The sequence below is a fragment of the Rhinolophus sinicus genome, linkage group LG17, assembly GCF_036562045.2.
Source record: "Rhinolophus sinicus isolate RSC01 linkage group LG17, ASM3656204v1, whole genome shotgun sequence".
In the NCBI taxonomy this organism is placed as follows: Eukaryota; Metazoa; Chordata; class Mammalia; order Chiroptera; family Rhinolophidae; genus Rhinolophus; species Rhinolophus sinicus.
The window spans coordinates 22938474-23001769 of NC_133766.1; the positions used below are offsets into that span (position 1 = coordinate 22938474).

Consider the following 63296-nt stretch of genomic DNA (forward strand, 5'->3'; position numbering starts at 1 on the left):
TGGAAGCCACCTGGTGGCTTGGCGAGGACATGGGCTTTGGTGTCAGACTGAGCTGGGTTTGAATCCAGGATCTTCTTCTAATGAGCTGTGAGAGTTTGGGTGAGTTTCCTAACCTCTCTGAGCCTCCGTGCCTTTGTAGTGTAAGCAGCTATTAGTGCTTGTTCCTTTTAAGATTGCTGTAAAAAGATTATGTGATAGACAGAAAATGTGCCTGGTATACAGCAGGTGCCCAACACATGTTGTTTCCTTCCAGTGTCAAAAGCTATTACTGGCCAGCTTAACATGTCCAGTAAGTGAGAAGCAGGATGTCAAGAAAAAGGTGGCACCCTCTTTCCCTTAAAGTATTCTAAGGTCGGCGGGGGGGCGGGGAGGGACAAACATTTTCTGTAAAGTGAAAAATAGTAAATATTTTATACTTTGAGGGCCATAAACACTCTGTTGCAATTACTCTACTCTGCCATTGTAACAGGAAAGCAGCCACAGACAACACATAAATGAATGAGCATGGCTGTGTTCCAATATGATTTTATTTATAGACACTGAAATGTGAAGTTCATATCATTCTCACACATCAAGAAATATTCTTCTTTGGATTTTCCCCCCTAACCATTTAAAAATGTAAAAATTCTTCTTAGATCACAGGCCGTACAATAATAGGTGACTGGCGGGATATGGTTGCAGAGTCATCCTTTGCCAGCCCCTCCCCTAGGGTGATTTGGGGGTGTCTGTACCAAGGAACTTCTCAGAACATAACTCCTGAACCTGAGACCATAGGGTAGGGATGTCATCCAAGGAAGCAAATAGCTCTTTCTGGGTCAGGACTGCCCAGGACGAAAGGACACACAGGATGCCTGGTGGTGGTGACCGCTGGGGTGCCAGCCATTACATCAGGGCATGAATACTTCTTGCCTAGTGATGTCCAGGGAAGGACTGATGGCTTCTGGGCACTAAGCAGGCAGCCACATTATTTTGGTGACAGGATAGGGGAGAATGCTCAAGGGAAGACTGCCCTGCTGCTCTCTTCTCAACTGGGAAAGCAGTGAAGGTTCCCTGGGTCTCCCGACTTCCCCAGTGCATACCTGCCCACTCTGGGAGTGCATGCTAATGGGGACAGGCAGGGCCTCTGATTCACGGAAGGCTTGGCCTATTTCTCCCCTTATGTGTTCTCTTACATTTATTCTTAAACACACACATAGCCCACTTGCAGCCAGCCCATCATGCCCCCATCCCTGCTGTCTCTAGCACAAAATGAACACAGGTCACCACGCCAGATGGCAACCTTGCTTCTGTGGCAGATTGCCTGTCTCCCATGGGAGGAGAGGGTTAAAGCAGGGCACTAGATGCTGCCTGCTTTGCAGTCCCCACCACTCCTCTTTAATGTGCCTCTACCTTCTCCAGAACCTCTGGGAGGAGGGTATGTGTACATGCACGTGTGTGTGTCTGAGTGCTCACACGTGAGTCTATGTATGTATGTGCTGATGTGTGTGTGTTCATATGCATGTGTTTGTGTGTATGTGTGTGTGTGTGTGTGTGTGCATGTGTGTGATGTGAAGCACCAGAGAAGGGAAGAGGTGACACAAGTGCTAGAGAGAAAGCCATTCCATACCTCTGTAGAGTCCCCACCACGGTGGGCAGGCACCTCTTTCAAGCTGGAGGGTGAGCTGGACCTGCCTCTCTGGCACCCATGGAGGATGGTGCGCTCTGGAGGTAAGCAGAGGCCCAGGGTGAAGAACAAGGCTGCTTCCTTCGGATCTGCCCCAAGGTCTGGCAAAAAGGAGAGGTAGAACAGGGCTGGGACCTCTGAGGATGACTGCTGTCACTTTCTGGTTTTCTAGAGGCCCAGGGCTGTGTCACCTCGGCCCAACTTGTGGGCCCGCATCATCCCCTTCCTTGCCCCATAAAAGGACCCAGAGCCTTAGATCCCAACTGATGTCAGGTTCAGGAAAGATTGGGTGCTAGCAGGGAGGCAAGGAAGGAGAGTCGGGCCATGAGAAATCCACCCCCTAAAGCGCTGAAATGATCGTATAGAAGTGCAGTAAATGTTATTTATCAGACGAGCAATATCCACCCGGAAATAAGGGGACTCTGTAGGGCTTGACCCCTTTTACGCCTGGGCCGAGATGAGATGACAGCCTCACAGCCTGGGCATTTGTCCACCAGATAAGATAGTTTCGCTAGGATGACGGACTCCAGCAGGAGGTAAGCAGGAGAGCCTTTTGTTGAGCCTTTTGCTTGAGGAAGGCCTTACCACTGGGCCTGCAAAGTTCTGTGGGACTGGGCTGTATGACCCTGCCCCTACCCCTGCACACCCTCACTCAGAGTCTGCCAGCAGGAGAGCCAGCCCCTGCCCCAATCACTGCCTTACCTCACCCCCAGAGCAGGCACACACCATCCATGACAGGCAGGCTGGCCCATCTGCCAATCAATCTTCGTTGCCTATTCTCCTTCTTGAGCAGCAGGCCAGTGTGTAAATCATTCAGAGCCCTCTCTCAGCTCTGCCAGGACATGGAGCACTTTTTAATTAAGAAGACTGGATGATGATGCTGGCTTTGGAAATGGAGATATTAACTTACTAATGGGCATTTAAATAACCATGTTAGAGTGGCCTGCTGCTGCCTTCCCCGGCCTGCAGCCTCTGCTCCTCAGCAGAGCTGCCCAGGCTCCCACAAAGTGTGCTATCCTCTCCCTTATAAGGGGTGGAGGACTAGCCACCTCCCTACAGTCCCTGGGCCCAGCCAGGCCCCAGCCTAGTGACCTGGGACCACCAGGCACACTTTAGTTTTTAGAAGAATGGCCAGAATTGGGATATCTTGATCCCTGGCGTCCTCTGCCTCCTGTCCTGGCAGCCAGTGGGAAGGCAACAGTCACCTCAGAAATGTCAGGACCTAACCAACAGAAAGTGTAACCAGGCTTCCAGGTGGGTGCTCAGGTTTACAAGGAGCCAGCCCAGCGGTAACAGCTGAAGCGGTCACAAGGCCCATTGTCCTGGGCTGACTGCGGGGAAACTAGGGTGGTAGCAGCGACAGGGCCAGAGGGAGGCCCCGAGTAAAGTCCCTTCTGGTGGCTGGACCTTGGGTAACTGGCAGTGCCTATGAGAGCCAGTGAGGCCAGAGTTCTGTGCGTTTGTACCACCCAGAAAAACGTGAGGATGTCGTTCTGAAACCTGCTTTGTCACTATGGCTACATGATTCTTTTTCTAGGGCTTCCTGCAAGCCCCTAGGAGTAAAGAATACTACAGTTGGGAGAGACCTCAAACTGCTGTCTTCTTCCTCTTCTTTCCTTCTAATTTCACAGACACCAGAATGCATTTGACTCGCCCAGAGGTGCAGAGCACAGTTACGGCAAAACGTGGGCTGAAACAGAGGTCTCTTGACTTCAGTCCTGTGTCTTTCCTGTTTCTAGTATCGCCCAGGGGAGGTAACACTTGGCCTCTCACCTCGCCTCATGCTGGTGTTTGAATTTTCTGATGCTCCTGGACAGGAAATTCTTCCTTCTTTATAACACAGATCCTCAAGCTTTAGTATAAGCCTCATTTCCTTTTACAACTTCCTCAATAAACAAAGGGCAGTAGCCAATGTCTTTCAGAGGTTTCCCTTCCTGCTGGCATGATCGCCTTATGCATTCAACAGTAGAGGAGTGTGGCTTCCCAACTCTCTTTCCTAAATTGTGCAACTCCTGCGTCTGAAAAGCAAGATGAGCCCTTCACCCGACCCCACCATCCCATACCTGAACTGCACTTTCCAATGTCCCATTTCTACCTAAAACAGGCAAGAAGTTGCTCACAAGTAGGTAGATGCATTCCTTAACTGACACGCATTAAGTCCCCTTGGCTCCAGGCATAAAGCTAGGCTCTGGAGGTGGAAGGAGCAGGTGAGTCCATGAAGGAACGTGGCTAACTCAGCTCTAATTGAGGCCGCGTGGTCAGGAAGGGAAGCCCTAATGTCTGACTGAGGCCGTTCTGCAGCGCCTCAGACTGCCATCCCCAAGGCGGCAGTGCCTCATGAACAGAAGCAGATTATGATGCTGGCACCTGCGTCACACCATTTCCAATCAAGCCTGCTTGAGCCCTAATCCTTCCTCTAGGTTGATGTTGAGACTGGGCGGGAGGAGGCCCTAAGAGGCTCTCCTATGCTGGGAGAAATTTCCCCTTCCCTTGGTCTGTGGGCAGCCTGGGTGCTAACTGGGTGACAGATCCTCACTGCCCACCCCGGGAACATAGCCGACCTTCCGGCGAGGAACAAGGCGGTGATTGTTTAAAGGAAGGGCAGCAGCTCTTCTCCAGACTGGAATGCCATTAGGTTGCAGAGACACATATTTCGGTTCTCTAGGAGGAAAGATAGCCTGTCCAACACAGCAGCTCGTAAATGGCTGGAATCAGGAGGGTGTGGGACCTGCTAAGGTGCCTGCCTTGTGAAATCGGGACCTGCCATTCAGGTACACTGGCCTGAATACACAGACAGTCAGAGGTATGGAAACTTGTCATCACTATGGAGGAGGGAAGACCGTGACAGAATACCTAGTGCCTGGCCTGGAACTATACCTAGCATCTCATCCTCCCATAACTCCAGAAAGTAGATTTCCTTCTTCCCTTTTTCACAGATGAGGAACTGAGATTCAGAGGGACAGTGACTTACTTTTTCAGTCACAGAGCTAGGGGGTGGCTGAGCCAGGATTCAGGCCCAGTCTGTCTGATTCCAGAGTCACCACACTTCCCCATTACCCCACAGTCTGCGGAGCCCTGCAGAAAGAGAGCTACAGAAAGAAGGGGACCTCGGCCTCAGGGAGCTCCAGATGGGCCCCTCCAGCCAATACCACGGAGGGTGTTCTGATGGTGCCCACTGCCTGACAGGAGGGTAGTGTAGGATTTCTGAGGAGGCACAAGGAGCTGCCACAGCAGCGAAACAACTCTTTCCCCACCCCCGCAAATGTGCCCTGCACTTGGGATCCCACAATCCCTTGAAGCCCTACACACAGTGACTCCATCCATGTTCTGCCGCGATGGGAATCTGCCTGGTTTACTGGGAAGAAACTGCCCTCCTAGCCCTACCGTCAGCTTCCCCATAACCTACCAGAATTCACTGAAGTCAGGCCCCTGCTGAAGATGTAATAAACTCAATCGGCACTGAGTCAAAGTGGGCATTTTGTTGCATGTAAACCCCAGATGTGACTTTTTTTTAAGAATCAGTTTATTTAGATTTGATCACCTTTTTAATTTTTTTTAACTTTTGTTTATTTTAAGTGTGTTTTTCCAGGACCCATCAGCTCCAAGTCAAGTAGTTGTTTCAACCTATTTGTGGAGGGCGCAGCTCACACTGGCCCATGCGGGACTGAACCGGCAACCCTGGTGTTATGAGCATAAAGCTCTAACCAACTGAGCTAACCAGCCGCCCCCAGATGTGACTTCTTAATAAAATACTTACTGAGTGACTGTTCCTGGGGCTGAGCACTCCTCAACAAGTGTGGTTGATGCATCAACATCACAATGATAAAGGCTCTATGGCACCAAAGGCTTTATCTTTAGAGACTTTTATGAACTTTCCTTCCCCACTTCCCAACCCTCCCCGTGCCACCTTGTAAGCAAGACAGTAAGTCAAACACTTTTTTCAGAAAGAGAAAGCCAGTCCCGATGCAATGCAAGGTCTTTAGAGCATGAAGGATTTAGGTTTGACATGAGAAAGAAATTCCTCACAGAAGTGGTCACACACTCAAATGGGGTGGTGGGTCACTGGACACCCGCCGCCCCCCCTCTGCTTGGCACTCCTTAAAGCCCCAGCTTGTTGTGAGAAAGAAGCCCAGGTCTGGAAACTGCAGGTGACTCAGGGAATCTTAAGTGGTGGTTGCTAGGTTACAAGCTTCCTCAACTTAAAGACTAAAGGATGTCACCTGGCTGGGAGAGAGTCATAAGAGAAGAAGTGGGGGAGATGGAGAGAAAGCAAGACTTCAAGAACAAGCAATTATGCCATGGACTAGAAGACATCCTGTTCTTAGTACTTTTCTAAGGGTCTGTGTAATGCAGGGTCTCTGGTCCCGCTTCCCACACAAGAACGCAGGACATGGTAAGGCCAAAAAGCAACACCAACGGAGACATAGATGGGGGAGTCATACCACTATATTCTTGATGGCGGTTGGTCAAGACACCAAAGCAAACATCCGCCAGTACCCCAACAAAGGGTCTTCCTGATCCCCAGTCTCGCTGGTGGCCGGGCAAGACACAGGAAGTAGTATCAACACGATCCACAATGTAATCCGCTTGCTAACCGTACTTGCTAGCTGCAATCCGCTGTCCGCTTCTCTACCAACCAACAACTCCTTGCTAACTGCAATCCGCTTGCTAACGGCACTTGTTAGCCACACTTCGCCACCCGCTTCTCTGCCAACCAACCAACCCCCTAGCGTAGCCACGACAGTTATATTAGTGGCTAATGGCTAACTGGTTACAGCTGATGGTTATCTAATAACCGAGCCAGCACCTTTCCACCTGAGGCCGAGAGCCTGGAAACTGCACTCCTGGCTCTGTCCCCACAGTCTGAGTCCCAAAATCTCATGGTCCTGGTGGAGGGTGGTGCTTGAGGAACATCAGCATTAGGTGGGAAAGGGGCCTATTCTGGGACTGGATTCCACTCCTTTCCCAGCGGTACTGCCCGGCACAGGCAGTGTGGCAATGGGAACACTTTGGGGTCTGGGCTCCTTCCTTCACTGTAATTGAACCAAAAGCCAGTAGCCAGGTGAGAATGGAAAAGCTTGATATCCTTAATAATGCACAAGTCTTTCATTTGGGATTTAATCGTGATAAACTGAAAGAGCATTATGTGTGGAAGTCACTAACTAGACCTACTCTGAACAGCTCACATGATCGTAAGTCAGTACTTCATTTCATTGTCTCAAGTTCCCCACCTGTAAAAAGTAGATACTGATACCTGTCCTGGCAACCTTTCCAGGGCTGTTTTAAGATTATGAGAAAATGGATGTGAAAGGGCTTAGTTTAACTCAATGAGTTATACGAACATAAAGTATGGGACTCTACACCTGCTAGTAAAGCTGCTCCAGCAGAGGTGGGTGGGGGCACAAGCAGCCTTACCTCACTGCTTTGGTAGGAGGCTCAGTGGGCAAAATAGGCTGAAGACAACCGCAACAAGCCTCTTTGAGGAAGGTCCATGGCTTTCAAGCTTCCTGATTTTGTGAACGCGGTTCAAGTTTAGGGTTTGTTCCTTACTCCTGTGGGCAGATTGTGATGCCCAGGGAAAGGAGCAACGTTTGGTGTTTCCTGTGAAACTTAATTCAGACCACACTCTTTTGGAATTTATGAGTTCTTATTGAATAGAGAAAACAAAAAGCAACCTTCCTCTGTGAAGATTCTAGAGGTGCTTACTCTGTAAGTACAGAGAATTCAAACTTAAAAACAGTGGAATTTCTAAGCCAAGGACTCAAGATATTATTAAGGTGGGCCTATTTTGAATCGTGACTCCTGTTTCTTCCAGGAAGTCATTTCTAAGTAAGGGGCAAAATGCTTATGCTTGTTCTCGGTTTTCATTTTTCTCGGTTTTGTTGACAGTAGTTGAAGTAGTAATAATATTGATAGATGTACCAGGAACTTGCTGTATCTCAGAAGCAGAACTTTGCAAATATTATCTCATTTAGTCTTCATAAAAATCTATGGGGTGGCCAGATGGCTCAGTTGGTTAGAGCTCAGTGCTCATAACACCAGGGTCGCCAGTTTGATTCCCACATGGGCCAGTGAGCTGTGCCCTCCACAACTAGATGGAAAACAACAGCATGAGCTTGGAGCTGAGCTGCGCGGGCTGTGGTTAGAGTGCAGTGTTCATAACCAACTGAGCCATCTGGCCGCCCCATAGATTTTTATGAAGACTAAATGAGATAATATTTGCAAAGTTCTGCTTCTGAGATACAGCAAGTTCCAAGTCATTGTCCTTCAATCGAGTTGTGGAGGGTGCAGCTCAGCTCCAAGTCCAATCGCTATTTTCAATCTTGGTTGCCGGGGGCACAGCCCACCATCCCATGCGGGAATTGAACTGGCAACTTGTTGATGAGAGCTCGCGCTGTAACCAACTGAGCCATCCAGCTGACCTTCTGGAAGCTCAGCAGCAGCTTGTTGTCTTCAATCTAGTTGTGGAGGGCGTAGCTCACTGGCCCATGTGGGAATCGAACCGGCAACCCTGTTGTTGAGAGTTTGCTGAGCTGCACCCTCCACAACTAGATTGAAGGACAATGACTTGGAGCTGATGAGCCCTGCAGAAACACACTGTCCCCCAATATTCCCCAATAAAATTTATTTTTTTAAAAAATCTACAAGGATGTATCTATACTGTGGAATGCTACCCAGCAATAAAAAGGAATAAACTATTGGTACAGGCAACAACTTGAATGAATCTCCACAGAATTATGCTGGGGGAGGAAAAGTCAATCCCAAAAGGTTACATACTGTACAATTCTATTTATATAATATTCTTGAAATGAAAAAATTATGGAAATGGAGAACAGTGTAGTGGTTGCCAGAAGTTGGAGAGAAAAGGATGGGAGAGAAAAGTAGGTGTGGATATAAAGGGCAACATGAAGAATACTTGTGGTGATGGAAATGTCCTGTATCTTCACTGATCAATTTCCATATCCTGTGCAAGATGTTACCATGGAGAGAAACTGAGTGAAGGGCATTATTTCTTACAACTCGTGCGAATATACAATTTATCTCAAAATAAAAAAGGTTAATTAAAGTAACAGAAGGAAACTAATGCTCAGATCCATTAAGTAATTTCAGAGCCAGAATTCAAACCCAGGTCTGTCAGACTCTCAAGACTGAGCGTTTCAAGACTTGGCTATATTCAAGTATGAGGAGGACCCCATCGGCCTTGCAGTCCACCAGACCTGGTAGCCACTGGTGTCATGGCCGCTTTGTTACTGGGGACTACTGTTCTGAAAAGGCTATTAGAAAGTAGCTTCAAAGAATTATTTGGTAAGCCCTGTGGGTTGGTGCTGAGGGACAAGATTGGATAATTAGGTTTCCCCTTCCCAAGGTGTGTGAAGAAGGGGGCGAAGGAGAGACAGCCTACGTGTGTGTGTATGTTGGTGTTTCGGGGTGTGCGTCTGTCTGCCTATCAGTGCGTTTGTCAGTTTCTCCGTGGATATGCCTATGGGGGGCAGGGGATATGTAAGTTATGCTTCTGTATGCAGGTCGGTGTATACGTTGTTCGGATGCACCTGAGGGAGGTGTGCATGGGTCACACCCACATCACTTATTTCTATTAGGTTAAACCATTTGATAATAGCTCCCCCAAAGCAAAGCTGACTGTGGAGCCAGCCTGTCGGGAACTGTGTCTGTGTACTGTAGATAAACTGGGTAATTGGACTCTCCGCCTCCTCATCCAAAACAAACATTCACAAACCGCCCACCCCCACACTGGAGGGAGTCTGGTCCCATCATCTGGGTACTTGGCTCTCGTGCCCCTGCTCTCCTTGACCCTGCAGACAAGGTGAGCGTCTCTGCCGGCCCCTTTCTCCCCCGCGGGTCTGGCTCAGCCTGGGCTTATGTAAAGAGGTCGTGGCTGCTCCTCCGCCGGGCGCACGCGGATTCCCGCACAGGTGTGGCGGCATAGGCGGGTAGGGATGCGTGGAGCTGGCTGGCTGGCCTCCTCCCCCGCAGCAGCCCGGATTCTCCTTCCTGCTGTTCATTTATTCTCCTCCTCTGCATATATCTGACAGCGGTGTGCGGACTGGGTAGGACAGAGCGCCTGTCCCCCGCTCCCTAAGCCGCCGGGCGGGGGCTCCCGGCTCACTGGTGATGCGCTGTCTGCGCCTCGCGCGGCGCTGCTCGGCCTGGCTGGGTAAGTGGCACGGAGGCGGCGGCGGGAGACTACAGGAAGGGGGAAGGGGCTGGGGAGTAGGAGGGATGGCCGCCGAAAGGCTTAGTGGGGAGGCAGCCAGGCACCCGGAATCCAAGCCTCTGCCCGCCGCGCACCCCGCGCCCCCAGCAGGTTTCCAACCAGCAGGCTGGGAGGGGTGAGGGACAAAGCGGTACAGGGCGTGATGCCTCCGCGTGGTAGCGCCCTGGACTGCCGTGTCTTCCCTTTAAAGTTGGCGAGGGGCCGGGAGCCCGCGCGACTGCCAGCGCCAGGAGGTGAGGGCTCGTGGCCCGAGCACCCTTGATCCGCCGCGTTCCTCCCGCAGGGCCTGGCGTGGACGCCGCGGGACCGCTGAGTCTTGAGGGACCGTGAAGCGCTGGCCCGCGTCGAGGCCCTTGCCGGGGTCGTGCGGGAGCGGGCGCACTAGAGGGACATGTAGGTGGCGCGAGGGGGCGTGGAGTAGCCGGAGCCTTCCCCACCACCCCACGGCTTGCACCTCCCCCAGCGGCCTGGCGCTCCGCGTGCGCTGGGGCGCGGCAGGCGGGGCTCCCGGGGCTGCCATGGAGGTGCCCAACGTCAAGGACTTCCAGTGGAAGCGCCTGGCGCCGCTGCCCAGCTGCCGGGTCTACTGCTCCCTGCTGGAGAGCGGGGGGCAGGTCTATGCCATCGGGGGATGTGATGACAACGGAGTCCCCATGGACTGCTTTGAGGTCTACTCTCCCGAGGCTGACCAGTGGACCGCCCTGCCCTCGCTGCCCACAGCCCGGGCCGGGGTGGCCGTCACCGCCCTGGGGAAGAGGATCATGGTGATTGGGGGTGTGGGCACCAATCAGCTGCCGCTGAAGGTCGTGGAGATGTACAACATCGATGAGGGGAAGTGGAAGAAGAGGAGTGTGCTGCGTGAGGCCGCTATGGGCATTTCGGTCACGGCCAAAGGCGAGTGGGGCCAGGGCTGAGGGCGCGCAGAGAGAAGGGCGGGGGAGGGGGCAGGCGCTGGGAAAGAGATGGGAGACAGCACTGAATTGGGGGCCCACTATCCCATTCCTGATCCCATTTGATCCTTGCAATAGACACTAAAACGAGAGACCTGCTGGCCTCAGATGGGAAAACTGAGACTGCAAATGAAGTCTGGTCACTCTCTACCATACCAGAGCTCCACTCCACCAGGCTCCTCCCAACAAATTGAGCAGACTGGGCCAAAGGGGAGCCAGCGCAATGGCTCTGCAGACCCCTTCATTCAGCAGAATGATGGAGCATCCCACCCACAACACCTGATCCCTTGAAACCTGACTTGCACATGCCACCACCCCCAGACACATATTCAGGGTCCTGGGAATGTTCTCTCCATCCTTGTCCAATCACCAGGCCCCACTGAGGGGGCTGTGGGACCTGATTCCAGGGCCCTGTCCCCACCCTCAGTCTTCCCCTCTGCCTCCTAATCTCTGAGGTACTGAGGAGTGGAGACCAGGATATTCCTGAGGGTGGTGCTCCTGCAGCATTTTACCCAGGTTCACTGAGTTCTCAGGCCATGCATATGCTGACCACGTGGTTTTATGATTCTCATTTCACTTTCTCCAAGTCCCTACTTTCCTTCTCTTCTGGCCTGGAACAACCCAGAGCATAGATTGGGGGTGGAGGGGGGAGGGGAGACTCTGAAAGTTCTCTTGTTAAAACGCAAAGGGGTTTATAGGAAATGGTCCAACAGGAATTAAGGAGACCCCAAATTCAGACAGGCTTAGTAGGATGCAGCTTTCCTTCCTTCTCTTGCAAAATCATCCAGCTGCCTGCTGGATGTACTGTAGAGCACTGGTATCTCCTGAGCACCTGTTCTGTCCCTGGCACAGGTCTAGTTCCCAGGGAGGAAGGAAAGAGGCGGAAGATCTAGTCTCTGCTTTCAGGAACTCAGGTCTGACCAATGAAGGTGACCAGAGAGAAACTAGCCTAGAATCCCTGAGGGCAGAATGGCCAGTGGGGCCTCCACAAACACCCAGTAAGGATAGAAGGCATGGAGGCCCATGGGAAAATAGAGGGGGAAAGAGTACTCCTTTATCCCCAGCCTCAATAAATGGTGCTAAAAGATTAAGAACTAACATTTATTGAGTCCTTGCCATAGGTGTTTTAGATCTATTAACCCCTTTGGTCCTCACAAACTGTCTGATGAGGTAAATGCGATTATTATCCTCATTTTAAAGAGAAGAAGTGAGAGGCCCAGAGAGGTTAAATAACTTGCCCAAGGTTACACCGTAAGTGTTCAAGTCTACGCTCTTAATTATGGCATTGAATGGGTTCATTAACTACTTTAATAAGCATTTACATGCCTGCATCAGGCCTTTTACCAGATGTTGGGGCCACAGATTAACAAATTCTCAAGGATTTAGCAATCTATTGGAAGAAACAAAGATTATTTAAGTAACATATGGTGACTAGAGTGATGCAGATACCTTGGGGAAGGCTAAACCAGTATTCTCAGCCCAACCGTGCGGTTCAGGGATATCCAGGTGAATCTGAAAGGATGAGTAGAGGGGACTGGAGGATTCCCAACTGGAAGTGTTTCAGTGCCTTGGGGATGGGAGGGGTGGAGCTTGTGTAAGGTAAATTCATTAGCAGGGCCCATCTCCTGGCCTCAGCCTAGGGTTGGGATTTCCCCCCCCCCACTTTTTTTCAGTAAGATTGGAAAGTGAGGAAATAGTACTCATACTTGAAATACTCTTAAACAACAAAGGCCTCTTAGAGCCAGAAGTGATGAGGACTGGCTACTGGGAGACAGGGGTGGGTCCCTTGGAAAAAGAGGTTCCTGGAGGCGGGAGCTCGGTCCCTGACAGTCTACAGGAGGTTCTGAGGTGAGGCCCAGGGAGAAACATGGATGCCTTGGAAAGCCATGTACATCCAAGAGCAGTAGGGCATGAGAGAATACCGCTGCTCTTCTCAGAGTGCTCAGCTCACTGCCCGGGCAGGGTTTCTTAAAAGGGCCAGTACGGTATTGTGAGTGGCCCTATCCCATTTAGTGCAGGGTGCCTCCTGGAGCCCACAAGCTTCCTAGTGAATGAAGGAGCATGGCTTTACCCCATGGGGGTAGCAGAAAAAGAACCAGCAACAGTCCAATGTCCCACAAGGGCAATGACAGCAGGGCTGACCTCATTTTCAAAGGTTTCTACTAGGTCTAGAAAGTTCCAACATGGGAGTGCCTGGGCCAGGCCACTACTGGAGAGTATCAGAGAAATACCACTCCTCTTTTGCATCACCTCTAGCTGCCCAGCAAGGAAGAAAATGGAGGGGACAAGACCCGCCAAGGGTTGTCTAGGTGTAGCAGCCACTGCAATTTACCCCTGCGCGAGGCTTCGTGTTTTGGGATAAGCCCAGGACTGGACACCAAGGATGACTAAGGCATGTAGGCCTGACATGGCTTCAAGGAGACTCAGGCTCAACTATAGCAGGGACTTTGAAATGGTGCCATCGACCCCAGCCCCACTGACATGTATATGGCTCACTCTGGCAGAGCAGTGTTGGGAACCTGGCCTGGCTTCAGTGCTGGAGTTCAAGGGGTTAACAGAACCTGGCCATGGGAGGTGATGAGTAGTGTTGGGCCTGTCTCATCATGTCTGTGGGCTGAGCCAGAGGTTGCATGTGGCATTTCTCTTTAGATTACCGAGTGTACGCAGCAGGCGGGATGGGCCTGGACCTCCGTCCGCACAACCACCTTCAACACTACGACATGCTCAAGGACATGTGGGTGTCGCTTGCACCCATGCCCACCCCGAGATATGCTGCCACCTCCTTCCTCCGCGGTTCCAAGATCTATGTTCTGGGTAAGGACCATCCCTCCTTCCTTCCCTTGGGGCAGTTCCCAGGGGAAGCAGTACCTGTGTGCTGAGCACCTCCTGGACATCGGGGGGTAAGCACATTATTGCCCCACCCCTTAGGGAGCTTTCTGTCTGATCAGGTAACAGAAGGGGAAACCCAGCCCCTGCTGTCAGGGACTTACTCTTCTGCCCCGCCCCCACCCTGCTCTGGTCTCCAGGGGGACGGCAGTCCAAGTATGCGGTCAACGCCTTCGAGGTCTTTGACATCGAGACTCGCACCTGGACCAAGTTCCCCAATATTCCCTGTAAGCGGGCCTTCTCCAGCTTCGTGACCCTGGACGACCACTTGTACAGCTTGGGAGGCCTGCGGCAGGGTCGGCTCTACCGGCAGCCCAAGTTCCTCCGGACGATGGACATGTTTGACATGGAGCAGGGTGAGCTGGGCGCCAGCCCCTGGCTGCCCATCTCCCTCTGGCTGAGTCCCGCACCTTACATCCATGCCATCCTCCCAGGGCCACTGACACAGCTCAGTGAGCCTTTCGGAAGTCTGAACACCCCTCTCCATTCAGGGCTGCTCTTGGGATCAAATTCTTTCATCTATTCAGGATTCCCTTTGATTGATTGGTTGTTTTTATCAAAGCATTTTCCAGCTATTTCTCTTCTTATAATATCCAGGTGGGCCAGGTGAGGGAGGCTTTTTCCGGCCTTGACTCATGGAGAAACAGAGGATCCTGACCCCTATGCTCACTGCCTTTAGTTCCTCCCCAGCCTAGAGCCTGTGAGAACAGAGGTAGAACAGGCAATTCATTCTAGGGTATCATATGGTTCCTTGGACTGCAGCCAGCATGGGAAAGGGTGAAGGCCACGGGCAGTGTCAAACAGCAGGAGGCACTGTGTGTGTCCTGAGTGCAAAGGGTGGGCGGGGGCTTAACATCTAATTCTCTCTGTATATCCTGCTGTCATCTATGGCCTATAGGGGGCTGGCTGAAGATGGACCGTTCCTTCTTCCTCAAGAAGCGGCGGGCAGATTTTGTGGCTGGTTCTCTGAGTGGACGGGTCATAGTGGCCGGAGGACTTGGTAAGGATGCAGCTTCCAGGGTGGTACTGTGGTTCTGGTGCTCGCTGAGTCCTTGGCACTCTGCACAATCAGCAGAAGGTGCTGGCTCCTTGTACACCGCCTGCTTTATTCCAAAGAAGTCAAAACATTCCCTCCCTCCCAGCCTGGACTTCACATATCCACATATGGGCCCCCGACGTAGTCTTTCTGTCCTCTTACACAGGGGACACTGAGGCCCAGAGAGCATAAAGGACATACTAATAACCATGTAGCACAGATCCCTGGGGCCCTCACCAGGAATGATGGGGACAAAAGTGTGGCAGGGACTGGCCTTGCTCTTCTCTCTCTGACCATCATTTATCCCTGGGTACCCAGCTCTCTCATGGAATAGGAAAGCAATCTAATCAAATACGTTAGTCTGCTGAATTCAGGATTTGCTGAATTACTCCTCCCAGAGATTAGTGGTATTTTGAAGGTGGGACCCCAACATCACCAAGGGAGAGATATATGAGCAGCAGGCTTCCAGGTACCCAGAGTTTGCTCAGTGCGGACAGACTCCACCCACACATGAAGAAGCACAACGTAAACTAGACCACGTGGACCACTTTTTAGTAAAAGGCAGGAGGGAGGCAGTAGTGGTGTCTAGAAACTTCTGGTAAAAGCAGAGGGTGGAGAAAGAAAGCTTACTCGGTGAAGAGATGAAAAGACAAGAGGTAGGAGGGGCAAATTGGCTGTTTGACCAAAGCTACTGGCCCAAGATAGGAAAAGAGCAGTTCTGCCGCTGAGGAATTGAGGTTGCTAAGCTTCTGCTTGCGGGAGGGAGGGAAGTGGGGTGACTGCGGGGTGCTGATGGGTGGCTGGACTCCTTCGTAAGGTTCGGTTCCCTTGGCGCTTTCAGGGAACCAACCAACTGTCCTGGAGACGGCAGAGGCGTTCCACCCAGGGAAGAACAAGTGGGAGGCCCTCCCAGCCATGCCCACGCCCCGCTGTGCCTGCTCCAGTATTGTCATCAAGAACTGCCTCTTGGCTGTGGGGGGCGTCAACCAGGGTCTGAGCGATGCAGTGGAAGCTCTGTGTGTCTCTGACTCCTAGCTGTCCCCTGGCCCAGCGCCTTTGCCCTGGCCCGGTCACTCAACTCTTGATAAGAGAAATGGGCTTGTCAAAGTAGTTTGGGCTACTTCCCAGATGCCAGCTCCTGTCAGCAGCCAGTGGGTCTAGGCCCTGGGGCTCTAAGTGACCTCCCTTCACATCCTAACCCTACCAATCCTAGGAAACTGTAAGAAGTCCGGATGACTCCACCAGCCCCTGCTCAGAGCTCAGCTGACCTCTAGGGAGCGTTCTCACTTACTGCTCAGGCAGAAAAAGGCACAGGAGTATCTGCTACCTCCCCCTCTGTGAGTCCTACCTCTCCCCATCTTCAGGGTAGGAGTTAGGGCGGTTCTGACCCGGAAGATGAGCTGCTGCCACTCTCTTCCCAGCTCACAACTAGTTTGAGGGTCTCTCAGGATGAAACATGGAGAAGGGTGGCAGGGGATCCCAAGCGCCTCTTCTCTCCCTTGGTCTACATCCCTTCCCCATTTGGCCCTGGCCCTCATCTACTCAGCAAGAATTGGCCTTAGAGCTAGAGGCCACTGAGTTGTAAAAGAAGCCCTGGACTGGCCCAGGTGAGCAGCCTTGGCCAGGAAGGACCCATGCCTCGCCAGGGTCCTTGATGGGAATGTGATGCTGGGGAATGAGCAGACTCCCAGCCCAGGCTCTGCTTCCCATTTCTCTCCTCTGTTTCTCCTTTTGCCGCCCCTCCCCACCAGAGGCCTGGCCTCTTTGTCACCAGTAGCCCCAGAGTGTTTCTGTGTGAAATCTTCTCATTTACACTGTGGCATCAAAATCCACAAAGGATGGGTTAATTGCACTCCGGTTAACAACAGCAGCACAATGATTAAAATCTATATTCCTATCTTCTCTAGTGCCCTGGTGCGGGGCGGGATGGACGTGTGACTTGGTGGGTAGAGGGGATGCCATGAAATAGTTTCTCTGACAGTTCTCAGGCAAAATAGGGCCCCAAATGACTACCTATATTATTCTTTTTTTGGGGGGGAAGGGGAACAGGACTTTTATTGGGGAATAGTGTGTACTTCCAGGACTTTTTTCCAAGTCAAGTTGTTGTCCTTTCAGTCTTAGTTGTGGAGGGTGTCGTTCAGCTTCAAGTTGTTGTCCTTTCAGTCTTAGTTGTGGAGGGCGCAGTTCAGCTCCAGGACCAGTTGCCGTTGCTAGTTGCAACGGATGGCACAGCCCACCATCCGTTGCGGGAGTCAAGCCGGCAATCTTGTGATTGAGAGGACGCACTCCAACCAACTGAGCCATCCGGGAGCCCAGCGGTAGCTCAGGTCAAGGTGCCGTGTTCAATCCCAGTTGCAGGGGGCGCTGCCCACCATCCCCCATGGGACTAGAGGAATTGAACTGGCAACCTTGCGGTTGAGAGGACACACTCCAACCAACTGAGCCATCCGGGAGCTCAGCGGCAGGTCAGCTCAAGGTGCTGTGTTCAATCTTAGTTGCAGAGGGCGGAGCCCACCATTCCTTGCGGGACTCAAGGAGTTGAACCGGCAACCTTGTGGTTGAGAGCTCACTGGCCCATGTGGGAACTGAACCGGCAGCCCTTGGAGTCAGGAGCACAGAGCTCCAACCGCCTGAGCCACCGGGCCGGCCCTTACCTACATTATTCTTGGTTGTTCCCTCTGAGGAGGTTCCACTTTCAAACCAATCCCCTCACTCCTAGTAAAACAGCGTAGTTTCCTTCTCATAAGCATTGAAACTCCATGTATATGTTAAGGAAAGATTGCGTTCAGTAACTGGCTTCATCAGGTTCCTCCTTCTCATGTCTAGCCTCAATTGATTCAGCTTAAGCTCACTTCTGACCCAAAGTAGAAAGGAAATTGTATACTGATTTAAAAACTTGAAGAAAGTGCTTCCTTTTAGCTTGTACAGGACCTCTTTCTGATTCCCATTGAGTTTGAAAAGCTGTGCTAGCACCGGGGATACAAACATAAAAAAAGACCTGCCCAGGAGAGGTTCTGGGGGAGTCACATAACACTATGCAATGATATGATTCTTTTTTTACAAGGCAGAAACAGAGGAGGAAGCCTGTCCGGACCTGAGGGGTCAGAGGGAACCTTCTGGAGGTGACTCCTCTACGGAACCTTCATGGACAACGGTTCTTTAAGGGATAGGGGTTTTTCTCCCTTTTTCTGGTATCTGGCCTTTTCCCTCCTTGGACCCCAGAAGGGCACTGCCACCTGCTGGCCCAGCCTTGCTTTCCCACCAAGCTAAAGGAATCCTGTGGCCACGGGTGCCCCCTGGTGAGCTGACTGCAGAGAGGCCTTTTCCATTGATTCTGGACACCCCTATTTCAGTTCAGTCCCCTGCAGTAACTGCTAGAAAATGGGGCTGGAAGAGCTGCAGATACTATGAGGATGGAACAGCACGTTAGTGGAAGCTGTTCCACAACCTAGCCCTGGTCCGGACTCCCCATTCCGCTTCCATTTCTGCACTACCCCACTGCCCTTCCCAAGAAAGGTGTTTACAAACAGAGCCCCCCCCCACCCTTTCCTAGAAGAAGCCAAGCCTTGCATGTGTGTTGGGGCGGGTGGGCGGGGGCGGTGTTCCATGTGCACAAAATGGTACCAGATCCGTGGATGGGACTGAGGCATTTTACAATGGTCAGAACCTTAGGAGTACGGCCAACCCTAAAATGTTCTTTGTTTTGTGAGAATGAGGGATTAACCACTGGAACCATGAGGGCTACTCAGGGCCAAAGCTGGTATCTGCTAAGTAGTCACCTCTTGGAGGTCCATTCTGGGAAGCCTTTGGGGGTGCCTCACTGAGGAGCCAGGGAAATAGGGAATGTCAGTGACAAACCTCATGGTGCCGTGGAGACAGCTCCATCTGGGGTCGATGGTCTGGCTCTGGGCCTCACTCCCCTCCCCACACAGACTTTCCTGTCACTGTCCTCTCTGGGAAGGTCCCGCACCTTTTTTGTCTTCATTTCCCAATTTGTAAAATCAGAGCCACAATGATGCCATCACACAAAGTGGTGGAGCACCTGCTTCATCCTCAGATTAGCAATATGAGATATGTTGTATCATCCCATTTCGCAGATGAGAAAACTAAGGCTCAAAGAGGTTATGTAAGTTGTCCAAGGTCACAAGCTCATAAGTGCCAGGTCTGATCTTAAAACTTATAACAGTCACACTGCATTGCCTGAAATGAAATAGCACCTAAGAAAGTCAAGGAAATCAGCTGCACTGTACTAAGTAAGGCATTCCAAATGTCAAACCTGGAAGGATGGAGACTTTGTGTCCCAAGGAATGAGTTTGAGGATTCGCAAGGAAAGATTGGGAAGGGCTCCCTAACATGAATGAGCATAGACAATTCCTAAACTTGCATCCCAGGAAAGTTCCCTTCTAGCATTTTCATTCCATTGGCTATTCCAAAGCATTGTTTAACCCTGAACACTTATCATGTGCCTGGCTCAGTACTTGATTCCCACCCTCCCGCAGCTGCAATCTTGGGAGAGAGACAGGGGACTAAATCTGCAGTTACTCTTTGATGAGATAGTGTCAGCCTTTGCGAGTACAACCCAGAGGCGCCTTACCCATGGTTTCTACAGGGAGCCCAGATGAACTGATGGTGTCAGAGCAGAGTTCCAGAAAATAAATCTCAAACTGCGCTTTGAAAAAAGATGGAGACCAGCCCGGCAGAGGAGGATAACCCCAGGCTTTGAGGCAAAAGAGATGGGTTGAATCATGATTGTCATGTGCTAATTGATCTTGGATAGGTTGTTAACCTCTGAGTCTCAGTTTCCTTATTTGTCAGCTGGGCAAAACAAGGCCTCACTATGAGTTTAAGAGCTGCCTATTCTATGCGAAATGATTCATGTGAGTAGCTACATTGTTACTTTTGCTGCTGTTGAAAGAGAGGTAGAGGGTTCTCAAGCCTAATGGGGAAAGGGTTTGGTTTACTGGGGTACAGCATGCACATGGTAGAGATTCTAAGGAGATGGGGCAGAAAGTGCAGGCAGGCAGATGAGCAGTGGCCTTACATGCCCTGCTAAGGAGTCTGGGCTTCATCCGTATGGGAAATTGGGAGCAAATTCAGGATTTTACGTGGAGGAGCATCATGACCAGATTTGTACCCTTGGAACATGGACTATTTGGCGTTCCTCTTCTGAGGAATAAAGTACTAAGTGAAATCACCAAGGCACCATCTAAGATTAGAAGTAACCCCAGGTGTGGTTGGAATCCTAAGAAAAACATGCAGGCCAAGTTTCCAGGCCTTCTCTGGAGGAGGGCCATCTGCTGAGCAATCAGTACAAGGGGGATTTGGGACCACAGAGTACACAAGTCCCTTCCTTCCATTGCCACCTTTCCTCCAGAATTTCTTTTGAATAATATCTTGCATTTTTCGTGGGCTTTCTAGCCCACCTCCTACACAGGAGGTGGGTGTGGTTGGCCTTTTCCAACCCCATCTTACAGAGGAAGAAACTGAGACCCAGGAACCATGACTAACCCAGCCCGTTCCCACAGGCGTAGGGACCCCTCAGGCCCAGTTCACTGTCTCCAGGAAGTGGCCCACCCGCCTTCCTTATCAGGTGGACAAAAAGGAGGACTTTGGGGCACCCAACCTCTCATTCAACAGACAGCGGGCCTTAGTCCTAATCTCAGTTTAGCAATTGACATTCTTAAAAACAAACCTTTATAAGGGAATAGTGACTTACAAACCCCTCTCCCAGGCTCCACACCCCATGAGCAGTGTCCCCACCTGCGCTTACAGCTGTCGTATTCCCCCGTCCTGTGTTGCCACCACCTCTGGGAAGCCAGCTGGACCCTGGCTGGGAAACGACTTCCTCGTCTTCGCTCTTCGCGCTCATGCACCTCTCACACCGGCCTCTGCTCTAGTCCCATGGCCACTGCCTTCGCTTAGACCCTCATCGTCTGGCAGAGGACAACTTCACAGCCTCCCGACTGCAGTTCTGCTCTCCTCCAGCCCTTCCTCCACATGGCTGCTAGATTCCTCCTGCCCTTTCAGAATCTTGCTCACCTACAAATCTGACTGCATTGTCCCAGAGTTCAGACGCACTTCCTCTGCTCCCCCAGCTGATTCCCAGCCTCTGTCTGGCCTCCATGGCCCTCCACAAGGGCCCCACCCTTCCAGCCTTCCCTCCTTCCCTCTGCCTAGTGTGCCCTGTGGGGGCCCATTTGGAAACAGTAGTTCCCACTGCTGTCTACCTCCCTGTCCAGCACAGCCTGGCCTCTCTGCCTGGAATGCCCACTCCCTTGTGTACCTGGTGAATGCAAACCACTGTCTCCCCACCTCATCCCCATACAGACAAAACATTCTAGGGACTTCTTAGGACCATGACGATATCATTGATCCTTGTAGGCCCAGAACACACAGTGCTAGGCGAGCAGGGTCTAAATGCGTAACAAATAACTGAATGGAATAAACGTGTAGCAAACAACTGAATTGAATGAAAGTCAGAAATCAAAAAGCTGAGAGACAGCACCAATTTGAGAGTCACCTTTACAATGTCCCCGTTTCCTCTGAGCCCATCTCTGGTCTGTAGCTGGTACAAGGATCAGATCCAGGAAATCAGCAGTATTTCAATCCCCCTGCTTGGGGATTGGCTCCCCTCTCCCTTTGCCTTGGGCTCTGACAGGAATGATAGGTCAGCATTAGGTTTTTCATAAACTGTGGGTGACAACCAGCCTATTAATCCAGGCTTGTGCTAACAGCCCCCAGCACCGGATTGTGCTGGTGTCATTCAGAGCCAGGAGAAAGGCTAGCTCCCATCTTCCCTTACAAAGGGCCAGGCGCTGGGGACCTGACGAAAGAATGTGCTTTGCATGGGTTTACATTCCAGAATCAGCTTGGGAGGCCGAGAGCTCAGGTTGCCAGTGGGAGCCAGGCCCGGGGTAGGGAGGTGGCACTGGGCACACCTTCCTCCCTTCTCTCTCCTGCACACACTGTCCGTGCCCTCCCATACCTGGTCATCCCTGGACCTCCCTGAGTGCAGAATAGCAGCTGTGGAGGCAGAGCCAGGAAGAAGATGACATTCAGCCTCTTCAAAGGAGCAGCATTTAAATGGAGTACAAAGTACCGAGCCCTGAGCCACAGTACCCACCACCATAAACCCCCGGCCTCTAGGGAGCTTCCCTGAAGTTCAGGGTCTCCTTTGGTCATTTAAGAACTGAAGGCTACGGAGACTAAATCACCTGCCCTCAGTCACGCGGCCGGCAAGGGGCAGAGCCAGGTATACAAACCCATCCTCTGAGTTCCATTCTGAGCTCATGTACCCCCTGCCTCATCTACATCAAGAGACTCTGTACCCCAGGATGTAACCTGAGGTGCCAACTTCACAGGGTCAGCGAGGGATCAGTACAATAGAAGATGTGAAGAGTTGACCCCTATAAAGATGGGGCATTGCTTTTCTTTACTTAGACCCCACCTCAGTCCATCAAGAATCTCAGATGACATAGAGCAACCACACCGTGGGGTTAGTCGGTGGAAAGTACTTGGCATCTCCAGGTCCCCAGTGCATGAATCCATGAAACGTTTACCCAGCCTTAAGCACAGGTGCCCCTCTACTTCCACACCCCACAGCAATGGGAGTTACACAACCTCAGACACAGAAACGGACATAGGAGTGAGGCTCACAGAAAGAGAAACATCTTTTTGTCTTGCCGTTAACAGTGAGGTAAGGATACCCTTTCCAGCACACTGACTAGAAGCCATAGACTAAATGTACACAAATGTCCGTCCACCCTACCTCCCGACTCTCAGAACCCCTTTTCTGGCATTAAAACCCGCACTGAGAGGAGTTAAGAGGCCCTTCCTCTTCTTCCCCAAGTCAGGCTGTTCCCTCCGCAGTGTGGAGCTCTGGCAATTTCCTGCCCACTTCCAGCTCTGAGCTCATCTTAACTGTCCTCTCTCCCAATCAGATCAGCTGCAGCTCAGGGAGTCTGATTAGCCCCTTGCTGTCATAGTTAACGCCATATACTTGGGTCTCTGCCAGAATCGGGGGAGAGGATTTAAGAGGCCCAGAGCCCTGCAAAAACCCCAAGCACACTATAGGAAACGGTCAATCTGACAGCCTCACAGCTAGCCTACAAGGTGGACATTGCAAGTTGAGTAAATTATGACATAGAGAAGCATAGTCTACTTGAGACAGGCAAATGAGGAAACCCTTCTACGCCAAAGCATGATGGCTAAGAGCACTGTTTCTAGAGCCAGATTGTCTGGGCTCCAATCTGGCTCCACCACTTGCCAGCTTTATGACTCTACACGGGCAATTACTTAGTTTCTCTCAGTTCCCTCATCTGTGCAATGGGGATAATCACATGTTAGTACCTACTGCAGAGAGTTGTGGTGAGTATTGAATTCATTCCTACAGTGGCTAGCACACAATGTGTTAGCTGTATAAGAGAGAATCATTCTCATCCAGGTTGCTGCCAAGAGATGAGAGATAGTCATAGTCAACATGGCAAAGCAGTGTCATGCCCGTCTGGGGGTGGGAGAGGGAATGAGGCTCCTGAATCTCCTATAGTGAGGGAATCAGTTAGCAGGTGAGCAAAAGAATGGGAGTGGCTGAGATTTCTAATTTCTCCCTACTTAGGTATTGCAGATAACTTACAGCAGAATGGAAATGGAACTCATACTTGATTTATCCAAACGCCTTTTTGTAGATGAGAAAACTGCCCCCAAGAAAGAAAGTCCTTAGCCATGACCACAGTATAGGTTGGTGGTAAAAGGAGCTGGAACCCAGGACTCCTGACTTCTGTCCATCTATATATATGCTCTCCCTGCTGCTCCAGATGGGAGACAGGGCAAGCTCCCTGGCTCTGGGAGACGAGCTACCGTCTCCTTAGGTCACATCCCTCCAAGTCCTGTCCTATGAATGACATTCAATTTCCCTTTGTAATTAAGAGCTTGGGGACTGTGTTTGGTGTTTGCAGCACAAAATTCCCCATAGCTCCTAAATTCCCCTAAGAATTTAGATTGTAAGCAGCTTACTAGTTTCATCTTGTATTTCTTGGGCCCATTTGGGCATCACAAGGCAATGCCACCTTTAGGGATGAGCTGTGACATCGGACTGGCAGGGTTTGCTTCACAGTTCTGTTACTCCCAGCTAGGGGTCGGTGGTCTGGGACATGACACTATATCCAAGATGCTCAGAACCAAAGCTGGCTCAATACGTGTTAGCTTTGTTATTATATCTATTATGGTAGCTGCTCAGTACATATTTGTTGAATGAATGAATGAATGAATGAATGAATGAATGAATGAATGAATGAATGAACCAACAGATCATTGAAGGAACAAATTGCCTAAGCAGCCAGCCCCCAACTTTGCGGTTACAGCTTTAGGCATCCCGTAAAACTTGTTAGGCTTAGTTTGGTCAGAAGAGGGTAGCATTGAGCCAGGAATCCCAATTTGCCAAAGACTTACAACCCTCCCTTTTGACTCCCACCTCCCAGTCTTGGAGGGCGACTTCTAATGTGCAGGTTCCTATCCAGGCAGATCCACCAACCTCCGAGAGGGGAAGGTCAGCATATTCAAGTCTGTATTGTCCACCACCTGGGGTGACTGAGGGCTGTAACTCAGCTTCAGAGTTCTGGGGTAAAGGAACATAACGGGTGAGGTCTCCTGCTGGAAGTAGGTGGTGAGTGGAGCCCTCCAGCCTGCAGTAGCCCTTTTCCCAGACAAAAGGGAAGCGGGGCTCAGGCATCTATACTAATGCAAATTCCAGAGGAAGAGTTACCCACTTCAGATACAGAGAATGCTCAGCTGCCCCTTCTCTACTCCCTCCTCTACCCCCACCACACTCTCCGGCATCTCCCCTTGCTCCCACCTCCCACTCCTACCCCCACCCCATCCCTGAAGGCCTTTCCTCACAGTTTATCAAATCACATCCTCCCTTGAAGTCTCAGTTGGCCTCCTGTGAGGCTCCCCCTCGAACCCCTGAGCCAGAATAAGACCCATCTTGTCAGCCCCTCATGGCACTTCGTCCTTCTCTTAAGAGCCTTTGCACTTCCTGCCTTGGCTTATATGGTAAATTGTGTATTTAGGTCATTTCCCTTACTAAACTGTAAACTTCCTGAGAGCAGGGAGCTAATCTTAGGCATCCCTCAAGACTCATCTTAGTATTTCTTTTTCAGAATAGCTGCTTTAACCCCCACTCCGCACCTCACCCCCAAAGCCTGACCTTTTGTGTCCCTCACCTGCCCTCCTGCCAGCACCCTGCACTCCACACATCACCACATCACTGCAGTCCTTATTCTGAGCCGCATTTTAATATCCCCTTTACTAGTCCAGACACACAGATTGTGACATGTGTAAGGACTGGGATAGACACTTGTTCCTAATTGTTTTCCAGGTGTAGCACCCGGTATGCCCAATGGATGTTTATCCCCAGAGCCCTCCAGACCTCAGGCACTGATTGGGCGTGGGTATGGGGGTAGAGACCCCTTCCCAGGACCGGACGTTGGGGCAGGCAGGATTGAGACAGCTCAGCCCAGGTTCCCAGCACATCAAGGAGCACATGACCCAGGAATTCCCGGGATCTGCTGGCAGCAGTCACCTGATGTAATTTGATTCCCTATCAGGCATTCAGGTGTCCCTTCAAGGAATCTGAGAGTTGAGTTTCAGCAGTTAAGCTCATTTCTGAATCCCATGTCTGTTTGTCCACCTCCCTTGCCTGTCTGCTGTGGACAGACAGCGCCAGGCCCACTGGTTACTAAAGCCCTGTTCTGCAGCTCCAGGCCACCAGGCTGCACCTTGGCTGGAACAGGGGAGTTCTCTTTTCTCTAGGGTGTTTAGTCATCTATGACTTGCCCCCTAAGTGGGGCTCCACATTCTAGTCAAAGGAAATTGAAGTGGGGGTGGGGAAAGTACAAGAGGGACAGGAGTTCTAATTCCATTGCCATCATGAATTTAGCTAATAGTGGAAGGAAATTGGTCATCTGTAGGTGCTTTCACTTTAGCCTGTAAATTCCTTTTCATTCACGTTCCTTTGGTTCATGAGCATCTGTTGAGTGCCTTTTTTGTGTGTCTAGCAGTGTACTAGGTGTTGTGGACACCTGCAAACACTCGTAAGAGTCTAGATTAAGCCTGAAAGGGAATCGAGGCTCATCTTTATAATTCTTGCATCTTACTTATGAGGAAAGGTTGATTCATCTGGCTCACTGGCTCACATCCTTCCAGTCTCACCTTAAAAGGAAGCCTCTGCAGGAAGCTGCCCCTAGCTAACCTTCTTCTGTCTGGGCTAGGGGCTCCCTCCTATTATATACACCAAGGGCATTCTGTCTTCCTCTGTCTAGGATGTTTGTTTATTTCTCACTAGACTGAGAATTCTCTCAGAGCAGAGACCGTGTCCAACTTGTCACCATCATATCCATAGGCCCAGCACCTAGTGGCCACCAGTATCTGACGCATGAATAAATGATTGGTAAAAGGCCACAGAACAGATTGGTGTCAGTCAGGACTAGAACTCAGGTCTCTCAACACCCAGCCCCATGCTTCCTCTTGAGAGCCCTAATCCATCTGGAAGATCCCAGCTAGCTGGGCTCCAAGGAACAGGTGCAGATCTAAGGGGAGAAAGTAAACAGCAGGTCAGGAGAACTGTCACCTGAGTCTCATTCTATTTTTGCAGACAAGCCAAATAGGGGAGACACGTAGAGAGAAGAATGTCAAACTGGCTACCACCTCCCATGGTAGCCCTCCAGATTTGGAGAAGGGGCTTGGTTTCCTGTATAAGTGGATCATCTCCAGCCACAAAGGGGCAACGTGCCCCATTCTCCATCCCTAATTCAGAAAGAGTCAAAGCATCAGTGGAAGTAGGAAAGTGGGCAGACACTGAGTACAAAACGCAGTCACTGGGGATCTAGCCCTTCTTGATCCTCAGCATGCCCTGAATACACAGCTGGAGGTAGGGTTTCCAGGAGGGAATTCCCCCCCACCCCCCCAATCCCCCGTTCTCAGAAATTTTTTCCGCTTTCCCATTCCCGAATCCCGAGAAAAGTTGGTTGGGAAATCGGGAAAATCGGCTTCTTGAACCCAGGTGGTTGGTAGCATTGACCATCACTTTGTGGAAACGATTCATTGTGGAGAACAGAAAACAGTTTATATCTCGGGATTTGGGAAGGGAAAGCGAAAAAAATTCCTGAGAACGGGAATTCCCACCTGGAAACCCTAGCTGAAGGCACCATTCTTCTGGGAGTCTGAATCTCAGCTCTGCCTCCAGTTTCTCACCAGTTGTGTGGCCTTGGGCAGAATAATACCCATTTTACAGGACCAGGTTATCACAAAGACTCAAGGGGAAATAGTGTATGTGCCTTCCTCCCCTTTACATTCCACATTTAGAAGGAGGAGGATAGCCTATGTGTATTCTCATTTCACTCTAAATGACACTCAGAATGGGGATTCTGGACCTAGTGCTCCGGGCCTTAAAAACCAAGCCAAACCTCATGACCTACCACCAGTCTTCCTGGCTCCAAAATCAGAGAGGACAAGCTTGGGTGGGCAGCTATTTACAAATTTAGGGAGACAAGTTAAATAATGCTTCTGTCCACCTCCTTCCAACACTTCATAAATTCCACCACGTCTTGAGGGACCCACTCAACCCTACAAGCCTACAAGCCCAGAACCGAATTTCTGGGATCCGATTAAGGGTGATCTAACTGAAGACAGATGAACTTAGAACCAGCCCTCCCACTTAGCTGCCTCCATCTCATTCATCCCCTTTTCCCCTTTATGGTCTTAAAGAAGTGGTCAAGTGACTACAGATTTTGGCTTGAGAGAAGCAAATTACTCAGGATGGAGAAGTACTTTGGTGACCTCTAGTACGGTCAGATGGCCCCTCGCTAACTGAAAACACAGCACAATATAAAGACCAAAGGTGGCTCCAAACAGAACCAAGTGCCACTCAGATTCAAGGGCAGTTCTAAGGCCCCTTAAAGGTTCCAGACCCCAGGAGTAAGCAACCCACCAAGCAGCTTCCACTGGTGTCCCTCAGTCTGTCCCTCTGGGGAGGGGGACAGGTGGGCGGGGCCCCACTGACATCTTTCCAGTCACGCAGAGGGGGTATGCGGGGCCGCAGGCCCTGGCGAGCCAATACGGGCGGCCCCGGTCACGTGCAGCCGGCGAGCTGACCAATGGGCGTGTGGGGCGTGGCCAGGACCTGGGGCTCCCGACGTTTATAACAAGTTGGAATGCGGCGCCCGGGCGCGCGCTCCGGGGCAGCTGTGGGTTCCCGTGCCGGGCGCGGGACGTGTGCCCCGGACCTAGCTCTGCCCCCCGAGCCAGTCCCCACTCTGCACTCGCTCCAGCTAGCGATGGAGTCGCTGGCTTTCCCCCGGCGCCCCAGCCCTGCTCCCTCGGTCGCCGCCGCCCTGGCCGACGGGCTCAAGTCGCCCAAGCCCCTAATGAAGAAACAGGCGGTGAAGCGGCACCACCACAAGCACAACTTGCGGCACCGCTACGAGTTCCTGGAGACCCTGGGCAAAGGCACCTACGGCAAGGTGAAGAAGGCGCGGGAGAGCTCGGGGCGCCTGGTGAGTGCTGCTCCCTGTCGCGGCGCCGACCGGCCCGGCGGGCTGCTGGGCCGGCGGCGGGGAGTGCGGAGGTTGGGCCGGGGACCAATGCCTTGCTCCCGGGAGTGGCCCCATTTAGTCTTTACCAAGCTGCAGTTGCGTGGGGGTGCGGGGGCGGTGGTCGTGTCCCTGATTATAGGGACAGTTGTCGTGGAGCTGAGAACCCCAATAACACCGGACAGAATGTGATGAGGGGGACAGTTGCTGCAGAGCGCCTAGTGTCGTGTTATGGTGTGAGAAGACTCCCTAAAGAAGATGGAACTTAAGTGGGATTTTGCTTGGAACAGGCAGGCTAGCCAATAGCGTGGAATGGGCAGTGGAAGCAGAAGGCTCCTGATCACAGTGCGGATTTAGTAAATGTGTGTGTTTGAATGAATGAATGTGGTGTCCAGTTCTCAACTCAGTTCTAGTAATCCGGCAGCCCAGCTACTATGGAGCTCTGCAGTGGGGAAGGGGAAGGGTGGGTTTGACACTTAGGTCCTTTCCAGCTCTAAGAGTGAGTCAGTTTCATTATGATGGGTTTCTTTATTCTGGGAAAAGTGAAACCAGGCTCTGGTGCAAGGTCCACTGTGCCCCAAGATACCTTTGGGTTTGCCACCTTTTCAGGAAGGTGTCCTGTTAATTTGCTGTGTGTATGTGTAGGTAGCCGTCTGTGGGACTTGGAGCAATTTATCTCTGTACTCTGTTTCCGCTTCTGCAAAAATGGAGAAAACACGACCTCCCTCACAAGGTGCTAGAGGATTGAATGAGATGCAAATGTGAATTTAAACTGGTCCTGATTTGTAGAACTCACAGTGAGAACTGATATTTATATCTGGAAAGGCCAACCCTGAAAGGATGGCAAGTTTGCCCAAAGTTAACAGTGGTTCCCAAACTTGATTTTAACGTGTATAGGAATCATCTGGGTACTTGTTTAAAATCCTTATTCTCTGGTTCCACCCACTCAGAGAACTTTATTCTGAAGGTCTAGAATGGGGCCAAATAACCTGTATTTTAACAAGCCCTTCAGGGCAGGTGGTCGAGGGATTGTTTTGCTAAATCCAGTTGGATGCTGGTTTTGGGATGTGCATGTGTGTGTGACCATAGTTTGCCCTATTGGCAGTGGCTGCAGTTGGCTCCTCAGATTGTTTGCTTTTGCAGCCAGTAGCTGGTTTGCATTTCAAGAAGTCATTTCATTGGTGAAGGAGAGTGGATGCTGGAGAAAGGGAGTGGATTTATGGCCTCATCAGTAGGTCCGAGTATGTTTTTCCTGCTCATGCCTGGCACTGTCCCCAGTTGCCTGCTGCCAGGTTACAGCTATTGGGCAATCATGTACTTCCTGGCTTTCCTTTTCTTTCTCTTTCCCGTGAGGGCCTGGTGAGGCTCCAGGCTTGAGATTGCTGGACCCAGGCGTTGGCAGGGGCTCATCTGCAAATAGGTGCTCATGGCTCTTGCCTCTTGTTGGGGGCAGATTGGATTGAGGGAACTGTGGGGCTCAGAAACTGGGAAACTGAGATTGAAGTTTAGAGATCCCATCAGGCTCTTGACCTGGGTCACTGCAGTGCATTCTCGTGTGTGTGTGTGTGTGTGTGTGTGTGTGTGTGTGTGTGTGTGAGAGAGAGAGAGAGAGAGAGAGAGAGAGAGAGAGAGAGAGAGAGAGAGCTCATTGATTCTGGAATGAGATAAACCAGCTTTCAGTTTTCAAATCTCAGTGGCTGTAGGCAGGGATTCCAGCTCTTGTTACATCAGAACAGAGAGAATTCAGAAGGTAGCCCCTGGTCTCTTGCCTTTCGTTGTATGCAGGGAGCCGAGATCAGTAGGAACAGGAGCTGTTCTGAACCTCGCTAATCTCATAGACCACCGTGCTTCTGCCGGGAACTTGCTCTGGGTTTCCCTCCTTGGAGAGCAGCTGCCTGCTGTCCTAAGGGTTTCTCAATTCTGGAGGGGAGTCCTCTTCCCCACCCCACCCCCATTCCTGCCTTTCTAGCACATTTCCCATTCCCAACCTGCCTAGCTGAGATTATGAGGGACCAGATGGGATTTCCAGAGGGAAGGGCAGGTGGGCAGGGCTAATGGCTACTCCAGAAGGGCATCAAAGGAAAAACAAATATTTGCTCTGGACCTTCTTGTGTCCAAGTACATTCCTGGTATCCAAATGACATTTCCTCTTGTGACTCTCCCAGCTCCCTGACTACCCCTCCCCCTAAAGAGAAAAACACCTGCTGGGGCCCCTGGAATGTGGAGTCCATGAAGGCCTTTAGGGTGGTCCGCGTGGAAGTCTTACCTCCAAAGAGTGCCGTGGGGAACATGAGGGGGGTCCAAGTGGATAGTGATCTGGAGCAGGGGTGCTACTGTCTCTTTTATATGGCTGCACGGGATTTCAAATGGTTTGAAAATGACTGAGCTGGTCCTATTCCTTAATTGACAGTTGGGGAAACTGAGGCCCAGAGAGGGGACGTGACTTGTTCTGTGGCTGGTTAATGGCATTCCTGCAACGTAGGCCCCTATTTGACCACCCCAGGTCCTGGATGACCAATACTGGGTCTTGGTCTGGGAGCTGGCCTTGAATGGAGCCCAGGGTTGCCCCAGTGTGCGTCGTCATTCCAGCAGTCAGCTCCAGAGCCCCAGGCAGTGCCAAAGGTTGGTGGACTCACTGAGAACCAACTCCCACCCACACACACGCTGCCTGTGTTGAGGCATCCTTGGTGGGTGAACTACACTACATTCCTGATTTTCACCTCGTCAGGAAGGCTGCTTAGCTCAGACAGAGTCAGGCTGCAAAGGTTCAAATCCTGGCTCTCTTGCTACCAGCTGTGTGATCTCTCTGTAGCTCCGTTTCCTCATCTGTAAAATGTGGATTATACTAATTCCTACCGTGTGGTGTTCTCATAGGATTAAAAAGATCATGTATGTAAGTGAAAAGCACAGTAGCTGACACTGACACTGTTGTCCTCCTAGCACGGCTGGCTTTGACTAGACTCTGCCCTGTCCTGGCGGTGCCCATCCTGCCTGGGTCTGTCCTGCCCTGAGCAAGAAAATGGGTTGTGCCCAGCTTCCTTAAGCCTACCCACTTTGGGTTTTGCTCTGTTCAAAGTCCCAGTCTGCTTCAGCCTGTGCGGCAGAGCAGGGCTCCCGCCCGATCAGCTGCCAAAGGCCTCCTCTGCCCCCAGCGCCTTCTGCACCTGCCTGCTCAGCAGTAGGGAGGGCGGCTCCGGCTGCAGGCGACACTTGTCCTTGGGCTGTGGCCAAACCACACAAGAGGGCTGGGCAGGGAAGCACCTTGCCCAGAAACCTGGCAGAGTGGACAGGAGGATGGCATGGAGGAGTGGGCACAGCATGGGGTTTAGGGGACTCAGACCCCCCTCATTCCTGGAGCCCATTCCTCTTCCCGCTTGGTTCTTTGGCAGGGTTGGTGGGATGGTGAGCCCCCCCACCACCACCAGACCCTCCACACTCTGCCCAGCCCAACCTCTCTTCCATTATCTAAATGGGTCATCCTCCGGCTCCTTGCCCCACCTCCCAGATGGCAGCTGCTCCGTGAAAGGCCAGAGACGAGTCAAGGATTTTGGCTCCAAGGCCCGGCAATAGCTATGACCAGAGATGCCCAGCTTGCTCCCTCTTTCCTGGGACCTGGAACCAGGAACTTTAGATCTTCCTTTTCCAAGACCTTCCTGCCATCCTTTCCTGAATCTAGATCATTCCTGATCTGAGTTCCTGGAGGGGAGGCAGTGTTTAACCAATTGAGTCCCAGCTCCCATTTCTCCCACATGTTTGTGTATCTGTAAGTGGGATGGGGGTGGCTGGTGGTACTGCACAGCCTGGCCCAAGGCAGGGTGTGAGGCATTCCCTTTCCCAGGGGTAGGAGGCAGGGAGCTGGAGGCAGGGTAGGGCATCTGCAAGGATCTTTTGTCTCCTGAGATGGCAGCACCTCCAGGCAACACCCCTCCGTCTTGGATTCCGACTCTGCCTTGATGTGAGTCAGTGTACCTTTTTGGACCTCATTGTTTTCCATTTGCAAAATGGGGTAGGGTATTACCCATGTTGCCTTTCCAACTTATAGGGCTGCAGAGGCAAGAAACTCACTGGGCCATCATCAATAGGAATTTTGCTCAGGCAGGTTAACATAGGTGTAGCATGGGGCCTCTGAACAAGCCATTATAACAATCCTTGGCTAGCACCTTCCTGGCATAATAGCAGGTGACCCATTTCTGAAGACACGAGCATTTTGCTAGTGTTTGGAAGAGAGCTTAGAGAGCCTGATGTGCAAATTTGTGAATGGTTCCTTTCTTTCTGGCCTTTGCTCAAAACTTTCTCTCCGCCTGGAATGTCCCTATTGCCCCTCCCTAACCTACCCTCTTTGGCTTGGCAAACCCCACTCATCCTTCAAGATCTAAAACAAAGTTTTCTCCCACAGGTTGTTTTCTCTTCTCCTCTAGGCAAAGAAAGTTCTCTCCTGTGCTCCTGGCAGGCAGGGACCTCAACTGTTACATTCATCACACTAGACTGGAGTTGATTTAATTGCCACTCTTCCCACTGGACTGAATGCCTTGGCACAGGGACTGTCCAATATTTTTCTAAATTCCCAACACCTAACATAACACCAGGTATATAGTAGGTGTTCATCAGATATTTGGAGAAGAAATGCCCTTTCATTTTTCAGATGAGGACATTAAAACCAGCCAGACCAGTTAACCAGATCATTTAAGTGACTTGTCCTGAGCTGCATAGTTCCACAAATGGGGATGATACCCCATGGATCTGGTGTTCACATTTACATTGTCATCTATTGTCACGCCTGGGTTCCCTGTCCGCTCTGAGTGGGGTGGCTGTATATCATCTAAACGAGAGTAGAAGGGGCACTTTTAATAACCATACTGAGATGAACCAGGATTATGTCTGGGCATGTGGTCTTCAGATCGCGAGGTGATCCATTCAGCACTTGCTACCCTCCTCCTTGGCTCTAGTCAGTATGTTTTCACTCTACAGAATGGTTGCTCAGTTACCTTGCAGATGAGAAGAAAGGTCCCTCAAAATTAGACCCAGTAACAGAGGTTGACTCTCCTCCCATGCCTGAGAAGAAAGGCAGAAAATCTTATCTGGGCACTGGTCCCATCAGTCAAGTATCAGCCCAATGATTTAACTAATAAATATCTATTCGTGATTTGTGTGCACCATGAACAACTGTTGAGTGCTTTCTGTGTTGGAGCTCTGTCTAGGCCTGAGCTGTTGCTATATCTAATTTACTTTGACTGGCTAGCCAACAGGTAACTAGGGGCCTGTTCGTGGGGCTGGAATAGGTTGGGAACCCGTGACCCAGCTCTACCAGGGCAGTGATACATCGCTCTTCTTGTCTGTTACCTGCTTGGAGACTGGTGGCGGCATGACAGCATAACTTGTGTCCTGCCTGAGAAGTGCCAGCCATGCTGTGCACTCTTAGGACCTAATGTAGATAACCGAGGGGTCCTTGACCTACCCCCTGAGGCCAGAGCACAAGCTGGCAGGAGGATGGAATTGGTCACTGGGGTTAACGTTCTGATTTAGAACCACAGGCTTCCGAAATTGAAAGAAATGGATCTTGGGGTTTAACTTGTTACTCTCTATCCATGCAGGGACTCCTCCTAACACCACGCAGACCCCTTTATTTTGGGGAGACCTCATTTCTTTTAGGCCTTGTCTTCTTTAGATCTCTAGCTCCTAAGCCGAGGATGACTTCTCTCATTGTTGTACGTGTTTGTGTGTACACAATTACATAGTCAAGATGTGCTTGGTTTTTGCATATGTGTGCATCTTAAACTCTCAAATAGTTCTGTTTCATTATCTAGATATGTGATTTATGGATGATTTTTTTACTATCTATTGATACAATTTTTATGGCCCTTTATCTGAAGAGCTCATAACACTTAATCCATTGTCTGATTTTTAAAACGAAGAATTTTAGAGAGAAAAGAACTAGCCCATAAATCTTTCCTTCAGGGAGAGAAAAGGGACATGGAGAGAGAGGTGTGCAGGAACGAGCTCCAGGTTGAATTCTCAGAGGCAGAGGATTCCAGCCTCTTCTTCCCCGTCCCCACTGCTGTCCAGTTCTAAGGCAGGGATTTTCCTGCTCAGCTCTTGGGGGGGTTGGAGCAGGAGTGGGGAGGCTGTGAAGGGAGCACGTGCAGCTGCATTGTGGCGTCTCCGGCATCTTGGGGGTAGGCTCCATGGTGACCGTCCCTCTGGCCCCGCCCGCTGCCATTGTCCTCCCTGCCCCCCTCTTTCAGGGAGCAGCTCTGGGGCAGGAGCAGAGCCGAGGGCAGGCCATCCCTGGTCTGTTGCCAGGGTGACCGGGCTCTGGCCACTGTGAGCAGCTCCTCTTACGGGATTAGGGCTGTTCCGCATTCCTGTCTGCTGTCCTGTGAGCGGGAAGCCATTGTCTTCCTCCAGAGCCCTGTGAAAAAGGGGATTAGAGGCCCCTCCCTTCCAGCAGTGCTTTCCTTTTTTCTGTTTCCTTCTGAACCTTGAGGGGAGGCAAACCTCCTGGGAAATTGAATGAGGAGCTGTTTACCTCAGTCTGTGCCTTCAGATTTTTCATAACTCGCCCGTATCCCATAAAGAGGAAGTCTTGTATTTGCCATTTGTGTCCCTGGACAGGACTTGACAGGAACTAACCAGCCCTGTAACACCCAGCCCGGCCCAGCATCTGATGCCAGCCATGCAGCCTGAGGGCCCATGGCATTTATAAGGCTCATCTCACAGACTCAGAGAAGGAAAGCACCTCAGACAACTTCGTTCAGGCTGTTTGTTTCACAGAAAAGAAAACTGAACTTCTGAGAGGGGGTGGGACTTGCTCATGGGGACAGCGACAAAGCCTGTAGTGGAACCAGGTCCACTGACTCCCCAGGCGGTGTCTTCTGCATACACTACTCACACACCGTCTGCACTATTGTTATTCTCTTCCTGTTACCCATCCCTGAGTGGAACGAAGCAGAGAAAGGGATGGAAACTCCTCAGCCTCCAAGAGCTTTGCTTAACCGGCGTCTTGGCAGCTCTTTCTCCATTTCCTCTTGCCTCACTCCACCTTCCTGAACTCACCACACAAACCAACCAGAGGGTTTAATCCTTATGTGGTATTTTCACCTTTACAGACAAGATAACAAAGCCCAGAGGATTTTGTGTCACTGTCTAGTTGTTTGTCTGTTTGTTTGTTTGTTGCTGGAAGAGGGACATTCCTTACCGAGACTGTAGGGACTTGTTTTTTTCACAATTTTTTTTGGTGGTAAAATATATATAACATAAAATTTTAACCATTTTAAGTGTACAATTCAGTGACATTAAGTACATTCACAATGCCGTGCAGCCATCACCACTACGCATTTCTAACATCATTTCAGATGATTCTAGAAGCTCTCTACCCATTACACAGTAACTCCCATCCCACCACCCTCACCTCTACCACTCCCCTCCCCTGTAACATCTATTCTACTTTCTGTCCTGTGCATTTTCCTATCTATTCTGGCCACCTCATGTAAGTAGACTTACATAACATTCGTCCTTGTGTGGCTTATTTCACTTAGTATAATATTTTCAAGGTTCATCCATGTCTGTGACAGTATGACTTTGAGCAAGTCATTTAACCGCTCTGGGTACCAGTTACCTCACCTGTAAAAGGAAAGGATGATAATTTCTCTGCTGTCTCTCAGAACTGTTGTGAGGGCCAATTCATTTACTAATGGAACAGACATTATTCAGTGCCTACTGTGTGCCAGGCCCCGTGCTGGACATCAGGGATCCAATCGTTGCTCTCATGGCGGAGTGTGGTAAATTTGCTTTATTAATCATAAAGCATCAGTCTTCTGAGTGCAGGTTCTTACCTTCTTTGTTCATCTGTGGACTCCCAATAAGGTTATTGGCCCTTTTTGCTTCCTGCTAACACGGACTACACCCAGCCCAGGTGAGACCTTCTCTAGAGAAGGTGCTCTCCAGTCTCTCTGCCACCGTCTCTGATGAACGTGGAGTGGCTTCTCTGGGTCTATGCTGTGGCCTTTGTAGCAGCTGCAGGCAAACCAGAGTCAGGACTTTGAGAGTGTCCTCAGGGACACCTTCACCTGCCAAACCTTTCTCTTCACTCTCCTGCATTCTCTGTTCCCAGGTGGCCATCAAGTCGATCCGGAAAGACAGAATCAAAGATGAGCAAGATCTGATGCACATCCGACGAGAGATTGAGATCATGTCGTCACTCAACCACCCGCACATCATTGCCATCCATGAAGGTACAGAGGGGGGCACTTGGAGTGTGTGTGTGTGTGTGTGTGTGTGTGTGTGTGTGTGTGTATGTGTGTAAGAACAGTCAGAACTGATGTACAAAGGAATAAGAGAGACGCAGGCTTTGGAGTTGGGCAAAAGCTGGATTTGAAACCCAGCAGCTAATTCCGCTTAATCTCTGGGTAGGCCTCAGTTCCTCATTTGTAAAACAGGATAACCCCACATATGTCACAGTGTCGTTGCAAAGATCAAATTAAATGTCACCAAGGGCTCAGCTAACGGGAGGAACTCAACAGATTGTAGGCTTTTTGTTGTCATTGTTAGGTTTTCCGTACTTGCATACTACCTCCCCGACCCAGTGAGAGCCTCAGCAATATAGGGGAGTCTGAAACATACAATGACCTGCACCTGTCTCAGGTGTGTGGGTGCTATTCTTCATAAGTCCCAAGAGCCAGGCCTCCTAGAAGCTGCCCTGTACTCTGAATCATTCCTGCCATGGGGGCCAGCTCCTGCCTCTCCTTCCTAGCTCTCTGAGCCTTCACTTGTTCTGACATTGTGCTGGCTTTCCACTCCAACTGTCCTGATCCCTGTGACCCAGAGAACAAAGTGAGTAAGAGGGTGATGACAGAAAGAGGGGAACCACCTCCCAAACATACCTGTCTGCTTCTAGCCTTTACATAACATCATTCAGTTAGGAAACAAGGGCTAGTGGCAGGAGGGAGGGCGGGGAGCCCATGGCTTTGCCCTCTGAGTATTACTGCTGGGAAGTACAAGAGAAGTCTCCTTTCTTGGGTTCTGTATATAGGATGACTAAGGGCAGAAACGTTGACATGGCCCCGTGGCCTGAGCCTGTCCCACGAGGAGCCCAGGCAAGTGGCTGAGAAAGCTAATTGTATCTCTGTTTATTTCCCCCAGGGAAGAGTGGGAAGATGACAGTATTGGTTCAGCCAGGCTGAACTTGGTGATTGGGCCGTGTGTGTGTATGTATGTGTCTGTGTGTGTGAGTCTGTGTGTGTGTAAATTTTCCCCCACATCTATATTTCCAGCCAGGCCTGGGAACTGAACTTTGACATTCAGCATGTGGCTTCTCCTGCACCTTCAGATTCAGCAGACATAGGGCCATCACTGTTACTGTGTGTCTGGCAGGGCTCCCCCAGATCCATTGCCATCCTGTCACATCCTTTAGGAGATGTGGATTGGGGGGGACTGATCCCTAATCTAGCTACTGTCCAGAATGTGCTGGCTCTTGAACCCCAATTTCATGGCACAAAGGCACAGAGATATGGAGAAGCACAGGGATGGAGGCTCAGCTAGGCATCTCCCAGGAGTCTGGGCCGCCATTCATCAGGGCCACTCACTCATGTTCCCCTGGAAAAAACCTCAGTCTTCCTGGCTATGTATCCAACTGCCTGGGTGCTGCGACTCCTCCTGGGAGAAGCTGCCTCCCTCAGCTCCTTCTCACAGTCTCACTGTGCTACTCACATACAGCAGTAGTTTGGCTGAGCAAGCCAAAGTCCTAGGACCCGTTTGACACAAAGATGCAATGTCAGGGATGTACGTGTTCTGACACATACCTAGCTGAAGGGCCAGTTTGGTGACTAGTCGTTCCCTACCTTTCCAGGGGGCTGGAGCTCAGACAAGGCCTGAGGTGCCAAGAAGGCCCCTCCTACACATGTTGACGAGCCAGTTGGGGCAGACTGACTGCTAGGAGCCCAGCCAGTCAATTTATTACCAAATATTTATTGACTGCTTCTGCGGACAAGGCCCTGGCAGTATTCTGAGCAGGAAGTCAAAGATACTGAGGGAGATAAATATCTCCACGCTCCACGGTACATTATAGTGTACAAACCACTTGCATATACTTTTTATCCCTCTTCTGATTCTCAAGGCAGGTATTTTATGAGCATTATTATTCAAGTGTATATATGGAGATGCTGATCATACCACAGTAGGTGCCACTTATTGAGTGCTTGCTGACATCAGCCCCTACACCTGTTTGGTCAGCTAGTCACTACCTTTTGTCTCGTTCTCACCCCAGTCCTAAGAGGTTGCCATTATTATCCCATTCTTCACATGAGAAAACTGAGACACGCTGGTTGAATAACTTGCCAAGGCCACCCAGCTAGTAAGTGATGGGGTCAGGATTCAAACCCCAAACCTGTATTCTTACTGATGGATCTACATGAGATTTACCCAAGGTCATGAGGCAAAAAAGCACCAAATTCTGAACCAGAGAGCTTGGCTTTTCATTCTCATCCAGTGATGTCTCTGCTTACCTGGGAATTTGCAGGGTAGTTTTAAGAATCCTCAAAAATGGGGCGGCCGGTTAGCTCAGTTGGTTAGAGTGTGGTGCTGATAACACCAAGCAAGGTTGTCAGTTCAATCCCCGCATGGGCCACTGTGAGCTGCGCCTTCCTTAAAAAAAAAAAAGAAGAAGAATCCTTAAAAGCCTGTACTTCCAAAGAGAGGGAGGGTGAGCCAGTTCCCTTGGCTTTAATTCATTCATTGCTACTGGAAGCTGTTGAGAGCTTCAAAGGCCCTCCTCCTGCCTTTATTTGCCACCCTCCTGCCCCATTAGCAGACATCCCTGGAGGAAGGTCCTGCCTGGTCTGGGGCCAGGGAGAGGCAGGAGGCCCCAGTGGGGAGCAGTGCGTTCTAGAGGTGCCTGACGTCCTGCCTTGTTCTGCCTCAGTGTTTGAGAACAGCAGCAAGATCGTGATTGTCATGGAGTACGCCAGCCGGGGCGACCTGTACGACTACATCAGTGAGCGGCAGCAGCTCAGCGAGCGTGACGCCCGCCATTTCTTCCGGCAGATTGTCTCTGCTGTGCGCTACTGCCACCAGGTGAGCCGCTACCTGCCCAGCCCTGTCCTTAGGGGTGGTCCCTGGGCTCCGAGGCTGCTTTAGGTCAGAGAGATTCCATGACTTCTCCAGAATCACACAGGGAAAAGCAGAGGCAAGACTTGATTTTGGACTCAGCCTATGGAAAGCTGGTGTCTGGCGTTGAGTCCCTTGGCTGGGGGTGAAAAGGCCTGTTATTTGTTGTACTTTCTACCAATAAAGATGGATATTCCCAGCCTACCTGTGCTCTCCTCCCTGGCCCCCTTTGTGTTTACCTCCCTTCCTAGACTAGGCCTTCATTCCTTTCCCTCCCTCGTGTCCTTCCCCTGACCCTCCCTCCCTCTTTCAGAATGGGGTTGTCCACCGGGATCTCAAACTGGAGAACATCCTCCTAGATGCCAATGGAAATATCAAGGTGAGCCCCACTTTTGTTCCTAGCAGCTCTCCCACTCCTCCCAGCCTTTCTGCACTGTCCCTAGCCAAGTATCTCTAAGCCCTTAGGGAGTTCCAGAAGGAGTCAAGCAAAGCTCAGACTTATATGTTGGTTCCCACCTCATTTTATGGGTGGAAAACTGAGGCCTCAAGATAAGAGGTTACTTGCACAAAGTCCCATGACTAGCGAGAGGCTGATCCTGGGCTAGAACCAATGTCTTCTGACTCTCCAAACAGTGCTCTTAACACCACAAGGCTGACAGGAATCTAGGTCTAGGGTCAGATTTTGCTCAACCTTGGAGCTGTCAGGGAGAACACCATGGCCTGAGTTCTTCCCACACACATGCATGCACACACACATATGCACACATACCCTGTTTCCCCGAAAATAAGACCTAGCTGGATAATCAGCTCTAATGTATCTTTTGGAGCAAAACTTAATATAAGACCCAGTCTTATTTTACTATAAGACCGGGTCTAATATAATATAGTATAGTATAGTATAGTATAGTATAGTATAGTATAGTATAGTATAGTATAGTATAATATAACATAATACCAGGTCTTATATTAATTATATTAATTTTTGCTCCAAAAGACGCATTCGAGCTCATTGTCCGGCTAGGTCTTACCTTCGGGGAAACACAGTACATGCATACATGCTTTAATCTGCTGCGATTAGGTAGACCTTTGGCACTTTTGCCCAAAGACCAAGCATTTCAGTGCCAGCCTCCTGCTTCCTACAGCTGCTGACTTCCCATGCTTAAGTAGTTAAATTTGGATCTGAGAAATTCACCTTGATAGATAAACTCAGGTCTCAGAGCTGGAAGAGGAAGAGACGAGCAGGCCGGCCTCTGCCGGTGCCCGAGGGCTCGGACTCTGCACGCGGACCCTCCTCAGAATCTTTCTAAACCCAGGACATAGCCTCTTCTCCAGTGGCCTCTGACCTTTGCCCTGAGGTACCCTGGCGCTGAGTTCATTCCCTTTTCCCAGCCAATTCCCGGAGCAGGTGGGGCTTGCTTTGATGCTATGGGGAATGGGGTCAGAGCCAATAAACCCACACAATTCAGACAGGCATGAACTCTCCTATCGGCACCAATCATCTGCCTCGTTATGGGCTTCAACTGGTAACTGCTTGATAAGAGGCCAATAAAACCATAAACGAAGGAGCCAGAGTTTCATAAACAACCCCTCCCCACCCTGGACACACATGACCCTCTGCTGGGGACAAAGAGGTCAGGAACAGCAGGGCACGGCCTCAGCCTTTATCTGAGGATACTGGGGAAAGGGTCTCTCGGGAGCAAGAAGAGGAGCTTGGGGCCTCTCAAGGCCTCGGTGTCAGGCGGCTCAGGGAGTCCTGTGAGAAGATTCCTTCTCCTGGGCTGTAACCACAACCATGACCTTTGTTCTGCCTTCACTATTTCTTTTCATCTGTTCTGGGTTGATCCCATGTTTCCACCCAGGTATGGTCATAGACGAGCCCTTTGCTAGGAAGGGCAGGCCAGCCTTTGTGCTTAAGCAGTGCTGGAGTGACATGCTGCTGAGGGCCATGACACTGGCATGAGAGGTTGACGCTCCCGCTCCATCTGGTAGACCTTCCCATTGAGTCCCATCCATGGGTCACCCTGTGCTAGGAGCTGCAGGAGGTCAGCGTGGGGAACATACTGCTGTGGTAAAATGAGGAGACAGAACTGACGAGCGGGGGCTACAATGAGCCGTTGGAAACTGAGAGCAGGAGACCTCAGGGCAGTGGAGAGCTTCCCGGGGAGGTGGGCGTGCTGGATCAGGGGGACGTGCAGGAAAGCGCACGTCTGGAGTGGGGCACAACGTGAGCAGCAGGGCCTGGGGAACAGTAAGGACCTTGGAGCCCCCACACATTCTTCCTAGACATTGACAACCTCTGCAGGGCTCTTTCTTCCAGGGCCTGAGCTGTGTTGGCAGTGCCCAGTGTGGAGTGGGGGTCATGAGCGCCCTTTCTCCCTTTCCTCTTCCTGGGGACTGGGTTACTCTGGGGTCGGGAGAGGGGCAGGCTGAGAACTGCAGAAAACCTAGGGCTTGGTGTGACTGCGTTTGACCCACTCCTACAGATTGCTGACTTTGGCCTCTCCAACCTCTACCACCAAGGCAAGTTCCTGCAGACCTTCTGCGGGAGCCCCCTCTACGCCTCACCGGAGATAGTCAACGGGAAGCCCTACACAGGCCCAGAGGTGAGTGTCCACCCTCTGCTGCCAGCCTGCCTCATCTATTTCCTGTGACTTGAGCTCCTGTGAAATAGGTGGGTTGGTTTCCTAGTTATTCCCTTTCTCGGAGCACATAATGCAGCCCACCCACACCTCCTCCCAAAGTAGTGACTTGCCAGCTCTCCAGCAAGGACAGGCACAACTGGAACAAGAACTTAAGTCTCCTGACCCCTAGTCTAGTTCTGTGCCCCACACTATCCTGGTTCCCATCATCTCTCCCAGCACCCAGCCAGCCACTCACTCCTGGCCCTTAAAGGGATGACCTCACCACTGCTCTTGAGTGGCTGCCCTTTCCAAGGGGACGCAACACCTCTCCCCATGAGCCTTAGTCCCTCCTACAGCCTCACCCCTCTTTCCCTGGGTACTAGAGGGAGATGGTCCTCAGAAGCACTGACCTCTAAGTTCTCCACTATGTACCGCTTTCTTTTCTGGAGTGGAAGTGAGGCTGGAAGCCCTCCAGTCTGGGGCACGCAGGCATGCTTGCGGATCACCACCCCTCTCTCTCTCTCAGGTAGACAGCTGGTCCCTGGGTGTTCTCCTGTACATCCTGGTGCATGGCACCATGCCCTTTGATGGGCAAGACCATAAGACGCTGGTGAAACAGATCAGCAGTGGGGCCTACCGGGAGCCGCCTAAACCCTCCGGTGAGTGAGGGGTGTGAGTGTTCTCGTCCCGGCTGTGGGTGCCCTACGCTAATTCCTGAGGCAGGAGTGAAACGGTGGCAGTAAAGAGGAAAACCCACTGTAGATGAGAGTTCCCCCCCCCCCCCCCCGTCATCGCTCTGTCTCCAATGTCTGTGACCTCTTAGGAAGGAGGGGATATCTCTCTTCCCTTATGGGCATGCTTTATTATATTTGGGAAGTGCTTGCTAAGGTCTAACTTAGATCCTCTTTACTACAGTTGTCTCCCTATTGCTTTTGTCCTCATCCTAAGAAATCTTTCCGTCCTTTCACCTAGGAAGTAGAAGGCAAGAAACAGGGTGTGAGAACCTTGCATTACCATTGAGCACAGTCCACACCTCAGAGGGTTGCATTTCGGTAGGAAGAAGGAAGGTACACACTAACATCCAAGACGGATGAAGGGACCACAGTCCTGAGGGACGTGGGATAGAAAAGGAAATCGGCAGAATCCATGCAGGAAAGCGGGCCCCGCTGCGTGTGTGCAGAGCTCGAGGCAGGAGTGGACATATCTGACACAGGGATGAGCAGTATCTGAGCACAGATGGGGAGATGCCCCTTCTCCTGGCTGCCAACCTGAAGCTCCTGCATTTTGTCTTCCAGACGCCTGTGGCCTGATCCGGTGGCTCTTAATGGTGAACCCCACCCGCCGGGCCACCCTGGAGGATGTGGCCAGTCACTGGTGGGTCAACTGGGGTTATGCCACCTGTGTGGGGGAACAGGAGGCTCTGCACGAGGGAGGGCGCCCTGGCGGTGACTCCGGCCGGGCCTCCATGGCTGACTGGCTCCGGCGGTCCTCCCGCCCCCTCCTGGAGAACGGGGCCAAGGTATGCAGCTTCTTCAAGCAGCACACACCTGGAGGTGGGATCGTGGCCCCTGGCCTGGAGCGCCAGCACTCCCTTAAGAAGTCCCGCAAAGAGAATGACATGGCCCAGTCTCTCCAGGGGGACCCGGCTGGCGACCCCTCCCCTCGTCCTGGCAAGGGCAACCTCAAGCTACCAAAGGGCATTCTCAAAAAGAAGGTGTCTGCCTCCTCAGAGTGGGCAAGGGAGGACTCTGAACTCAGCACGGTCCCTGCGAGCCCAGGGCACGCTGCCCCCCTGCTTCCCAAGAAGGGCATCCTCAAGACGTCTCGGCAGCGGGAATCTGGCTACTACTCCTCTCCTGAACCCAGCGAGTCTGGGGAGCTCTTGGATGCAGGGGACGTGTTCATGAGTGGAGTCTCTGTGGAGCAGAAGCCCCCCCAGGCCTTGGGGCTGCTCCATCGCAAGGGTATCCTCAAACACAACGGCAAGTTCTCCCGCACAGCCCTGGAACACACAGCCCCCACCACCTTCGGCTCCTTGAATGAACTGGCCTCACCTTGCTGTCCATCCCAGGCCAGCCGCCCCTCGGGGGCTCTGAGTGAGGAGAGCATCCTGTCCTCTGAGTCCTTTGACCAGCTGGACTTGCCTGAACGGCTCCCCGAAGCCCCGCTGCGGGGCTGTGTGTCTGTGGACAGCCTTATGGGGCTTGAGGAGCCCACCTCAGAGGGCTCTGGAAGCAGGGGCCTGAGGCGCTGGCGCCAGGACTCCCTGGGGGACAGCTGCTTTTCCCTCATGGACTGCCAGGTGGTGACAGAGACCTACCGACAGGCACTAGGGGTCTGCTCAAAGCTCAGCTGAGGGTGGGGGGCATTATTCTAAGACGCACCTGGCAACTCCCTGAGGAGAGACTGCCTTCTCCCCAGCGTCCCAGGACCAGCATTCCAGCCCAGAAGGCTGAGATGGTTTGTAACTAAGCCCTGGGGAGGGCTGGAGGTGGGAAATGGGCAAGTGAAATGCATTGAGGATTCAATGTCTTCAGCCCTGTCAAACCAAGAAGACAGAGGGGAAAAGAGGAGAGAAGTAGAGGGGAAGGCCCATGGCCAAGTCCGGGTTTTCTGTTTCACGTCCACATGGTCAGACCAGAGAAATCTGGAAAGAGCACTCTTGTCAGTACTCACCTCTTTTATTGCGATGAGTAAGTTCTGTGCGTGGTGCCTTCTTGCCACGGTGGGGATGGGAACTCCTCAGATACACACTCCCGTCCTCACCAGGCACTAAAACTGAAACATGGAACTCCCTAATGTGCCCGCATCATCCTGGAAACGGTCTAGAGTACCCTTTCTTATTTCTCCCAGCAGTAAGAGAACACGACCTCTTTCCTCAAAGGTTCTCCTTTCCCGTCCTGCAACCCTGGCCCAAGCCTCCTGGAGTTGCTGCTATGACTCTGAAAGACTTGAAAAGCCTCAGGCTGTTGGACTTCATCTCAAGGGGCTCAGATTCCCCTGGACCCCCACGTTGGACCTCAAAGACTCTGAACTTCTCTAGCCTCCAAGCTGCTCCTGCTACTCAGAATGGATGTGTCTATTTCTCTGGGCTTTCAGGACCCTAAAATGTCCTATTTATATTTTCAGCTCCGTGTTTTTCAAAAAGTGAATCTTACTGTTTTCAATAATGTGAATACTATGTTCTGGAAAGTCCACTATGACATCTAACTTTTGTGTATAGAGAGATATTTTTGCAATGATTCTCTGCTGATCCTGGGGGGAGGGGGATCTTTTATAAATCCCCAAGTTCCATTGCACTATCCGGAGGGGGTCTCTGGCTCCCTCATCCAGGCCCTGACTTTGTCTACCTGATGGTCCCTCTTCCCTGCTCTGTGGCCAGGAATAGCCATTCCATTGAAAACCAGAATGGTGATTGAAAATAACCTCTGATATTGTTTGAGGACCTGAGACACGGGTCTCTTTGAGCCTTCTCTTAACACACCTCCTGGACTATCACAGATGGGAAATAGAGAACCTGCTTAATAAAAATAAAGCATAACAGAAACCCAGCTCACAGCTCCGAAAGGTTCCTCATTGTATCTCCAACAGCAGTTCTGCCCGGTTAAGCGCACAGGTGGGAGAGCCTGGGCGGAGGGTCCCATTTGCACTTCCTGCCTTTGGCACTGAAGGGAGAAGTAGGCTTGGCAGTTTGTACTGCCCCACCATCCAGCTCGGTCCCCTGCTGCTTGAAGACACCCCCACAGCCTTTATTCTCTCCCTCCAAAGAAATCCCCATTCCTCAGTGCTAGGCAGCTGCTTCCCACTCCCTCCACCCCCACCGCATGACCCCTAGTGAAGTAAAGAATGCTTGGAATGCCCCCCCTAGAAGGCCATCCCTCTCAACCCCAGCAGAGCATTCCCCACCCGCTGGCCTGCTCCTTTGAGAAACTCTGGCATTACAAGGGTCGGGACGAAAGGGGGAATAAGGACAAAGTGTAGGCAAGCCGTGAAGCCATTGGCTCTGGTTTCAAGCAGGCTCCTTCCCCACGCCCTGCCCCCTCCTGGTTGGTGTTCACAGGCCCCCCAAATATCCCCAGTCCTGGCCAGCTCCCAGCTCCACAGCACACCTGCTCTTCCGGGGTGGAGCACCTGGACCTTCCCTCCCTCTCCTCGCATCTAGGGAGCTGGGAAAGTCGCTGAGTCGGGGGAAGAAGTGGGGTGTCAGGCATCTATGGGGTCAAGATGTGAGAGCAAGCAAATTGCTCAGGCTACAACGGGGATATTTTGGTCTGATATCTTTGAGGTCCGACTGAGTACCGAAGCTCTGGACTAGACTCTAAGTGGACACCGGGAAAACATAAGGGAAGGTCTTTACACTCAAGAACCATAGAGTTCAGCTGTGGAGTTGGCTGCTGTGCCCCTTTATTCATTCAGCTCAGGAATCTAACTCTATTGTGTGCTAAGCTCTGGAGGACAGGTAATTGCCTCGCCTCTGGTGCAACACCAAAGATCTTAGCTTCAAGGAGGCTGCAGACGGGGAAGGCAGTATGCATAAAAAGAAGTAAACTGCAACAGAGAAATTGTCAGTTCAGATAACAAGGAAGGGGAATTTGGATGATGGAAAAGAATTGCAACTTAAGAGATAAGAATAGGGTCTACCATTTATTAAGTGCTTATGGATCAAGCATTTTATGTGGATTATCTCATCTAATGCTCATGATAGCCTTATTTGGTACAATTTTTATCATTCTTATGTTACAGAAGAAGAAATTGAGACTGGGTGCGTGGGGAGAAGGGAAGACACAGTGAAGGAACCAGTGGGGAGGACGAGGGAGGCCACAGCTCCTGCTGGCTTTTCCCATCAGCACTATGGCAGCTGTCATTTCAGCGGAGCTGTCATTTCAGTGAAGGAGCAGGAACTCAAAGGTGTTCAGCCCTGAGACCTCTGTCCTCCTAGTGACCTGCTTAAAATCTCAGCCAGGGGCTAAGGCAGGGGGTGACGTGGGGGAAGCCTGCTGGGAAAGGAGAACCGGGGTGGAGAAGATTAGCTAGCCCTACAGAGACCTAGACTCTGGCTGTGGATCCATGTGCGTGGATGACCCTTCCCCTCACCTGCCATGATGCTTCATACCAAAAGCATTCCAGAAGCAAACAGAGAGATGACGCTGGGCCCTGGGGGAGAATGCTGGAGCCCTAGGAATATTTAGTGCCACATGAGCGCTTCTGGAATGTGAATAACCCAGACAAAGACCAGGGCCAACTTTGAGACAGGAAAGGGCTTTTGGAAGTGAAGACAAGAAACATCTTGGTCAGAATCCTCTCCCATCCTCAGCCCTTTCCAGGAGCAAGACCATCCAAGCTGTCCCTGAGTGGAAGCCCCTTGGCTGAGTAGAACAGAGGCTCCTCTGTGTAAAGGGAGGGAAAACCCCACGGAATGTTAGCCTGTCTCCACAGCAGGATGACTGCTTCACTTCTTCCTGGCCCCAACAGCCAGGATGCCTTAAGCCCTTGCAGTGGGGCTCAAATGAAGGGAAAGCAGTAATTTGGATGCGTGGGGAGCAGTAGCCCCCTGCAAGGCACAGTGCCCACACCCCACTAGAGCTTTTGGGTCGGCTCTGCGAGTCAGAATCTGAAGACTGACTGGCAGCAGGAACATGTCTTGAAGACCGAAGACCCAGATGGATCCAGGACAAAGGATTAGCTAAAGAGCCTAGGCATTTTCAAGCAGAAGAGGAGACTGGGCGGCAGTGGGGAGGGGGGTGTAGCACACAATCGATGACAGCGTGATCTGCAAAAAGGAACAGATTTGCAAGTTCAGGGCTCAGAGACGAGGACCAAGACCAATGGGTGGGGGCTACGGAGACCCAGAATTCAGCCTGTAATGCAGTCACCGACATAATGTCTTTATTCATTCCTTCAATAAGGAGTGCCTACAGTGTACACTGTTCTATGCTCTGGGGATACATTCGTGAACAAAACTGACGAAAATGTCCACCCTCACAGAGCTTCCATTCTAGTGGAGGAAGCTGGACAAAGCACTAGGTATAATAAGTAAATCAGATAGTATATCGGCAGGTCATGAGTATTAGGAGAATGGGGATGGGGTATTGGGATGGAGGGGGCAGGGAATACAATGTTAAATAAGGGTGATCAGAGGAGGACTCACGGAGAATGTGGTATTTGTGCAAAGACCTGAAGGAGAGGAGAGAGCTAACCATTTGTATACTTGGGGGAGCAGTGTCCCAATGGAGGGAGCAGCCAATACAAAGACCTTCAGGTAGGAGCAGGTCAGGCAACTTCTCCGTGGGGCTGGAGAAGAGTGAGTGAAGGAGAGAGGCGCCAAGAGAGGTAAGAGGGGGGAATAGATCCCACTGGGCCTGTGAGCGATGGCTTTTATTCTGAGCAAAATGGAGAGCCGGTTTTGAGCAAGGGGAGTGGCATGATCTGACTTTCAATTGTTTGAGTGTTTTTTTTAATTCCTCTAGCTGCTTGTTGAGAAGAGCTGGGGAGAGGTCAACTCCATGATTTTTGGCCTGAAGGACTTGAAGGATAGTGTCCATTCGCTAAGAAGAGAAAAGGTTGCAGGTGGAGTGGGAAACTGGGAGGACTTAGGCCTCGAGTGGAGACAAGACGTGGAAGGCGCTGCAATTTGGGGAAGAGATGAAAGCTGGAGATAGAGATTTAGTTGTTGTAGCTAAAAGGAATTTCTGCTGTGGGTGGAAGTCAGACTAGATAACCTCGGAAGTCCCTGAGTTGTGCCGTCGAGGATGTTATCGAATGGGGAAGCAGTTGTTTCCTTAGCTGATCAGTAGCTTATTAAAGATTGACGGTGAGGGATGTGGGTGGTGCTGAGCTGGGGAAGCCGATTTTCCTGACTTGGATTGGCTCTCTCCTCCTGGAGAAGTCCACCGAGCTTTCTGTTAGGGAAGGGAGAGATTGGGGGGGAATTTTCTTCGCATAGTTGAAACTTCCTGAGACTCAATTTCCCCATCTGTCCTGTGAGGGGGCTGTATGTACTAAAAGGCTTCTCAAGACCCTCCAGCTCTGAAACTCCATGGTTGAACATCTTGAAAGTCTTTCACAGATTTTATCAGGACATGAGAAATGTCACCCTTGGGCCCAGGCTCTGCCTCTAACCTTGGCAGAGGGGGCGGGAGAGGCCTCATACAACCGAAGACCCCAGAGGATGAGCCAGTTCTCCAATTCCCAGTCTTCTTCCTGTGTTTCTGAACTTCCTGTTTCAGGTCACTAGGGAGCTTGAGCACAGCCCACTAAGGGCCTGGGAACCTGCATTGTCACAAGGCTGGCAAGTGGCTCTGCTCACACTGAAGTCTGAGAACTTGCTCCAAGTGAGGAGCTTTAACTTTTACCTGCCTCTCAGGAGCTGCTGACCTTAGAGGACTTGCACACCACCTCAGAGAAGGGCAGGCAGCTTCTCTTTGGGATACAGATCTCTCGTTCAGTCTCTTTTTCTCTCTCCCTTTCTCTTTTTTGTCTCCCCCCGCCCCCCATTCTACCTCTTTTGGCCCTAAAATCCTCCCGCGCCTGCTTCTCCGGAAAGGACTTCCCCAAGCTTATCAGCAGGCTCCTCCCTTCCTTCTCTCTCGCCTCCAACCCTCTCCCACAGCGAATCCTGCCTTCTCGATTAGACCCTATCCCCTCTCCGGGGCTGTTAGGTCATGCTCCGGGAATGAGTCATCTTAGGTGGGGAGGGGCTTCAAGTCCATAAATGGACAAAAATTCAGATTTCAGGTTTCAGTCTCCTGGAAAAGGCCAGTCTCTCCCCTCTATCCCCTCCCCAAAGGAATTCCCCCTGAGGAATGGAAGGCGGCTGGTCTGGCTTTGACCAATGGAGTTCTAAAAACAGCAGAGCTTTTTAGGAGATAGGGTCAGTCTGACTCAGCTTCCGTGATATACAGACACTGCCGGCCAGGATTTTCCCAGCCCAAGATTTTCCCAGCCCAAGAGGCCAAAACCCCGTTTCCGGGTGGAAGTGTTCAGCTCTGCCTTTAGAGTTGAGGGCCCAGCCAGCACCATCTCCTCCCCACTCTGCATCACTTTCTCCTCATGTTGAGAATGGCAGCTCCAGGCTGCACTGACCTGGGCTCTGGACTGTGGGGCACTCATCAGTGCAGCAGGTCTGACCACCTGCCCCACCAGGAAGCTGGGGAAAGGGTGTGATGAACTTTCAAAGCTCCCCCAGCTGGGCTGTGGCTCATCCTCCTGGCCTGGCCTGCAGGGTCTCAATCTTCCTGATCCCTGGCTGCGGTCACTGTTGTGTCCAGCAGGAAGGTCCCTGGCTGGTAGCGCAGGTCAGTCACTGGCATGGATCCCTCATCCGCTAATGCACCTCTGGCTCGCTCTGCCTGGCAAGTCTGGTGCCCACTTCTCTGTGAATGGGAAAGCCATTGGAGAGGTCAGGCTGTACCTGGGGAGAGTAGGCTGGCCCTTCAACAGAGCCTCACATGGTGACCAGGTCTCCCTTGAGACCTTTTAACAATTCAGAAGCCGGGCCTCACTTTGCTGCTCAGAAACCTTGCTTGCCACAGGCTTAGGAGACTCTGGGGAAGACACAAAGCTCCAGGAGATGATGGATATAATCAGAATGCCAATTCATTAATTTACTATGAAAAATATAACTGCTGTCAACCCCACCAGATACTTGGGTTTGCTGATGAGCACGTTCCCTGTATGTTGGCAGATTCGCACAAGGGGAAGCTCAAGTTCAGTGGACAGGTTACTCAGCATGGAAGCTGAGCAAGGGGAGCGAGCTGAATGGTCGTCTCTGCAGGGCAGCCTCTCCTCTGCAGGATGCACTAGGTAGCCGTGGTCAGGACGCCCTCCCCCAGCACAGCTCTGGAGAACACTCCACACCCCACATATTTGGTGCCACAGAGACAACTTCCGTGGCTTAGCACATTCTTTCTCTAGGCAGAGCTGCAATTACTTAGTGGGTCACTTTCACAGTCCACTCACACCAGTCATGTTGCTGCAGGGAATAAATGGGATGATGCATGAACATGCTTTGTAAGAAATACCTCACCACAGAAAACCTAAGGAATGAGCGTAAGTACTCAATAAATGTTTACTAAGGTGCCTCTTCCTGCTCTCCTGGCCTCCCCTTATAAAGGGTATTCTGATTGTTAAATCAGTGAAAACCCCTCCCCTAATAAACCACCAACATGTATTGAGACCTTACTATTGTTCTAGGTGCCATGAAGAATACAGACACAACAAAGGCATAGTCCCTTCCCTCAAAGAATGTATATATAATAAAGTTGAAGCTATAAACTGACACCCACAGAATGATCATGAATAGCACAAAGGTGAGTGTGTGAAGGCTGTGTGTCCGGTACAGAAAATGTGTGAGATGCTCAAATCTCATTGGACTTGGGTGTAACGGGATCACTGGTATAGATGTGGGATAGATCATTCATTGGATGATTTGGGTCCGACTCTTTGGTCACTGGATTGGTCAGTAAAGGAATAAGCCTGCCTGACTCGGGGTGCTAGGAACGTAGGCCATGAGGCTGGGTCTTACTTGAGGCCCCTCACCTGAAATATGAGTCCAGCTGTCCTTCCTCAGAGCCAGTGTTAGTCTCGCTCCCGCCAAGCATCTCAGAAAATGACAGTAAGGGTCAGAGGAAGAACAGATACACGCCAGGCAGGAATGAGGGATAGAGCTGGTGAGCTCCCTCCCTTGCCAGCCGTGGTTGGGTGGGGGTGTGTGACACTCATGTCTCTCCCGCTCTCTCATTAAGCCATACTTAAAGACATTTGCAAAAAACGTAGAACAATGGTCCTCTTCTCACTAATAGCTTTTGTTTTGGAAAATATGGTTCTTTAAATGGTCGTAAAAATATATTAACATAAGATTTATCGTCTTAACCATTTTTAAGTTCAGTAGTGTTAAGTATATTCACTTTGTTGGATTCTTAAATCTCCTTCAGCATTCAGTCTGTTGTAATATGACACACCATGAAGCCCCTGGAAAATTCCACTGTGTATTACTCATATGAGAGAATGAGAGTGAAAAAAGCAAATGATGTTTTCATATTATTAGTAAAACAGTTTTGACCTTGCATATCCTCTGAAAGGATTTGGGGAACACCATCAAGGGTCCGTTGACAACACTTTGAGAACCAATGCTCTAACACAATGTCAGAGACATCAGGGCTGATCAGGGCCAACTCCTTTGCCTCTTAAATTAACTTGAGGTGGGGATGGTATGACACCACACACATAATTTAGTGTGAGTCCAAGCTGGTTCCTATTTCTGATATAGGTAGTGGGGGTGGAAGGCTGGATCTTCCCAGTGCCTTAGTAGGGATGGAGAAATGGGTCTAGAAAGACTCTAACCCAAGGCGCCTGGGTCTGGGACACAGGCTGTGAAGTGGAGCCGGCTGACTCGGCTGAGAAATTGGACCAGCTCTGCCTCATCTTGAGGCTTTAAGAAGCATCTAAAGATGCTTCCCTATAGGCAGGGAAAAAAGAATGAATGAGCCTAGTGGTAGCTCTGGCTCCTTGGAAACTGGGTCAGTGAGCCAGTTGCTTGCTGTCCCAACCCACCCCAACCACGGCTGGCAAGGAAGGGAGCTCACCAGCTCTATCCCTCATTCCTACCTGGCGTGTACCTGCTCTTATTCTGACCCTTATTGTCATTTTCCGCGATGCTTGGCAGGAGCGAGACTAACACTGGCTGTAAGAAAGGACAGCTGGACTCATATTTCAGGTGATAGGCCTCAAGTGAGACCCAACCTCATGGCCTAGGTTCCTAGCATTCCGAGTCAGGCAGGCTTATTCCTTTACTAACTAATCCAGTGACCAGAGTCGGGACCGAAATCATCCAGTGGATGGTCTCTCCCAAGTCTATACCACTGGTCCCGTTATAACCAAGTTCAATGGGAGTTGAGCATCTCACATTGTCTGTACCAGAAAGGTTTTGTTTATATAAATATATAATTGAGTCATTACTGTAATTTTTTAACTTATTTTAAAATAAATTAATAATTATTTTTTAAATTTGTTTTAATTTCTAATATGCAAAACATTAACTCACCCACATAAAAGCTCTTTGAGTATCCACAGTAATTTTTAAGAGTGTAAAGGGGTCCCGAGACCAGAACATCTGAAAATTGCTGCTCTGGTGAGAGGGAATACAGCAGGTATGGTGACCAGATAAAATGCAGGGTGGCCATTTAAATGTGAATTTCAGATAAACAACAAATAATTTTTAGCATAATATTGCCTGGGACATGCTACACTAAAAAAATTGTTGTTTATCTGAAATTCAAATTTAAATGGGTGTTCTGAAATTTTATTTGCTAAATTTGGCAGCCCTCTGGGCAGGAAAGATTTAGGTGAGATTGAGGACATCGTGGGTCGGACATTGAGATTCTGACCCAGGAAAGGATGGAAAATTCCCTATTCGGCACAGCTTTAAGCAAAGAGTGTGTCTGAGGACCTCCATGGCAGGCCTCTAAATGTGTAGGGCTCCAGGACTAGAGCCTAAAGGAACAAACCTCTTCCTTGAGCTGGCCCAGGACTCAGCCACCCTCCCAGAGACCCAGACAGCCAGGGGATAAACACAAGAAAAGGACAGTCCTGCTGTTGTTGTTAATTAAAAGGGGGAAGTGACACCAGTGGGTGAAGGGTGAGTGGGGGCAGGGAGGATGCCAAAAACATGAGGTTCTGCTAAAAATAGTTGTGGTTTGAGTGGGGGTGAGGGTTGTCTGGAGGCTAGGGGGTGAATCAAATAGTCTGGGTGGGGCTGTGCAGTTACAACCCAGGGGGAGGGGTGGGGTTTAGGGCTTCAAGCCAGGTGGCAGGAAAACCTAAGAAGCACATTTGGGGATGGAAATAAATAGTGACAAAGAACTGGCCTCAGGAGCAGCCCAGAGGAGAAATGCCATCCCTCCCACGTTAGCATGGGAAGCTGTAAGTAGCTCTTTCCATTAAGAGAGACAGGGGTGACCCAGAAATAAGACCGCAGTGGGCTGTAGTGCATGTTTTTTCTTTAACATGTACTGAGCATTTACTGTGTATTTGGCATTGGACCAGGCCATGGGGATCCTGAATGGAGTAAGATGTGGTTCCGGCCCTCCAGGGCCTGGAAGACCAAAGGAGAGGACAGACGCACAAAATCAATATGAATTCATAAATTTATTGCAACAAGAGTGAATAATCAAAGGTTGGAGCAGCAAACCTGAGCCCCTCCCTCAGTGACTCCCCAGGTCCAGGCTACCAAGCAAAGAGGAGGCAGAATCTCTTAGCTGCCTGAAGAGCAACGCTCTGAGCTCTGGACACCTTTTCTGCCCATGTTTGCCAACTGTTTGGAGCAAAGAGAAATAATCTAGTTGGGGAAAGACAAAAATGACAGTTTCCTCAACCTTCTCTCTCCCATGTCAGAGCCTGGGAAAAGCTGTTAGATGCTTCTTCAGAGGGTTTCTAAAGGCCACTGTTGGCTTCCAGTTAAGGGGCGGCAGTGAGGGGGCTGGCTGTCTTTGACCATGGTTTTGGATCCAGCTTGAAGCCACAGAGCAAGTGAAAGCAAAAGCAGTCCATCATTTCTAGTGTCTAGAGCTTACTGAACAAACAGGGATTGAGCCCCTCTTGGTGAGATACTGAGTCCCAAGTTGCAGCCTGCTAAGGACATGGGGGTCAGATAATGACCAGACAGTGTCTGAGTGGGATCTGAACACAGGCCATGTGGAGGGAGCACCGCACTCAGCCACGGGGAAAGCTTCATGGGATGGGGGCGGGGGGGGGGGCGGGATGAGCTGGGTCTTGCAGGCTGAGAAGTTTTCTGGGTCAAGTAGAGGGGTTTTAGGGAACAAGAATTTCTTGGAAACTTAAACACTGACCTCAGATAGTCAAGTCTGGTACCTGTATATAAACCTCATACACTCAGACACAGTCTATATCCTGAGTTCCACCCCTTCCCTGGCCACATTTTATTCTCCTGGGTGTATGTTCCTGTCAAGAGAGGTGTCTGTACTCTTGGGAGAGGCAGGGGCCAGGGAGTCTTTCTTTGTCCCCTGGGTTCCCAGGCTTCAGGCTCCAGGCCTGGTTTCTGCCCTTTTCCCTGCCGTCCCACAAGCCGCAGCCTGACAGCCTGGCCCTTCTCTGTCTTTGCCAAGAGGAAGGCTGCTAGAACCACAGCTCACCACAGAAGTCAGCCTGGGTGTGGAGCAGCAGCACGACCAGTCTTCTCAGCGGCCAAGTAGCCAATTCTCCATTGCGTCTTCCCCACTGGAGAGCAGATTATGTTGGGCTTCTCTGAGGCCCCATGTGTATAGAAGAGTCTGGTGTGACGTTGCCCACACTGGCTGTGTGACCTTGGGCAAGTCACTGCACCTTTCTGGGCCTTGACCTCCTATTTGTTCAATTATAGTCTGTATCCTAGGGTCTGTCCTAGGCGATGTATGTGAACACGCTTTGCGAGCTGTTGAGCACAGCCCTGGTCTGAGAGGTTATTACTTTGACTTTGCCCTGGGCCCCATAGTTTGAACAGGGAGGCTAGCTCAAGAGTTTACTTTTCAGGCATCAACTTCCAGATAGGGATTCCTCACCTGGGGGCCAGGAATGGTCTGCAGGAAGTCCTGGTGCCATTTGCAGAACTTTTGAGCAAGTGCATTTTTCTGGGAAGAGGATGGAGTTTTCCATGAGACCCTCAAGGAGGGGGTCTCATAAATGAAAACTTGTTAAGAAGCACTGCCTGAACTGTGGGGCTCCTTCCATGGGGAGTTGTCTGCAAGGGAACCCCCTTACCAGGCAGGTAGAGGGGCCTCCAAATTTGGGAGGCAGCAGTAATGCAGGCTGGCGTGACCCATGCATATCCATTCAACATGGACATTTGACAGCACCATGCCAAGGAGGTGCTTCCTGAGTCCGAGTTCCGTGCAGGCCAGCAAGACAACAGAACTCATGGCATCTACATTGAACCAGAGTCTAGGACGTGACATTTCAGAAGCGCCTTCCATACTGGACTGGCCTTGGCTGGAACACCATGCCCCGTTCTAGATACCAGGTTACAAGAAGAACATGGATACATGTAAATGTTTCAAGAGGACACAGGCCAGCTGTCAAAAGGTCCTGAAAACAGTTTCAGGAGAAATGATTGAAAAAAATGAGAATATTTGGCTTGGAGCAAAGAATTGTGGAGTAGATAGGGACTCGAAGTAGACATTCAATTCTTGAAGTGCTGCCTAGTGGATTCTACAGGGAGGTAGATAGTAACTCAGCAAAAGAAAATATTTTCTAACAGTAAGCTCTGTCCTCATGGAGGGAATGGACAACCCCATATACTTGGTCTTTTGGAAGGGAATACATGTGAGGCAGGGTCTAAGTTCCATCCTGGAAGAAGATGAAGAAATGTCAATAACAACTCTTCCCCTGGGACTCAAGGAGAATGCCTTGTGGAGGGGAGCAGAGTCAGGGCAGGGAATGTCAGGCCAGGTCTGGGCCCATGTGGCCTCTGTCTGCTCTGCTCTGACTGCCTGGATCTGCTGCAGTCAGCACCCCCCGCCCCCCATGGACCCTGATGTGATGCCCTGAGCAGGGAGCAGGGCCGGGTGCAGAGGGAGGAAGCTGGTGGTGAGGAGGGCTGGTCTCCGGCCCCCTGGGGAGACAAGCTGGGCTGTCCTGGGCCGTAGCAGGAGGGGATGAAAAGATGGCCCCTTATGAATCACCCATGGCCATTGTCTGCTCCGCCTCCCTCTGGGGGGAGGGCAGCTGAGGCAGACAAGGCCTCTGGCTAGCCAGGCCCCTCTCCTGTTCTCACAACTCTGGGGGAAACTGGGGTTTGGTCCCCTGGCCCGTCTCATCCACCACCCAGCAAGGAAGAGCTGGGGAGCTGGCATTGGATGGATGACGAGGGGGAGGGTGTCCATTTCTACTTACTCCTTGCTAAGAGCCCAGAGGCTCAGCCTGTGAGAGAAGCTGCCCTGCCCTGTCTGGCACAGCAGAGGAAGCTGGCAGGCGTGCCCCCGCTCTAGTGATCACACCTGGGCCTGAGCGGCACACCCAGCCCACCACACCCTGCCTAAACCTCCTTCCAGACCTACTCTCACCAAGCAGGCCTATCAAGCACCCGACCCTACCTCAGGGCCCCAAGGGATCCCGGGGAGAATGAGGGTAACTCAGGGTCAGTGCCCGTAGGTGCCACACCTGTCCCTTCCCAGGGCCTATTCTGGGGGGAGGGGCAGAGCCACCTTCATGCCCCCCATCAAGCCCAAGTCTGGGTCCTTGATGCCTCCTGGGGTTGGAGGTCACAGAAGCTCAGAATGACAGGCTGCCAAGGTTGCTATACGCGTGGGGAAATGGCGGGCCACAGAGAGCAGACACGCAGCAGATGTGCAGTGGGAAGCTGGGGAGGGAGGCCGTGGTCGGGGACTGCTGCCCTCTCAGGTTCCAGCAGGTCTCAACTTGGGACACGGCTGAGCTTTGGGGTCACCTTACAGTTGCTGCTGCCTCCCTTGCTTCTTTCTTTGGCTTTGGACCCGAATGAAGGTGTCCTAGAGCTGAGGGTTGAGGGTAAGAAAGGGGTTGCCTTGTAGGGGAGCAGCGTGGGCTTTGGAGCTAAACAGACACAGGTTAGAACCTGGATCCTTCTACATCCTACCAGCAGGACCTTGAGAGGTGTCTAGGTCTCTCTGAGCCTCAGTTTTCCCATCTGTAAAATGACAATAACTATCTTGACGTGAAATATTTTTATGTCTATCATCTCATTTAATTCTCACAGCAACACTCTGAGTTAGATATTGTCTCCATTCTTCAGATGAGAAAATGGAGACTTAGCGTGGTTAAATACCTGTGACCGTCTGATCCAAGACCCCTGCTCTTTTAAATCTTTTTTTTTTTTTACTTTTATTTATTTAAGTGTGATTTTCCAGGAGCCATCAGCTCCAAGTCAAGTCGTTGTTTCAATCTAGTTGTGGAGGGCGCAGCTCACAGTGGCCCATGTGGGGATTGAACTGGCAACCTTGTTGTTAAGAGCACCGCGCTCTAACCACCTGAGCTAACCCCCCCCCAAGACCCCTGCTCTTGACAGCTCTGCTATTCTGCTGCTGCCCCCGGGTCGGGTCGGCTGGGAGAGATGACGGGGGTAGGGGTGAGCAAGATGAAAGGACACAGTGCCCCTTCCCCTGGGCCTTCTCTGGAGCAGGGAGCATGGCTGTGTGCAGGGAAGGGAGAGAGGGGCTTCCGGTGCAGAGGGTGCTAATGAGGGTCCAAAGCAGAAGCCCCTGAGAGGACCGCTGAGTGCAAGGACTCCCCCTGAAGACTCAGCTGCCCTGGGGCACTTTGGATGAGTGAAAGGGGCCGGACTGGAAGTCTTGGAGGCAGATAAGGGCAAAGCGGTGAAATGGAGATTCTGTGGTTACAGTCGCCCCTGGGCTGAGGGAGACTCAGACTTAGTATATATTTGGACAAATATATGCCAACGGCTGACAGCACTTTCCTCTGGGAGGGGATCTTGAAGAACAACATGTTTACTCTCTATGCCTCTACATTGTTTGCATTTTTTACAATGACTGTGCATTATTTGAATTTTCTTTGAAAGGAAGAATAAAGACTGGAAGGGCATATGTCAAATGCTAGTAGTCAGGGGAGGGACTACCTGTGATTTGAGCTCCCTTGTTACATTTTCTGCAAGAAACATGTATTATTAACAACACTCAGAAAAATACTTTTCGAATGAGATTATACATGTAACATGTCTAGAGCAGCACTATCCAAACAGAACCTTCTGCCGTGATGGAAGTACGCTCCGTCGGTGCCACCCAATACAGCCGACGCCAGCCACATAGAAATATATTTTTAATTTTATTTAATTTCGACTCATTTAAATTTAATGTTAAATAGCCGTGGCTTGCAAAGGTCCAATGAGACAGACTGCGAATCATGACACTCGGTCTTAGGATGAGCTTCCTGCCCTGTCACCATCTAAGCCTGTCCTGACGGGTGCTTTCCCCACTACCTTCTCTCTCCTCCCTGGCTTCAGAGCTTCCTCTCTTCAGGGTGGAGTCACGGCCCCTCTGCCTCCCTATACATCCCCTTAGCTTCCTCTCCGACCATGTATAGCACACAGGGATTCCTCAGTTACACCCGTCCGGATGTGTGTGTCCGTGGTGGTGATATCTCCTATGACACCACGTCACTGTGGTGATTTGGGCAAGTCATCTCCCCTTTCTGGGCCTCCGTTTCCTTATCTGTCTAATGGGAGTATTGGCCAGAGAGTCCATAAAGGTCCCAAGGCCGTTCACCTAGATGCTGAGGTCATGTGGTGAGATCACTGGGCATGGCTGGGTATCCTAGGCACTGCTGGGCCAGAGAGACATACAGGAAGTAACAAAAAGGACTTTCTGGCTGGAAGGCTTATGAGGCTCTGGGATGGGTGAAAAATGTATGATGAGGGGTGTGTCATCGAGAGAGGAGAACTTTGCCAATTCAGCTCCCTTCCGGCAGTTAGCTGCTGTTCCTTAGATCATAACTCCATTTTAGCAAGTACAGTGGTACCTCGGTTTTCGAACGTAATCCACAAGTTCTGAAACGTTCGAAAACAGCCGACAGCGAGGCCTCAGGATCTTGCACTCAGCAGAGGCCGTGTGACATGTTCGACTTCTGAGTCGTGTTCGAAAACCGAAGCATTTACTTCCGGGTTTACAGCGTTCATAAACCAAAATATTTGTCAATGGAGACATTCAAACACCGAGGTACCACTACACTAGGCTTTACTGTCATTAACCCATTTTTCTGTGTTTCAGGATAGATTTGAAGTGTTCAATGAGAAAGCGTTTGTCTAGTTCACCCCAGCATCTTCCATGTTTTACACAAAGCAGATGTTCATATGGCTGAGATGAATGGGTGAATAAATGGGTCCTTTGGACCCCCCAACCTTTCCCCTGTGAGGTTGGCATTGGGTTCTCTGGTTTAAAGGACCCAGACTTGGAAAAAACTTGAAAGTCAATGGAATTTGTAGAAGTGTTGTCTTCCCTTTCTGCCTCTTTGAAAGTGTTTTCTCCTCACGCCCGCCCACAAACCCTAACCTCTTCTCTGGCAGAGTAGAGAAAGTGTTCAATGAGGTAAACTAAGTCATACTAAGATGTGAATTGCTCAAGGCTTAGCCCTCCTGCGTTTGTACAGGAAGTCGTGTTGATCTAACTGTGGGTGCCAGCCTTCAGTATGGACCGCGGCATTGCCAGCAAGCCGGCGTCTGTCCGTGGTCTGCAGTTCACCAGCTGCGTCCATGGTTAAGTTGCCCTCATCTTTAGAGGCTCAATTTGATCATCTGTAAAATGGGGTATAAGGACACCTCTCTAGCAGCCTCCTAGGGATGTGGTGCAGAGAAAATGAATCAGTGCACAAAAAAAGCACTTGTAGCTACAAGGTCCCAGACAGACAAAGGGATTGATACTGCCATGACTCTGGCTTGGAGTGCGGCCTTCCCACACCCTCAGATAACACCTCAGTAGATGATGGCTTTGCAGAAGCTACCTCCGTTTTAATCTCCCAGCTGCCAAGCAGAGAAGAGAACACAGGTATCTCTTTCATCTTTAGCCCCACCCCCGGGAGAAGGTGAGGACTGCCTCGAGAGCTTTGGGGCCAACCTCCCTCCTCCCACGCACCTAAAGACACTTGGGGCCCCCACAGTCTGGGCACCCACCAATGTGACCCTCTTGTGGTTAGAACAGCGGTCCCAGACCTCTTGCTGCTCCCGCCGCTCAGTCAGCACGCGTTCCTTCTTACAGACCTCACTCAAGCCGAGTCTTCCCGCCACAGGGCTAGGAGCTGCATGCAGAGAAACCTTCTTGGATATTTCCAGAGACTTGCTAGCCTTGTCAATCTCTCCATCCTAAATTCGCCATTTGTGTGGAGATGGGGACACTGAGGCCCAGATAGGTTACATGATCTGCTCTGTATCACACAGCACATCTGAATGTTAGCCAGTGTTTTTCCTTTCCCTTCTCTCCCAAAGCTCCCCTTCCCTTCCCTTTTGTTTCCAAGCACAAACCACCCCTCTGAAGACCCAGAAGTTTCTGGGGTGGGCGTCTCTATCCCTCTCTGAAAGATATCCTCATTCCCAATTCCTCTTGTTGGAGTGGACTTGGAAGCGCCTTCCCCTGAAACAACCGCATACCCTCTCATGCCATGGACAGATGCCTTTTATGCCACCGCAAACCCAGGACCCGACCAAAACCATTCCCTGCAAAGAAACACTGTCCTTCCTTGCCTCTTAGCCATCCCCAATGCGACGAGAAACCTCCCCATAGCTCCCCATCAGAATGACGGTCTCCCTCCCTGGACCTCTCACCCCAGCCCCTGTTGCAGCATTTATCTCTGTCTGTGTCTATATCAGAAGTGTGTGTGTGTGCGTATACGCACGTACACACATACACACACACATGAACACATACACGCGTACTAGTCTGTGAGCTCTGTGAGGGCAGGGACCATGTTTTGCTTTCCTTTGTGTCCCCAGTGCCTGGCACAGAGCAGGTGCTCCAAACCATGTTTTTCATATTTATTTGAACCTACAGCTGGGTGGTTTGGAGGCTACACACCTGGATTCTGGGCTGCCAACTATGGTGAGAGCTCCAACACCAGCAGAGGAGGAAACAGAGGAAGGAATGGGCCCCCTCCACAGTCCCTTCCCCTCAGCAGCCACGCTGCCGTCTCTCAGGTCTTCCCATCCTTGGCCTGGCCGGGCCTGGCTGAGATGAGGAGGAGGGGAGCAGTCAGAGACACATAACATGTCTATGTTGGTGACTTGTCTCTTGCTCAAGGTCATTTAATGCCCAATTTCATGGGAAATCCTCTCTTCCTCACCTCCACCCCAAATCTGGGTGCTTGGAGCTGTCCTCAACTAGAAAAAAGAACATGGGGACCCAGTGCCAGGTAAAAGTGGGTGGTTTCTTACCTAGAGCTGGGGACCCAGGAGGGTGGCACTGAAAGAACTCAGCCTTCTCTAGGAGACCAGAGAACAGAGCCCTTAAACCAGCCAGAGACCCAGATCTTCCTAAAGCGTTCACTGGAGTGTTATCCCCAGTGAGCTCAAATTGCAAGAACAACCAAAGTTAGGCAACAAAAGAACCTTTAGGTGGGAGGTTGCTGGGCGGCAGAGCTTGTGGAATCTCCTCTGGGTGCTTTTGGAAGTAGAGCCAACGTGGTGGGTGGCTGCCTAGAGGCAGGGGCATGGCGGAGGTGGCCTGCCTAGCACCACTGGGCCCAGGATGCCTCCCTTATCTGGACAGTTGGCCTTGGAAGGGTGGGGGTCCAAAGGAAGGTCTCAACTGCTGGGGTGGGAGAGCTTTTCTGGGAGGACCCAAGTATGGCACACACCAGCCTGGACTGAGCTTCTGGCTGGCTGGGTGGCTCAGGGCCTGCTGACAGGTCTGGATGTGCTGGGGCAAGTCTCAGCCTTCCCTCCCTCCTCACCACCCTCCCAGCATGTCTGGCGGAGCTGGGTTTCCTCTTTCTATCTCCATATAGAAGTTGGCTACAACCGTTCAGGCCAAGAGGTAGAGCCCTCAGTGGGGACCTCAGATGGCCCAGCAGCATTCTGACAGGTATTGCTCCTCCTGGGGACAGACTCAGGGGTGGTGGGGGGCAGGTACCGAAATCTGACATCTCCTCTGAGCCTTAGGAGTGGCCTATTGGGTAGTACAGATATCATTATCGTGTTTCTGATGAGGAAACTGAGGCCCATGACCTCACAGCCAGTGAGTGTCCGAGTCTCGGGGCTCAGACCTGGGCCTGTTGATGCTGGTTGCCAAGCCCACGCTGGGGCCCCTGGTCTGGAGGAGGCGGACCCCATGCACGGATCTCCTTGCAGCACAAGGTGTACAGGCAGGCCTCATCAGTCCTCTCCCAAGCTGGAGCTGACCCCTTGGGACTGGGCCGCCTTCTCTCTGAGACTGGGGGGAAAGGCCTCTGGAATAAGCAGGCTCTCAGCTCCAGGGGGAGGGAAGCGGTGAGGGGCTCCACTGCGCCTTCAGGTGTTGGAGACCGAAACGCCCTCGGTCCCCCTCAGCCTGTGCATTCTGCAGGGTCTGCTTAGACTTCTCTGAGCAGTTCTTCCGCACGCGAACATGTCCCTGAATTAAAGAAAAAGGACTAGTCATAATTGCCTTAGGCTATTACCTTATTAGGTTTTAGGCACCATGCTGACGACTTGACCTGCAGAACGTCCTTTCTCCTGCCCCCTACACCCACGAGCCAGATGTCATTTGCTTCCCTGC

At 51.2% G+C, this 63296-nt stretch overlaps 2 protein-coding genes across 8 annotated transcripts; both read left to right on the forward strand.

The window, feature by feature from the left end:
* The first annotated feature begins 9361 nt into the window (after window positions 1-9361).
* Window positions 9362-26733, forward strand: KLHDC8A (kelch domain containing 8A). Of its 7 annotated transcripts, none has more exons than XM_074321985.1 (7): window positions 9362-9485; window positions 9715-9836; window positions 10180-10790; window positions 13496-13660; window positions 13795-14088; window positions 14631-14732; window positions 15610-16670. In XM_074321985.1, exons 3-7 carry the CDS (start codon window positions 10415-10417, stop codon window positions 15801-15803), a joined length of 1131 nt encoding a protein of 376 aa, XP_074178086.1. In that variant the 5' UTR covers window positions 9362-9485; window positions 9715-9836; window positions 10180-10414; the 3' UTR covers window positions 15804-16670. The 7 variants fall into 7 exon arrangements, with proteins under 7 accessions (XP_074178086.1, XP_074178089.1, XP_074178090.1 ...); XM_074321986.1 differs by lacking the exon at window positions 9362-9485 and adding an exon at window positions 9524-9594; XM_074321988.1 differs by lacking the exons at window positions 9362-9485; window positions 15610-16670 and adding an exon at window positions 17837-26733 and having other exon boundaries at window positions 9513-9836.
* Window positions 26734-26775: 42 nt separating this feature from the next.
* Window positions 26776-45626, forward strand: NUAK2 (NUAK family kinase 2). Its single transcript, XM_019711469.2, has 7 exons — window positions 26776-28318; window positions 36465-36585; window positions 39270-39421; window positions 39768-39833; window positions 41938-42057; window positions 42602-42734; window positions 43371-45626. The coding sequence occupies exons 1-7, from the start codon at window positions 27977-27979 to the stop codon at window positions 44429-44431; spliced, it is 1995 nt and encodes a 664-aa protein (XP_019567028.2). The 5' UTR covers window positions 26776-27976; the 3' UTR covers window positions 44432-45626.
* The last annotated feature ends 17670 nt before the right edge of the window (window positions 45627-63296 follow it).

What these genes read in the sequence shown, in the direction of transcription:
- KLHDC8A (XM_074321985.1), top strand. Translation starts at nt 10,415, where the DNA reads ATGGAGGTGCCCAACGTCAAGGACTTCCAGTGGAAGCGCCTGGCGCCG. An exon ending in TTCCAAGATCTATGTTCTGG is followed by an intron (nt 13,661 to 13,794) that starts GTAAGGACCATC and finishes CTGTCTGATCAG; the next exon opens with GTAACAGAAGGGGAAACCCA. An exon ending in CATAGTGGCCGGAGGACTTG is followed by an intron (nt 14,733 to 15,609) that starts GTAAGGATGCAG and finishes TGGCGCTTTCAG; the next exon opens with GGAACCAACCAACTGTCCTG.
- NUAK2 (XM_019711469.2), top strand. Translation starts at nt 27,977, where the DNA reads ATGCGGCGCCCGGGCGCGCGCTCCGGGGCAGCTGTGGGTTCCCGTGCC. An exon ending in CATCATTGCCATCCATGAAG is followed by an intron (nt 36,586 to 39,269) that starts GTACAGAGGGGG and finishes GTTCTGCCTCAG; the next exon opens with TGTTTGAGAACAGCAGCAAG. An exon ending in AGCCCTACACAGGCCCAGAG is followed by an intron (nt 42,058 to 42,601) that starts GTGAGTGTCCAC and finishes TCTCTCTCTCAG; the next exon opens with GTAGACAGCTGGTCCCTGGG.